The sequence below is a fragment of the Lolium perenne genome, chromosome 4 (assembly GCF_019359855.2).
Source record: "Lolium perenne isolate Kyuss_39 chromosome 4, Kyuss_2.0, whole genome shotgun sequence".
In the NCBI taxonomy this organism is placed as follows: domain Eukaryota; kingdom Viridiplantae; phylum Streptophyta; class Magnoliopsida; order Poales; family Poaceae; genus Lolium; species Lolium perenne.
The window spans coordinates 226,009,553-226,081,641 of record NC_067247.2 but is presented as its reverse complement, the minus strand read 5'-3'; the positions used below and the strand labels follow the sequence as shown (position 1 = coordinate 226,081,641).

Below are 72,089 nucleotides of genomic sequence, written 5' to 3'. Positions count from 1 at the left end.
AGCTTCTTCAGCAAGTTGATATCTTGGGCGGAGATCTTGGATCTCTCCCACTCAGTGCTCCCCAGATCCGCTGTCGCCATCTTCGCTTCGGGGGTGGTGTGCCATGAAAGTCTTGGCCGCGGCGGCATCAACAATGGTGCGGAGAAAGTGGAGCAGTACGCGTGCGCTAGAGCTTGGCTGTTTGCAATGGAGATTGGAGCAGAGGAGATATGCGCGAAGGTGCGGTGAAGGGGAATACGCGAGGAAGAAGGAGAGTATTTATAGCAGGCTTAGTCGGAACGCCGCACCGTTGGATGTTCTCCAAATAGACTTGATGTTTTACACGTGGATCAAAGGGTACAATGGTACTTTTACCATGATGGAATTGGACAGGCGCTACAGCACGTGGAGCAGAAAAAGCGGAGGACATGTGTCCCCCACTTGCGTAACGTGTCAACAGGTGGCAGGTTTTGGGCCCGCAGGTCAGTGAACGGACATCTCTCGCGTCTTCCCAATACAAGGATCGTGGCTATCATCAGTAGTGATGTCACCTTTTTAAAGAAAATCTCGGCTATGAAGATTACTGAAATTGGCAGCAGACAAAGACTATTGATTATTTTGAGAAGCCTTTGATCAAATACAAGTTTTTGCGACATAAGGCGTTAAAGTGTTGAGCCTACAACCAAGCACTAGTCCTTGGATGTAGCCTCGGGGGCCACTCCCATCGGGAACGCTGTTCGCGTGCCCGATGAAATTATAAAAAAAAGATAGAAGAAGAAGAAGAAGTGAGCATATTTCGAGTTATACAAATAACTCTACATATACTCCCATCGGGAAGACAAGATAAGTCATCCGTTGACTCAATAAAATGTGCTATTCCAGCAGCTGAAAAAGCACTCGACAATATATTCTCAGAGCACCAAAGTTGCGAATAAACTCTGAATGCCGCAAAATTTTGCGAAGGTAAGACCCCAGATCCGCTCTGAGCGGCGTGGCGCCGTCTCTGACATCGGTTTGCTACTTTTTTCCGTATCAACAGATACGAAGAAAAATCCTAACGGACGCGTTAGGTACCCGATAAAATATGACTGGGACTCGACATATGGTAAGACCTTAAGCGGCACCTGTCTAAGTTCACACCAGTATCCCGAGATCATGTCCGGGGACATGATCTTGAAGTAGGTTTTTGCGGATTGCCACTAGAGCAGTTAACTAGTACCTGATCCATCAGATGAACTAGCCCCAACTACCATTATCCCTGTACAATATATGATTGCGTATCCAAAGATATGTGATAAATTCGACAGAGTTATTGAATGACTAAAATTGGAGATTTTCCCTGATTCTTCGATTTAAGCAAAATCTCGGGGGCTACTGACATAGGCATCCCCAATGGGCCTGCCAAAGATGGTACCCGGGGTTTACTGAAGGCCCACGACTCGATGAATATGAAGATTCGGAAGCCCAAGTTAGTACTAAGGAAAGCTGGAGTTGTATTAGGAAGTACATACTTGTAATCTTACGGGAGGAGTTGGAAACCCTCCCGGACTCTGTAACTTGTGTATTATGAATCCCTCGACTCCACCTCCTATATAAGGGGGAGTTGGGGGACAAAGAGAGCATCGATTCATTGTTTCACGCAACCCTAGTTTTCACATCGTCGAGCACTTTTCAGCTGAAACCTTCGAGATCTACTTGCCCTCTACTTCCGACTAAAACCCTAGTCTATAATCTGTAGGCATTGATAAGTTAATCCCTTGTCACTAGTTGTCCATTCAACTCTTGGCCTATGAATGGTATTTCATTCATTCTATTTAGAAAAGATTTGCAAGTACCAAACGATTCAAAATCGAATGACTCCAAAAATCCATTTGCATGGAGTTTCTTCATGCGTTCCTTTCTAATATGACCTAAATGGCGGTTCCACAAATAAGTGGAATTCTGATCATTTGCCTTATGAAATTTTAGCGTCAGTGTTATGCATGTGTGTTTCACCATTAAGATTTATAATAACTTATCCATCGTACATGGAGTATGGTCATAATTTGAACAACTCATTGCTTTCATTTGACAAGAGCAAAATAACAATTATTAAGTTCTTTATAATAAATCTCAAGGGCTAGGTAGAATGCCAACGACAAACATAATAACAATTTATTTTGTTCCAGATGTGCATTGTTACCACATTCCTTGTCAGTCACTTCGGTCATTGTGTATTGTGTTGTATTGTATGACACCTCATACCAACCAATATGGTAAAAATACCCAATAATTCCATTGTGTGACCAATCAAAGAATACATTCATAACATATATATCATCTATATACACCTGAGCTAGGCTTTCTAGTCTTTTATTTCTTTTACCGAAATCTTTTGTAGTTTCTCTTTCAGTTTTCCTCATATTTCAGAAAACACGCAACATCAATAACTTCTAGGCTTGTTGGTCAAATACCAACACCCTTGAGTTTCATACTTTGAAGTTGATCATCACATGACATGTGTTCCAGATTTCACTATTAGTAACCTTTTAATGTGATGAACAATTTGACTCATAATTTTATCCATCAAATCATGACAATTTCATGATGAAGCCACTATGGTTTATATGTGGATACATGAATAACGTTAGTGCCCAACTAGTTGGAGGATCGGGACGCCTAGTGTCTTCAACCTTCGTACATTCCCATAAAACTTACGAGTTTATGTAGTCTTACTAAATTATATTCTATCATCTTGTAATAAGGTCTTAGATATCATATATATCTCACACCTTGCTTATTTCTGAAAAGAAAATTTTCAGCTCCTTACTTTTCAAACGGATTTGAACATCAAGTTTCACGAAGATAAGATAATTTTAGATACTAATTGAAACCATTTCTCTTAGAATCAGCAATTTAGGATTACCAAAAGTTTGCAATATGATTTAATTATTTCTTGATTCTTTAACAATATGGTACTAGTCTGTAAAGTTACTTGTCAGATTTAACAGTGTTTCTATCTCAATTACAAGCCTAGCGCAAGGTAGAAAACGGATGCCAGTTCTCCAAAATTTAATTCAAATACAATTCAGACTATGTTTAGGATAAATTGAGTTTACTATTAATTCTTAAATTAACTAGGTGAACTCCCACTCAAAACAACATCCCTCACGTTGCCTTAGTAATTACACGAACAAAATCCACTACACCAAGTTCGATCATCATGAGAGATGATGTAGCTTCAATGACGAACATCGACATGTTCATCATATCATCGATATGATTCATACTTTACCTTTCGGTTTGCCGTGTTCCGAGGCCATGTCTGTACATACTAGGCTCGTCAAGTTAAACCTTAGTTCCCGCATGTGCAAAACTGGCTTGCACCCGTTGTATGCACATGTTGAATATATCACACCGATCATCACGTGATGCTTCAAATCAACGAGTCTTAGCAACGATGCTAACTAAGGACGAACACTTTATTATCTCGAGTTTTAGTGAGAGGGATCATCTTATAATGCTATCGTCGTGATCTAAGCAATACAAGATGCATAAAAAGGATTAACATCACATGCAATTTATAATGTGATATGATATGGCCCTTTTATCTTGCGCCTCTGATCTTCATCTCCAAAGCACGGGCATGATCTTCATCATCAACGGGCATGATCTCAATCATTATCGGTGGGGCATCAAGGTCAATGTCGCCGTCTTCATGGTTGTCCACCACTTGTAGCAACTATTACAACTACTTTGAAATAAAACTATTACATGATGAATCGATATGAAATTAAAGACGACGATAAGGCTCCTGCCCGTTGCCACAATACAATAAGGATCATCTCATACATCAAATATAATCACAATCACAACATGGCCATATCACATCACCAACCCAAGTTAGACGCCTCTAGTTTTGTTTGCATATTTTACGTGGCTTGGGATTTTCGAGTAAGATCCGATCTACCTATGAACATGAACCACAACGCTGATACAAGTGTTGTCAAGTGCATATTGTAAATTGGATCTTAACTATGGTGAGAGAGACAGATGCCCGCAAAGCCACTTATGCAATACTAGTTGCATGTCAAGCATGGAGCAAGTATCATGAACGCGGTCATGCTAGGTTAGCCCGGGCCGCTTCATCCCACCATACCGCAAGATGCAAAGTACACGATAAGAAAAAGACAACAAAAGCATCAACGCCCACAAAAACCATTGTGTTCTACTCGTACAACCAATCAATGCATAGAAACGACTGTGATACCATTGTAGGGATTTGTAGCATAGAAAACAAAAAATTCCTACTACAAGAATGAATAACAAGCCAAGATACAATCTAGTAGATGGTAGCAACGATATGAGATCAACATACCCTCGAAGATCGCTAAGCATTAACGAGATAAATCTCGTGGATGATGTAGTCGATCACTTGTCGCTCTTAGGAGCGAGTAGAAGATCTCGAAGGTGCCGCAATCGGGCAACACCTCCGCATTCGGTCACACATGCGGTGTTGATGAAGAAGTCCTTCTCTCTGTTCCAGCGGGCAGCAGAAGTAGTAGATCCTCCTCGAAAGCCTGACATCATGACGGCGTGGTGACAGTGGTGGTGGAGATCTCCTGCAGGGCTTCGCCGTAGCCGTGCGGGAGAGAGGTGGAGGAGGATGGCGCTAGGGTTTGGATAGAGGGGCAAGGGCATCGTCCTTGGTGCCCTTGAGGTGGTGTGGCCAATGTGTGGCCAGACCCTTCCCTCCTCTCCCCTTTATATAGGTGGAAAACCCTTGGATCCAATCAGACTCCTCATGGGAGTCCAATTGAAAACCTACCATATATGCAAAAGTCAAAACCTAGTCAAGGTGGGTTTTCCCCCCTTACTTTTGAGTTGGCCGACCAAGGAGGTGGAGTCCACCATGGACTCCACCTTCCCACCTAGTGGGTCGACTAGGGCTGGACTCCACCTGAAGTACTGAAATATTCCAAACGATTCTAGAACCTTCCATAAATTCACCGGACCATTCCCAAACTTGGAATATGACTTCCCATATATGAATCTTATTCTCCGGACCATTCTGGAACTCCTCGTGATGTCCTAGATCCCATCCGAGACTCCGAATAATATTCGAACTCCATTCCACATTCCATATCTATTTAAAACAACATCAAACCTTAAGTGTGTCACCCTACGGTTCATGAACTATGCAGACATGATCGAGACACTTCTCCGATCAATAACCAATAGCGGGAACTATGCATACATGACCGAGACACTTTTCTGATTAATAACCAATAGCGGGACCTGGATATCCATAATGACTCCCACATATTCAACGATGACTTCGTGATCGAAAGAACCATTAACATACGATATCGATTCCCTTTGTCGCGCGATACTTTACTTATCCGAGGTTTGATCATCGGTATCTCTATACCTAGTTCAACCTCGTTACCAATAAGTACTCTTTACTCGTACCGTGATATGACATCCCTTGTGAGCCAGTCACATGCTTGCAAGCTAATTGGATGACATTCCGCCGAGAGGGCCTAGAATATATCTATCCGTTATTTGGATGGACAAATCCCACTATTGATCCACACACTTCAACCTATACTTTCTGAATACTTAATGCCACCTTTATAACCACCCATTTACGAATTAGTGTTTGATCTCATCAAAGCATCCATCCGGTGTAGGTGATTAACATGATCTCATGGTCGAAGGATTAGGTTACTATGTATCTTAAAGCTTATAGCAAAACGAACTTAATTACTTGATCATATGCTATGCTTTCTATGGGTGTGTGTCAATCACCTCATTCTCTTAATGACATGATCTTGTTATTAATAACATCCAATGTTCATGATCACGAAACTATGATCATCTATTAACCAACAAGCTAGTTTAACAAGAGGCTTACTAGGAACTCTTTTATGTTTACAAAACACACAAGTATTAATGTTTCTGGTTAATACAATTATAGCATGAGATGCAAATATTTATCATGAACACAAAGATATAACAATAACCATTTTATTATTTCCTCTTGGGCATATCTCCAACATAGGGTGCCTACGTCAAAGGGTAATTCTTAGTGTAGTTACACCTAGTTTACCATGGCATGTACCAGACTTGCTCATTGTGACCAAGACTGGGATGCCATGGGCTGGAGTCTGCGCGCTGCGGCGTAATCGTGGGGACCCATTATGCCGACTACATTTATAACGAAGAAAGGTTTGTATGCATTGCCGGCTGTTCAAGTTGATGCAACAACAATGAATGCCATTGACTAGTGGTTCACTTATGGCTCAGAGACTCCAGCTTTAAACGAGGTGGCAAAGAAAGTGTTGTCTCAGCCAATAAGTAGCTCCTCCACCGAAAGAAATTGGAGTACATACTCATTTATACACAGTGTAAAGAGAAACGAGCTAAATGCAAAGACATCTGATAAGCTTGTCTACATTCATGCAAGAGAAGGTTCTCAAAGGGCTACAATTCAGGCCCGCATTATAAGTGGGATGTTAATCCTGACAATAGTTTATTGGAGGAGTCAAGCTTGAAGATTGAGCAGATACGTTGGGCTAGCTTGGAGGACGGTATAAGTATAACCCGTTGATGAAGCAGCTGAATCACCATGGAAAATTCAGAGGGAGTGACCGGTACTACATTAAACTCTAGAAAATATTGACTACTATGTTTAGATTTCTATGGTCACTAATAATTTTTTAGCTTGAAGGTACATGGCGAGTTTGTCTATTGGTGAACATGGAAGGTTAGAGTACAAAAATCACTTGGATGCTGCTACTGAAGTGCTAGTGTCGGGCATCTTAGACATTTTGCTTGCTCGTTTGAAACTTAGGTTCATTATTCTTTGTCTACTGGTGAACCTGGAAGGCTAGAGTACATGAGTCACTCGGATGCTGCTACTGGAGTGCTACTGTCTATATCTTAGTCATTTTGTTTGCTTGTTTGGAAGTTTGGTTCATATCAAATTTGTTAATAACTTTGATTCGCACCTGTATCGTACCGGATTCATCGTTTGACACAGTAGGGGTTCGCGTTTCTCGCCCAGACTCCCAGGGTACCATACCGGAGTCATCGTACCCAAAATTATTAATTTGTGTCCCCTTAGTACAAAAATCCTTCGAAAGATGTATACCCCACTGTCCTTTGTTTTTGCCAGCCTCCGAATCTCGTCCCCCGTTTCTGATTCCCGTACCCATCGTACTGGAAACATGTCAACTATGAATCTGAGGAGCGATTTGGGGATTGTGTCCGGGGTGCCTAGATGGTTACAGGTGTACAGGGGCGCGGCGCGACAGCGCGGATTTAAGTGCGTCCATGGTGCAGTGTCACGCAAGAGGGCATCTTTCGGTCGGAGGGTGTTTGTACCATCTGTTCACCTCATGTACAAACAGCGCAATAGACGATGTGTACAGTAGCGGAGTCTATTTGGCTGTCTATAAGCACCAAACGGGCTTGTAAACTATGCAAACAAACCCAGCTTTTTCGGAAGACGTTATTCTATTCTAACCCATGAATAGACGACGCGCTCGGTACAATGGAAAATAGTTCGTCCGTAAGCAGAGATTTTTGCAGTAACAAACTGTCTTTAATTCTACGGATGGGCTAGGCAGTTTATCTCTTTCTCTTTCTTGCACCGTCACCTTTATTTCTAGGACGATGCTGGCCGTCCCCCGAGGGATTAGAATTCCTAGCCCCCGGGTTCGGACACGTGTCTCATGTATGTGGTCAACGAACGACCCCCCGTGTTGGCACCTCTTCTTCTCTCTCCCTCAGAAACTCTGGCCGCAGTCTCCTATCCCCACCGCCCTTCTCAGTCCAACCGTTACCATAGAAGGTGCTCGTCGGAGCAGTCATCGGAAAAGGTTGCAAGAGAAGATATCGTCGTCTAGGTAGCAATGCTCCTTGTAGCAGCGCCTTCCGCCGCTGGTAGCAGAGCGCACCAGCGCTTGCAGCAGAAAGGCGTCGTAGCTGGAGAGGCCGTCGCCGGAGAAGACCCCCACCGCACGCAGCGAAGGCTCCCACCACAGGTAGCAAGGATGAGTGCCTGTTGTAGCAATGTCTCCCATCCCTTGTAGCAACTATACCCATCGCCGGTAGCAAGGCCGACCGCCCCCGTTAGCAAAACCTGGCACCCATGGTAGCAAGTTCCGACACCCCATGTAGCAACACCTCCCTTCCCTTGTAGCAGCGCCTCCCGCCGCTAGTAGCAGTGCCGCCACTGCTGGTAGCAAGGCTGGCCTCCTGTAGTAGCAAAGCACGGCCACCCTTGTAGAAAACTCCGCCTCCCCTTGTAGCAAGTAGCAGCAGCCATGCCCGCATACCACTGGTCGACGACATGACCTTGGGAAGCGTCGAGCTCGGAGAAGCAGCGACGTCGACCTTGGAGGGATGCACGTGCAGGGGTTCAGGGGAGCCGTTGACCGCGTTTAGGGGAGGCTCGCCTTGGACGCCGACGAGGACGCGGCGCGGTGGCTGTATGAGGAGGAGGCGGCGGTCGCTCGCAGGGCACTAGGAAGGTGCGACAGTTGCGGAGGCGGCCAAGAACGAGGGCGGGTCAGTTGTTGGAGGAGGAGGTCAGGGGAGGCGGCGTCCGACGAGCCGGGGAAACGGTGTCCTACAAGCTGGATGGCGCGCGCGAGCTAGGAGCCAGGTCGGCGGAGGTTGGCGTGCTGGCTAGTTTGCCAACGACGGAGCTCGGTGGTGGGAGGGGAGGTGGAGCTTGGTGGGTGGGAGGGGCAGCAGGCTCTGTGTGTAAGAGAAACAAAGAAAATAAGAGAAGAAACAAGAAGATAAGGTTGAGGTGGGTCCCACCTGGATTCGCCAGGAGCGCGTGCGCGTGAGAGCGATCCTAGTGACCCACACGTCCGCACGATGAAGGCTTCGCACGGCCACAAAGCAGGAGGTTGCACGATGAGTAAAATACATAGTAGGTACTTGAACTTGTCGGCGGGGATCAAATTGGTCACCGTACATCCAAAATACCAAACTACGGTCATTAAATACGCCTTCTTCGCTCATGTACGGTCACTAGGTTTAGGAGGTAGCAGTATTTGTTGACATGTCATGCGATGGACCCACTTGTCAGGACAAGTGTGTAGTTCAGGCTGGGTATTTTTTTGCAAAAAAACACCTAAACTTTGACAACGATGCAAAGCATTCCACCGTCCTCTTCCTCTCCTCAATCCCCAAATCGGGCGAGGCCCCCTCCGCCCCCACCAACCGAAGGCATCCCCCATTACGGCCTCGTAGGAGGGCGCCCCCACAACGCGGCTGAACCACATGACCAGCTTGATGCAGGCGTCCGTGAGGAAGGCGGTGAGCACGATCATGACCAGTCCCGGCACGAGGCCCAGTGATATGTCTCCAACGTATCTATAATTTCTGATGTTCCATGCTAGTTTTATGACAATACCTACATGTTTTGCTCACACTTTATAATGTTTTTATGCATTTTCCGGAACTAACCTATTAACAAGATGCCGAAGTGCCAGTTCCTGTTTTCTGCTGTTTTTGGTTCCAGAAAGGCTGTTCGGGCAATATTCTCGGAATTCGACGAAACGAAAGCCAAATATCTTATTTCACCGAGACGGACCAGAACACCGAAGGAGAGCCGGAGGGGAGGCCCAGGGCTCCCACACCACACAGGGGCGCAGCCTAGGAGGGGGCGTGCCGCCCTATGGGGTGGGCCCCCCAGGCACCCCCTCGCGCCGCCTCTTCGCCTATATAACCCCTCGCGACCTAAAAACCCGAGACCAATTGACGAAACTCCAGAAAGACTCCAGGGGCGCTGCCGCCATCAAGAGACTCCGTTTTGGGGGACAGAATCTCTGTTCCGGCACGCCGCCAGGACGGGGAAGTGCCCCCGAAAGCCATCTCCATCGACGCCACCGCCTCCATCATGCTCCGTGAGTAGTTCCCCCATGAACTACGGGTTCTAGCAGTAGCTAGTTGGTACTCTCTCTCCCATGTACTTCAATACAATGATCTCATGAGCTGCCTTACATGATTGAGATTCATCTGATGTAATCGGTGTTGTGTTTGTTGGGATCCGATGGATTGTTACATTATGATTAGTCTATCTATAAAGTTTGTGAAGTTATTGTTGCTGCAATCTTGTTGTGTTTAATGCTTGTCACTAGTGCACGAGTGACATGATCTTAGATTTAAGCTCTATACTTATTGCTTAGATTGTATCTACAAGTTGTTTGCACATGTCTATGTCCGGAACCCGAGGCCCCAGAGTGACAGCAACTGGGATAACTGGAGGGGAAGGCTTAGGTATGAGGATCACATGTTTTCACCAAGTGTTAATGCTTTGCTCCGGTGCTCTATTAAAAGGAGTACCTTAATTACCAGTAGATTCCCTTGAGGCCCGGCTGCCACCGGCTGGTAGGACAAAAGATGTTATGCAAGTTTCTCATTGCGAGAACGTATGACTATATATGGAAAACATGCCTACATGATTAATAATCTTGATGTTCTGTCTTAATGCTATTTCAACCCTATCAATTGCCCAACTGTAATTTGTTCACCCAACACTTGTCACTTGTTATTGGAGAGTTACCACTAGTGTAGATAGCTGGGAACCCCGGTCCATCTCTCATCATCATATACTCGTTCTATATGTCATTGGAAGTAGTATCAACTATTTTCTGGTGCCATTGCCTCTGTGTTACTGCTACTGCTACTGTGTTACTATTACTTTTGCTCTCATATTACTGCTGCTTTCACATCACCCCTGTTACTAGTGCTTTTCCAGGTGTAGCTGAATTGACAACTCAGTTGTTAAGGGTTATAAGTATTCTTTACCTCCCCTTGTGTTGAATCAATAAATTTGGGTTTTTCTTCACTCGAAGACTGTTGCGATCCCCTATACTTGTGGGTTATCAAGACTATTTTCTGGCGCCGTTGCCGGGGAGGCATAACACTACTCATAAGTTCACCTGGGGAGTACACTCTACCTCTCTCTTTTTTTTTAATTTTTTAATTTTGTTTTGCTTAGTTTACTTTTGTCTAGTTTATTTGTGCTTAGTTTATTTCTGTCTAGTATTATTTTGCTTAGTTTACTTTTGTCTAGTTTGTTTTTGTCTTGTTTTATTTTTCTCATATACCCAAAAATCCATAAAAATTTGAAAAACCTAAAAATTAAAAACTGTTGTTATGGAAGAATGCATAACCATGTTGGAGCTTATAGAATTATATAATAATTATAGAGAATCAAGAAAGGGTGAAGTGATGAGTGCTTTGTTAAAAAAATTGAATATAATTGCTAAAATCTTGCTTAATCTCCATGATATAAACTGTTGCTCTCAACAGGATACTAAACATCTTAAATTCCAATGTGGCTTTAGTGAAGAAGTTTTAATTATGAACTACAATTGGAATAACTATATTCATCTTGGGTTCGAAGAAGTAGAACAATTTGTCTTATTTATGGGAGCTTCTGAGATCGAATCCTTCATGTCTAAAAATTATGAAACTTGTGTTGCTTGTAAGGACCTTAAAGATTATGTCTCTTTTATCCTTAATTTTTGCGTAGAAAGTTACAGCGATAATCCTTATATCATTGATTATAAAGAGAGACTCAAGAATGCACTCACAATTTGCAGGAACCTGTGGAAGAAGAAATTGATGAACCTGAAAGCTCATTGGATGAAAAAGAGGAGGAAATTGATGAACCTGAAAGCTCATTGGATGAAAAAGAGGAGGAGAGTGATGAACAAAAGGAGGAAGAATGGATTACCTACCCATGCCAACCTTCTAATGAGAGTAACTCTTTATCTCTTACACTATTTGATTGTCCTCCATGCTTACCAAAGGAGGATGAATGTTATGTTCCTGTGGATTCTCTTGAAATAGTACCTATGAGTAAAACTTGTGAGAATAATTATGCTACTGTTATCTATGATAATCCATGCTATTTTGATAAATCTTATGATAATGCTTTGTTTGTGCCTGATGTCGAAATACATGGTACTAAAAAGTTTTGCTTGGCAAATGTTTATGATAAAGCTCTAGATGATGGTCCTATGTTACTTGATAATATTAACTATACTACTTATGAAAATGGGATTGGAGAGATCTTGACTTTATCTAGGAGTCCCATATCTCTTGAGAATGATCAATCATCTTGTTATATTATTGATAAAAGTGGGTTTGAAAGTTTTAATCCCACTATTTTTGAGCTTGATAAAAATTATATGTTTGTGGATCATGAAAAACATGCTTTATGTGATAGTTATATTGTTGAGTTTGTTCATGAAGATACTGGAAATTATTATGAGAGAGGAAAATATGGTTGTAGAAATTTGCATGGTACTAAAATACCTCTCTATATGCTAAAACTTTTGAAGTTACTCTTGTTTTATCTTCCTATGCTTATCACTTTGTTTTTCATGAATTTATTTGTGTACAAGATTCCTATGCATAGGAAGTGGGTTAGACTTAAATGTGTTTTAAACTTGCTTTTTGATGCTCTCTTTGCTTCAACTCTCATCCTTATGTGAGCATCATTAAAATTGTTGAGCCCATCTTAATGGCTATAAAGAAAGAACTTCTTGGGAGATAACCCATGTTTTTTTTTATTTTGCTACTGTTTTGTTGTGTCTTGGAAGTTGTTACTACTATAGCAACCTCTCCTTATCTTTATTTTATTGCAATGTTGTGCCAAGTAAAGTCTCTAATAGAAGGTTGATACTAGATTTGGATTTCTGCGCAGAAACAGATTTCTATCTGTCACGAATTTGAGTAGGTCTCTCTGTAGGAAACTCAGAAAAATCTTCCAATTTTCATGCGTGTTCCTCAGATATGTACGCAACTTTCATTAGTTTTGAGTTTTCTGATTTGAGCAACGGAAGTACCTCTAAAAAATTCGTCTTTACTGGCTGTTCTGTTTTGACAGATTATGTCTCTGTTTTTTTGCATTGTCTCTTGTGGACTTTAAGCAAGGCTTTCTAGACTTGGAGAGCTGTAGCTAATGTTTTATTTAGTTCTTGCAATGTGTCACTACAGGACTAAAGTGGATTAAAGTTTTTTGAGTACTAACCCCTCTAATGAAGTTTATGAGAAGTTTGGTGTGAAGGAAGTTTTCAAGGGTGAAGAGAGGAGGATGATATATGATCAAGAAGAGTGAAAAGTCTAAGCTTGGGGATGCCCCTGTGGTTCATCCCTGCATATTTCAAGAATACTCAAGCGTCTAAGCTTGGGGATGCCCAAGGCATCCCCTTCTTCATCAACAACTTATCAGGTCACTTCTATTGAAACTATATTTTTATTCGGTCACATCTTATGTGCTTTACTTGGAGCGTCTATGTGTTTATTTTCGTTTTGTTTGTGTTTGAATAAATTCGGATCCTAGCAATCCTTGTTTGGGAGAGAGACACGCTCCGCTTTTTCATATAAACACTAGTGTTCTTCGCTTTTACTTTTAATGTTCAATGACAAAAGTTGGAAGCTATTGCACTTATTGTTATTTGGTTGGAAACAGAAAATGCTTCATATTGTCTTGAATAATTCGATACTTGGCAATTGCTTTGAGCTCTCAAGTAGATCATGATTAAGCTCTTGCACCATGTAGTTTAAACCTATTAGTGGAGAACTACCGTAGAGCTTGTTGAAATTGGTTTGCATGATTGGTCACTCTAAGGTCTAGATATTTTCTGGTAAAAGTGTTTGAGCAACAAGGAAGACAGTGTAGAGTCTTATAATGCTTGCAATATGTTCTTATGTAAGTTTTGCTGTACCGGTTCATACTTGTGTTTGCTTCAAACAACCTTGCTAGCCAAAGCCTTGTACTGAGAGGGAATGCTTCTCGTGCATCCAAAACCTTGAGCCAAAACCTATGCCATGTGTGTCCACCATAACTACCTACTATGTGGTATTTCTCTGCCATTCCAAGTAAATACTTCATGTGCTACCTTTAAACAATTCAAAAGTTATTATCTCTTATTTGTGTCAATGTTTTATAGCTCATGAGGAAGTATGTGGTGTTTTATCTTTCAATCTTGTTGGGCAGATTTTCACCAATGGACTATTGGCTTCATCCGCTTATCCAATAATTTTGTAAAAAGAGCTGGCAACGGGGTTCCCAGCCCCAATTAATTAACTTTCATCAATAATTCTCTTCACATGTTTTGCCCTGATTTATCAGTAAGCAACTTAATTTGCAAATAGACACTCCTTCATGGTATGTGAATGTTGGAAGGCACCCGAGGATTCGGTTAGCCATGGCTTGTGAAAGCAAAAGGTTGGGAGGAGTGTCATCCATAAATAAAACTAAAGTACGTGTGTAAACAAAAGAGAAGAGGGATGATCTACCTTGCTGGTAGAAATAACGTCCCTCATGAGAGCCGCTCTTTGAAAGTCTGTTTGATGAGGGGGTTAGAGTGCCCACTACCATTCGTTGACAACAACAAACACCTCTCAAAACTTTACTTTTATGCTCTCTATATGATTTCAAAACTTAAAAAGCTCTAGCACATGATTTAATCCATGCTTCCCTCTGCGAAGGGCCTTTCTTTTACTTTATGTTGAGTCAGTTTACCTACTTCCTTCCATCTTAGAAGCAAACACTTGTGTCAACTGTGCATTGATTCTTACATACTTGCTTATTGCGCTTATTATTTTGCTTTGTGTTGACAATTATCCATGAGATATATATGTTGAAAGTTGAAAGCAATTGTTGAAACTTAATCATCCTTTGTGTTGCTTCAATGCCTTTTACTTTGAATCTATTGCTTTATGAGTTAACTCTTATGCAAGACTTTTTGATCCTTGTCTTGAAAGTACTATTCATGAAAAGTTTTGCTATATGTTATCTATTGGTTAGCAAACTATAGATCGTTGCCTTGAGTCACTTCATTCATCTCATATGCTTTACAATAGTATAATCAAGATTATGTAAGTAGCATGACACTACAGAAATTATTATTTTTATCGTTTACCTACTCGAGGGCGAGTAGGAATTAAGCTTGGGGATGCTTGATACGTCTCCAACGTATCTATAATTTCTGATGTTCCATGCTAGTTTTATGACAATACCTACATGTTTTGCTCACACTTTATAATGTTTTTATGCATTTTCCGGAACTAACCTATTAACAAGATGCCGAAGTGTCAGTTCCTGTTTTCTGCTGTTTTTGGTTCCAGAAAGGCTGTTCGGGCAATATTCTCGGAATTCGACAAAACGGAAGCCAAATATCTTATTTCACCGAGACGGACCAGAACACCGAAGGAGAGCCGGAGGGGAGGCCTAGGGCTCCCACACCACACAGGGGCGCGGCCTAGGAGGGGGGCGCGCCGCCCTATGGGGTGGGCCCCCCAGGCACCCCCTCGCGCCGCCTCTTCGCCTATATAACCCCTCGCGACCTAAAAACCCGAGACCAATTGACGAAACTCCAGAAAGACTCCAGGGGCGCCGCCGCCATCGCGAAACTCCACTTCGGGGGGACAGAATCTCTGTTCCGGCACGCCGCCGGGACGGGGAAGTGCCCCCGGAAGCCATCTCCATCGACGCCACCGCCTCCATCATGCTTTGTGAGTAGTTCCACCATGGACTACGGGTTCTAGCAGTAGGTAGTTGGTACTCTCTCTCCCATGTACTTCAATACAATGATCTCATGAGCTGCCTTACATGATTGAGATTCATCTGATGTAATTGGTGTTGTGTTTGTTGGGATCCGATGGATTGTTACATTATGATTAGTCTATCTATAAAGTTTGTGAAGTTATTGTTGCTGCAATCTTGTTGTGTTTAATGCTTGTCACTAGTGCACGAGTGGCATGATCTTAGATTTAAGCTCTATACTTATTGCTTAGATTGTATCTACAAGTTGTTTGCACATGTCTATGTCCAGAACCCGAGGCCCCAGAGTGACAGCAACTGGGATAACTGGAGGGGAAGGTTTAGGTATGAGGATCACATGTTTTCACCAAGTGTTAATGCTTTGCTCTGGTGCTCTACTAAAAGGAGTACCTTAATTACCAGTAGATTCCCTCGAGGCCCGGCTGCCACCGACTGGTAGGACAAAAGATGTTATGCAAGTTTCTCATTGCGAGCACGTATGACTATATATGGAAAACATGCCTACATGATTAATAATCTTGATATTCTGTCTTAATGCTATTTTAACCCTATCAATTGCCCAACTGTAATTTGTTCACCCAACACTTGTCACTTGTTATTGGAGAGTTACCACTAGTGTAGATAGCTGGGAACCCCGGTCCATCTCTCATCATCATATACTCGTTCTATATGTCATTGGAAGTAGTATCAACTATTTTCTGGTGCCATTGCCTCTGTGTTTTGCTCAAGCATCTTTGTGTTACTATTACTATTGCTCTCATATTACTGCTGCTTTCACATCACCCCTGTTACTAGTGCTTTTCCAGGTGCAGCTGAATTGACAACTTAGTTGTTAAGGGTTATAAGTATTCTTTACCTCCCCTTGTGTCGAATCAATAAATTTGGGTTTTACTTCCCTCGAAGACTGTTGCGATCCCCTATACTTGTGGGTTATCACCCAGCACCTTCATGGTCGCCGGTAGCGACATGATTCCGGCGCCGATGATGGTGGTGGAGAGGTTGAACACCGTCCCGGGGAAGGAGGCACCGTTGTACTCTTGGAAGGTGGCGGCCTCGGTGCCGTCGTCGGACAGAGCGGCGAGCTGCTTCGTCGGGAGCAGCGGCACGCTACTGCTCTCCGGGAAGGGCTCCTTCACGGGCCCCGCCGTCGTCATCTCCGCAGAGCGGAGCTTCCGATTCGTAAGCTCTAGTGGGGAGCAAAGAAAAAAGTGTGGCGGCGTAGATGGAGACGGAATCACTGCTTCCTCTAGTATTCCACGAAGAAGGGGAATGTTTCTGGAGACGGAGCTCGAAGAACAGCCACACAAATTTCACAGGCATGACACAGCGAGATGCAGTGCGTACAGATATCCGAGCTGAACCTGGCGCTCCCCCACCGCCAAGCCACCGGCGTCTAAACGGAGAGGATGAAGAGCGGCGTGCCGTTCCGGATCTGTAGGTTGTTCGACCCTCCCCGCAAATAGCGTGGCGTGGGAAGGTAGGGTCGTGCCCGCCTGAGTCCTACTCCACGCTCGGCAGGCCACCAGTGACATAGGCATCCCCAATGGGCCTGCCGAAGATAGTACCCGGGGTTTATTGAAGGCCCACAACCCGAAGGATAAGAAGAATTCGGAAGCCCAATTTGCTAGTTAAGGAAAACTAGAGTTGTATTAGGAGAGAACACTTGTAATATTACGGGACGAGTTGGAAACCTTCCCGAACTCTGTAACTTGTACATCACGAATCCCTCGGCTCCACCTCCTATATAAGGGAGAGTCGAGGGACAAAGAAAGCATCGATTCATTGTCTCACAAACCCTAGCTTTCATATTGTCGAGTACTTTTCGGCTGAAACCTTCGAGATCTACTTGCCCTCTACTTCTAACTAAACCCTAGTCTACAACCCGTAGGCATTGACAAGTTAATCCCTTGTCAATTGGCGCCGTCTGTGGGAATTAGAGGCGTCAAGGATCTGATCTCGATGGCACGTTCAAGATCGTCGACTTCATCAACAGCAAGCAACGCGATGGATCGAGGTAAACAGATCGCAACTGGTCCTGTCGATTTTGTTCCTCACCCACCCTCCCGTATGGATGCATATGCGTATCTGGAGGAGCCTATGGAGATGACGTTCGGAAGGTTCCACTTTCGCGTCGAGAAGGAGGGAGCGTATCGTCTCGAAATTCCGATCTCGTCGGGATTATCGGCGGTCGATTCCGATCTTTCGAACTCAACATCAACAACCGAGTCAGGCGAAGAGGAGACTTCATCGCCATGCTTCATCAGCACCAGGGCAAGCGAAAAGCTCGCCAAGATCTTCAGCGACATGTTCTTCGAGTCATTTGCGGACTCAGATATAAGCGATGACTCGAATAGCTTCGACAGCTTCAACTTCATCGACAGATCCACTACCATTGGTGAGGTCTTCACCAATCTCTATGATGGTGTCACCAAACCCAACATGGTTCAGTATCCAAAATATCATCAGATCTATGCAATCGGAGATCCGAGTCGCCCACAAGAGGAGACGTCGGAGAATTTCGACGAAGCAGGAAATCCGTATGTCGATCCTGCAGATCTTACGAGAGGTCTAGGAACAAAATATATCGGACCAGGAACACGAGATATGGTACGATTTCCGCAGGAAGTATGGGATCGAGTCGCAAGAGCCATTAATGGTACAGAGCCAATGACTGTAACGACGACACCAGAAGAGTTACAAGCATATCAATATAGGCTTGCACGTACCAGGCGGGAGCTCGAGAAACAGAAAATCGCGTTGAACAGAAGGCAGGAAGCAGCCTCTGCATCAAGCAGGCGAAGGGCGGAGTTAAGTCGACAGTCAGGAACTTCGGGAGATAGCCACAGAGAAGCTCGGAACAGGGCAAGATCTAGGATGCAAAATATACCTGAAGCAGAGAGAGAGCACTTGGTACAAAACCTCGACATGTCCTTTATGTCGATAGACACACAAGGGAACATTATCCCTAAAACACCGGAAGCTGGGTATATGGCGACACAAGCCTTTATCCTCGCATCTAGGCCACCTCCCGGAGATCCAAGGGAGGCATTATACAACATGGCCATGGCAGGTGTTGGGGCCATGGGAACAGCGTTTGCATCAACGCCTTGATGCGCGTGGTTGACGTATTGTCTTTCCGTTCGACACGCGTCCGTTGGGAACCCCAAGAGGAAGGTGTGATGCGTACAGCGGCAAGTTTCCCTCATTAAGAAACCAAGGTTTATCGAACCAGTAGGAGTCAAGAAGCACATGAAGGTTGATGGCGACGAGATGTAGTGCGGCGCAACACCAGGGATTCCGGCGGCAACGTGGAACCTGCACAACACAAACCAAGTACTTTGCCCCAACGAAACAGCGAGGTTGTCAATCTCACCGGCTTGCTGTAACAAAGGATTAGATGTATAGTGTGGAAGATGATTGTTTGCAGAAAATAGTAGAACAAGTATTGTAGATTGTATTTCAGTATAGAGAATTGGACCGGGGTCCACAGTTCACTAGAGGTGTCTCTCCCATAAGATAAATAGCATGTTGGGTGAACAAATTACAGTTGGGCAATTGACAAATAGAGAGGGCATGACCATGCACATACATATTATGATGAGTATAGTGAGATTTAATTGGGCATTACGACAAAGTACATAGACCGCTATCCAGCATGCATATATGCCTAAAAAGTCCACCTTCAGGTTATCATCCGAACCCCTTCCAGTATTAAGTTGCTAACAACAGACAATTGCATTAAGTATTGCGCGTAATGTAATCAATAACTACATCCTCGGACATAGCATCAATGTTTTATCCCTAGTGGCAACAGCACATCCATAACCTTAGAGGTTTCTGTCACTCCCCCAGATTCACGGAGACATGAACCCACTATCGAGCATAAATACCCCCTCTTGGAGTTACTAGCAAAAACTTGGCCAGAGCCTCTACTAATAACGGAGAGCATGCAAGATCATAAACAACACATAGACATAAATTGATAATCAACATAACATAGTATTCTCTATCCATCAGATCCCAACAAACACAACATATAGCATTACAGATAGATGATCTTGATCATGTTCGGCAGCTCACAAGATCCGACAATGAAGCATAATGAGGAGAAGACAACCATCTAGCTACTGCTATGGACCCATAGTCCAGGGGTAGACTACTCACTCATCACTCCGGAGGTGACCATGGCGGCGTAGAGTCCTCCGGGAGATGATTCCCCTCTCCGGCAGGGTGCCGGAGGCGATCTCCTGAATCCCCCGAGATGGGATTGGCGGCGGCGGCGTCTCTGGAAAGTTTTCCGTATCGTGGCTCTCAGATGCGGGGGTTTCGCGATGAAGACTATTTGTAGGCGGAAGGGCAGGTCAGGGGGCCACACGAGGGGCCCAGGAGACAGGCCGGCGCGGCCAAGACCTGGGCCGCGCCGCCCTACCTCCTGGCCACCTCGTGGCCCCACTTCGTTGACTCTCCGGTCTTCTGGAAGCTTCGTGTGAAAATAGGCCCCTGGGCGTTGATTTCGTCTAATTCCGAGAATATTTCTTTACTAGGATTTCTGAAACCAAAAACAGTAGAAAACAGCAACTGGCTCTTCGGCATCTTGTTAATAGGTTAGTGCCGGAAAATGCATAAATATGATGTAAAGTATGCATAAAACATGTAGATATCATCAATAATGTGGCATGGAACATAAGAAATTATCGATACGTCGGAGACGTATCAGCATCCCCAAGCTTAGTTCCTGCTCGTCCCGAGCAGGTAAACGATAACAAAGATAATTTCTGGAGTGACGTGCCATCATAACCTTGATCATACTATTGCAAAGCATATGAGCTGAGATCAAATCATTCAAAGCAAGTATCTATATTGATATAAGAGATGATAATGCAAGAGTTAGACAAGCTAGAAGTTTTCATGAACTATTGCTTTAAAGACATGCAACCGTACAAAGTTCATTAAAGATGTATTAAGTATTCAGCATAGAAGTTCTATCCTTCATTCCAAGCATCAAGTAAATTTTCACAACATAAGAAGGATTCAGTCAAGTAAACATAAACATGAACGTCATGAATCAACTGTTTCGAAGTCTACTCAACCGGTGAGCGCAAGCATTTGGTATTAGCACCAGGATGTTATGGCATAAAGAACGTTAATGGGGGTTTGGAAGGCCAAATGGAAGAAAGGCTTGCAAAGCTGTAAATGACCATTAGACAAGAGGAAGCCTTATGATCGATGCTATGCAAGGAGTAGTGATTGCCATGCAACGGATGCACATAGAGCTATATGTGTATGAAAGCTCTCCAATGGAACTAGTGGGGTGCATCCAACTTGGTTGCTCACGAAGACCTAGAGCACTTTTGAGGAGGCTCATCATTGGAATATACAACCCAAGTTCTATAGTGTAAATTCCCCACATAGTTATACTAGTAAAACATGAAAACTCTCTCATATGAATGTAGGTGCTAAACATGAGCACAAATGATGACTATGAATAATGCGGGTGCTAAAACATGAGCACAAGTGTGGATAAAAGATAGTAATGCTGCCCCCTTTTTCTTTATTCTCTTTTTTTCCTTTTTTCTTTTTTTCTTTTTTTTCTTTTTTTTTTCTTTTTTTTTTCTTTTTGATGGCCTCCACGGCTCTTTTCATTTTTAGGGGCAACATCCTAATTATGACAACACACTTTTTGGTACAAATAACTCATAATGAATGAAACATGATGTATGAAACTGTATGCCTCTGCCAGTGTAGCAGGATGTGCAATGATCTAGCGTAACATGGGTAAACCACACATCAGCTGTATATGATCATGCAAAGCAATATATAAATAATAAATGACAACATGGCATGTAATGTAAAAATGGATGTTGCATGGCAATATATCTCGGAACAGCTATGGAAATGCTGTGGTAGGTAGGTATGGTGGCTGTTTTGAGGAGATGTATGGGCTTATGTGTAGGAGAACAAGAGAAAGTTCTCCCACGGGTTTGGATGTACCGGCGAAGTATGCACAATTCTCAATGTGAGCAAAAGGCAATGCACAGTACCGAAGAGGCTAGCAAATTTGGATGGTGGAAGTGCCAAAAACCGTAGCTTAACATTAGTCAAAAAGAACTCACAAGCTTATTGCAAACAACTAGCAGGTTCATCATTAAGAGCATGATTAAAATTTTACTTCAAGGAGGGCCGTTCACGGTGGCACAAGTACCCCGCTAGCTCCCTCGACCTTCAGCACAACTTAGTTATTACGATGAACTCTCAGACATGGAAAGCTATCAAGTCCAACTACGCCTTCAACTATTTAAATAGAGTTTGTAGTACGACGCAAGCTTAAAGACAACAATCCACTACTAATTTTAACTTATTTATCCAGCAAGCCTTACCATCTAAATACCTCAAAACATTTGCAAAGAATCAAGTTATCAAAGCTCAATGTTCTACAAGTATTTTATTATTCACTACCACATGCAGCATTTCCCGTTTCCAACCATACAACAATTTAACGAAGAAGAAACTTTCGCCATGAATATTATGAGTAAAGCCTAAGAACATATTTGTCCATATGCAACAGCGGAGCGTGTCTCTCTCCCACACAAAGAATGCTAGGATCCATTTTATTCAAACAAAACAAAAAAAAAACAAAACGACACTCCAAGCAAAGCACATAAGATGTGACGGAATAAAAATATAGTTTCAGGGGAGGAACCTGATAATGTTGTCGATGAAGAAGGGGATGCCTTGGGCATCCCCAAGCTTAGACGCTTGAGTCTTCTTGATATATGCAGGGGTGAACCACCGGGGCATCCCCAAGCTTAGAGCTTTCACTCTCCTTGATCATGTTGTATCATCTCCCTCTCTTGATCCTTGAAAACTTCCTCCACACCAAACTCAAAACAACTCATTAGAGAGTTAGTGCACAATCAAAATATACATGTTCAGAGGTGACATAATCATTCTTAACACTTCTGGACATTACACAAAGCTACTGAAAGTCAATGGAATCGAAATATCCATCGAACATATCAAAACATGCAATGCGAAATAAAAGGCAGAATCTGTCAAAACAGAACAGTTCGTAAAGACGACTTTTATTGATGCACCAGACTTGCTCAAATGAAAATGCTCAAATTGAATGAAAGTTGCGTACATATCTGAGGATCACTCACGTAAATTGGCATAATTTTCTGAGTTACCTACAGAGAATTTTGCCCAGATTCGTGACAGCAAAGAAATCTGTTTCTGCGCAGTAATCCAAATCTAGTATGAACCTTACTATCAACGACTTTACTTGGCACAACAATGCACAAAACTAAGATAAGGAGAGGTTGCTACAGTAGTAAACAACTTCCAAGACACAAAATAAAAACAAAGGTACTGTAGTAAAAACATGGGTTGTCTCCCATAAGCGCTTTTCTTTAACGCCTTTCAGCTAGGCGCAGAAAGTGTGTATCAAGTATTATCGAAAGATGAAGCATCGGTACCATAAGCTCCCCCATCTGTAGTGGTACTAAGGGCTTTGTCAATTTTAGGCCTATAATAATATTTTTTTGGTTTAGGCACTTTAGAGACATACATAAATTTTTGCTCCTTACCCACATAAGCTTTCTCCTTATGTTTAAGAGAAGAAAAAGTTAAACCCAAGGTTCCCATAGCTTTTTCAAGTTCGCCAATCCTATTGATTTGATCATCATGGACAACACAAGTTCCTAGGACACTAATTCTTTCATCAATTCCTCCTAAGGATTTGTCAAGTTCATCAGTTTTATCAAGTAACATTTCCAATTTAGTTTCAACACTTGGAAATTTTTTCTCTATGGTTTCCAACTTTTTCATGACATCTTCAAGAGAGGTTTCAATTTTAACTTCATTAACAGGTGGTATTCCAAATAGACTCTCAATAATGCAACTAGCTTCTAAAGCAGGAGTACTTAGGAAGTTACCTCCCGCGAGACAATCAAGAACATACCTATTCCAGCTAGAGATACCAACATAAAAATTCCTGAGTAAGATAGTGGTGGAGTGTTTCTTAATGCACCTATTATGGGCATCACTAATTCTATACCAAGCATCTCTTAAACATTCTCCCCCTTGTTTCTTAAACATACGAACTTCAACTTCAGGATTACTCATTTTAGCAATAGTAAATAAAATAGACTAGATAAAGTAAATGCATGTAACTAATTTTTGTGTGTTTTTGATATAGCAAACAAGATAGCAAATAAAGTAAAACTAGCAACTATTTTTTTTGTATTTTGATATAATGCAGCAAACAAAGTAGTAAATAAAATAAAGCAAGACAAAAACAAAGTAAAGAGATTGGGATGTGGAGACTCCCCTTGCAGCGTGTCTTGATCTCCCCGGCAACGGCGCCAGAAATTTGCTTGCTGGCGTGTAGTTGACGAGGGAGTTAGAAGTCTCTGTGGTGTAATTTCCTTCTCGTCCCCGGCAACGGTGCCAGAAATTTGCTTGATGCGCGTGGTTGACGTATTGTCTTTCCGTTCGACACGCGTCCGTTGGGAACCCCAAGAGGAAGGTGTGATGCGTACAGCGGCAAGTTTCCCTCAGTAAGAAACCAAGGTTTATCGAACCAGTAGGAGTCAAGAAGCACGTGAAGGTTGATGACGACGAGATGTAGTGCGGCGCAACACCAGGGATTCCAGCGCCAACGTGGAACCTGCACAACACAAACCAAGTACTTTGCCCCAACGAAACAGCGAGGTTGTCAATCTCACCGGCTTGCTGTAACAAAGGATTAGATGTATAGTGTGGAAGATGACTGTTTGCAGAAAACAGTAGAACAAGTATTGTAGATTGTATTTCAGTATAGAGAATTGGACCGGGGTCCACAGTTCACTAGAGGTGTCTCTCCCATAAGATAAATAGCATGTTGGGTGAACAAATTACAGTTGGGCAATTGACAAATAGAGAGGGCATGACCATGCACATACATATTATGATGAGTATAGTGAGATTTAATTGGGCATTACGACAAAGTACATAGACCGCTATCCAGCATGCATATATGCCTAAAAAGTCCACCTTCAGGTTATCATCCGAACCCCTTCCAGTATTAAGTTGCTAACAACAGACAATTGCATTAAGTATTGCGCGTAATGTAATCAATAACTACATCCTCGGACATAGCATCAATGTTTTATCCCTAGTGGCAACATCACATCCATAACCTTAGAGGTTTCTGTCACTCCCCCAGATTCACGGAGACATGAACCCACTATCGAGCATAAATACCCCCTCTTGGAGTTACTAGCAAAAACTTGGCCAGAACCTCTACTAATAACGGAGAGCACGCAAGATCATAAACAACACATAGACATAAATTGATAATCAACATAACATAGTATTCTCTATCCATCGGATCCCAACAAACACAACATATAGCATTACAGATAGATGATCTTGATCATGTTCGGCAGCTCACAAGATCCGACAATGAAGCATAATGAGGAGAAGACAACCATCTAGCTACTGCTATGGACCCATAGTCCAGGGGTAGACTACTCACTCATCACTCCGGAGGCGACCATGGCGGCGTAGAGTCCTCCGGGAGATGATTCCCCTCTCCGGCAGGGTGCCGGAGGCGATCTCCTGAATCCCCCGAGATGGGATTGGCGGCGGCGGCGTCTCTGGAAAGTTTTCCGTATCGTGGCTCTCGGTACTGGGGGTTTCGCGACGAAGACTATTTGTAGGCGGAAGGGCAGGTCAGGGGGCCACACGAGGGGCCCAGGAGACAGGCCGGCGCGGCCAAGACCTGGGCCGCGCCACCCTACCTCCTGGCCACCTCGTGGCCCCACTTCGTTGACTCTCCGGTCTTCTGGAAGCTTCGTGTGAAAATAGGCCCTTGGGCGTTGATTTCGTCCAATTCCGAGAATATTTCTTTACTAGGATTTCTGAAACCAAAAACAGTAGAAAACAGCAACTGGCTCTTCGGCATCTTGTTAATAGGTTAGTGCCGGAAAATGCATAAATATGATGTAAAGTATGCATAAAACATGTAGATATCATCAATAATGTGGCATGGAACATAAGAAATTATCGATACGTCGGAGACGTATCACGCCTCCCGAAGGTTCAGCAAGGCAAAATAGTCCACGACCAGCGGCAGCAGCAACAGTTCCCGAAAGAACAGGTGGAGCAAGAAACACAGCAGCGCAAGCAAGGGTGGACAGAGCACGACAAAATAGAAGGGAACATCGGCACTCCCCAGAGTTAGATGAAGAGGATATGTGCGGGCTGCCGTGCTTTACAAGGAGGGTCCGAAAAACTCGAGTTCCTGCGGGGTTCAAGCTGCCCGATAACTTCAAAAAATTCGACGGCCTGCAAGATCCAGAGGATTGGCTAGTCGATTATCTCAAGACAGTAAAATTAATAGGAGGAACCAGAGCAACAGCCATGCAGAGCATCCAAGTACATCTAAGTGGAGCTGCGCGATCTTGGATAAAGAAGCTTCCTCCAGGTTCTATCGACAGCTGGGATAGCTTCGAGGATGTGTTCGTCAAGAATTTCCGGTCTACTTGCAAAAAACCTGCATCATTAGAGGAGTTGAGAGCATGTCGACAAAAGCCGGATGAATCAATGAGAAAGTACATCCAAAGATGGAATATCATCAAAAACTCAGCAGAAAATATATCTGACGAGAGAGCGATAGATGCGTTTGTCGCAGGAATCCGATGAGGAGATTTTGTCGAGGACTTGGGGAGAACCAACCCAAAGACAGTATCTGCATTGATGGAGATAGCAAATGGATGGGCAGATGGAGAGGATGTTGTTCACAACAAACGGCATAGGACGCCAGAGGAAGACCGCAGTCGAAATTATCAAAATAGACACCGGTTTTCTCGGCAATACTCAAACTACGATGCACCTGGCCAAATTTCGGCTGGGTTTCGAGCAAGCGCAGGAGGAAACAATAGAGATGATTATCAAAGGAGCAACGAGCAGCGAGGTGACAATAGGGATTACTCCCGAAACAGCAGGCCAAATAATGGGCCTAGGTTCCAGAGACCTTTCGTGTCCCCAGAGGAAATGATGAACGGGCCATGCCAGATGCACTTTTATCTCGACAACAATGGAAAAAGACAGTCAGGACACCTGCAAAAGGATTGCCAAAATTTTCAGGCAATGCTAAGGTGGGCAGGGCACGCCAATGCCCAGGCGACAAATAGAAACCCGCAAGGACCCAGGAGTGAGATTCACTTGCCACCTCCTCCCGCAATTACGGATGACAATCGACATCAGCTCAGAATAGCGGCGGCACCAGCGCCACCGCCGTACGTTGATCCCAACTCCAATGGAGTGGTCTCGATGATTCAGAAAGGCAGGCCATCCAATAGAGCTTAGAAAGTAATCTCGCGACAGGTGTTCATGGCAGAGAAGATGCCTCCACCAACGATTGAGTACCTCAATTGGTCAGGGCAAGACATTGGCTTCACAATAGCGGACCATCCACAGCAAGTTCCTCGACCAGGGCAATCAGCACTTATGTTACCAGCAGTAATCACAGGATTCGACGTATCGCGAGTATTCATAGATGAAGGCAGCAGCCTAAACCTTATGTATGCAGATACACTAAGGAAGATGAGCATATCTCTAGCAAATCTGAAGCCAACTGATACGCGTTTCCATGGAATTACGCCGGAGAAGCCAAGTTATCCGCTAGGAAAGATCAATCTCGACGTTCAGTTTGGGACCCGAGAAAACTACAGAATAGAGAGACTGGAGTTTGAGGTCGTGGATTTCCCATCACAGTACCACGCTTTGTTGGGGCGCCCATCATATGCCAGGTTTATGGCAGTACCACATTATACATACCTGTTATGGAGGATGCCTGGACCTAAGGGACCAATCACAGTTAAAGGAAACTTCGCGCTAGCCGATAAATGTGACAAGGATTTTCATCGACTCTCAGAAACCTTCGGGATGCAGGCAGAGTACATAGCGTCAAGTCTCACGACGGATTACGATGTGTTGCCAGATGTAGGAAGGCCTAACAAGGAATCAACTTTCAATACGTCGAAAAATTCTAAGGAGGTGCAGATTCACCCGACAGATCCCAAGAAGACGACGTCCATCACGACAGACATGGACCTCACATAGGAAAGCGCGCTCGTCGAGTTCCTCCGTGAGCACTGGAAAATCTTCGCATGGTGTCCAGCTGACATGCCAGGAGTACCCAGGGAACTTGCCGAGCACCACCTGAACTTGGATCCACTAGCGAGACCAATCAAACAACCTTTGCGGCGTTTTTCGGAGCCAAACCGCAAAGCTATGCTGTCAGAAATCGATAGACTCAGAGAAGCTGGTTTCATCAAGAAGCTGCATACAGAGGCCACGTGGGTCGCAAACCCAGTATTGGTCCCGAAGAAAAACACTAAAGTCCTTCGCATGTGTGTCGACTTTACGTGTCTCAACAAACATTGTCCAAAGGATCACTTTCCCCTCCCAAGGATCGATCAAATTATCGATTCCACGGCAGGATGTGAACGTCTTTCCTTCCTGGATGCTTACTCTGGTTATAACCAGATGAGACTGAAAGAAGAGGACGAGGTCAAAACAGCGTTCATCACACGTTATGGCGTGTTTTGCTATCGAACAATGCCTTTTGGTTTGAAAAACGCGGGAGCAACATATCAGAGGATGATGCAGAAGTGCTTAGCAACACAGATTGGGAAAAACGTACAAGTGTACATTGATGATGTTGTAATAACGTCAAAAAAGGGAGCAACGCTAATCGAGGATTTGAAGGAAACTTTCGAGAACCTCGACAAATTCTGCCTCAAGCTGAATCCGACGAAGTGTTCTTTCGGCGTCCCTGCAGGAGAACTTCTCGGGTTCCTAGTCTCAGCAAGAGGGATTGAAGCCAACCCCGAAAAAATCCAAGCTATCGTAACAATGCGGAAGCCAACAAAGTTGAAAGAGATACAACAGTTAACTAGGCGAGTCGCAGCTTTAAGCAGATTCGTCGCCATACTGGGAGAAAAGGCGTTGCCGTTCTACGCCTTAATCAAGCAAGGAGAGAAATTCCAGTGGAACGAAGAGGCAGATAGAGCTTTCGAGGATCTTAAACGCACAATTTCGACACCACCAATCTTGGTGGCGCCGAAAGAGAAGGAACCCCTCTTGTTATACATTGCAGCCACACCTCAGGTGGTTAGCACGGTGTTGGTTGTCGAAAGAGAAGAAGAAGGAAAACTCCATGGAGTGTAAAGGCCGGTATATTTCATCAGTGAAGTTTTATCGCCTTCAAAACAGCGGTACCCGCAGTACCTGAAGCTAGCATATGGAGTATTCACAACCGCAAGGAAATTGCGCCACTATTTTTCGGCATACCCGATAGTAGTGGTCAATGAAGCACCTCTATCAAATATACTGAATAATCCAGAAGCTACAGGTCGTGTCTCCCTTTGGGGAATAGAACTTTCTCCTCGGGACATCACGTATGAAAAAAGAAAAGCAATAAAGTCGCAAATTCTGCCAGATTTCATCGCAGAGTGGATGGAGTTGCAAAATACAGGACCCCCAGATTTATCGAGAACTTGGACTATGAACTTCGACGGGTCCAAGAGGGTAGAAGGAGCAGGGGCAGGTGTGATACTCATATCACCTGAAGGCGACAAACTGAAGTATGTCCTACGGATGACGTTCCCAAACGGATCTACTAATGAAGCAGAATATGAAGCTCTTATACACGGGATGAAGATGGCAAAAGCTTGTGGTGCAACCCGATTAAAAATCTTTGGCGACTCGCAGTTGGTGGCTCAGCAAGTCATGAACCAATGTGATGCAGTCAATGACAATATGGTGGCATACAAGGAAGTATACAATGAGCTCGAGAAGTTATTTGATGGATGTGAAGTAAATCACATCAGCAGGCTGAGCAATGATGAAGCCGATGTTCTCGCAACATCGGGTCACAGTGCCTCGCAATTCCACCAGGTGTGTTTTGGGAAGAGATAGCCGAGAGATCCACAAAGCCAAAGAAGGCGCTGAAGAAAGAGAAGGAGGAGAAAACTACGGCGCCTCCCAAAGAAGCAATAAAAGAAGAAGAGGACCAGTAGCTGGTAATGATGGTGCAGGTCCCATGGATGCAAGCGTACATATCATATATCTTAAGGAACGAGATACCCGACGACCCAGTTGAAGCAAGGCGAGTTATTCGACAATCCAAAGCCTTTACAGTGGTCAAAGGGGAGTTGTACAAGCGCAGTATTTCAGGTGTGCTGCAAAGGTGTGTTACACCCGAAGAAGGGAGGATAATCTTAAAGGATGTACACGATGGAATATGTGGTCATCACACAAGCAGTCGAGCTATCGCGGCGAAGTTTTTTCGAGCTGGATTTTACTGGCTGACAGCAATCGAGGACGCAAAGGAGATAGTACGAACTTGCGACGTGTGTCAGCGATTTGCCGCAAAACCGCACTCTCCGGCAGCAGAACTGATTCCAATACCATTGTCTTGGCCTTTTGCTCAATGGGGTCTCGATATGGTGGGAAAATTACACAAGGCCTCACCAGGAGGATACGAGTATATGCTTGTTGCTGCCGACAAATTCACCAAGTGGATAGAAGCGAAGCCGATAAATTCACCAGATGCAGCGTTAGCAATAAAATTCGTGAAAAGCATCGTTTTTCGATTTGGAGTCCCTCATAGCATCGTCACGGACAATGGCAGTAACTTTACATCCAAGGAATTCAAGGCATACTGCGCAGAAGTAGGCATCAAATTGCACTTCGCGTCAGTTGGGCACCCGCAAACCAATGGTCAAGTCGAGAAAGCCAACGGTATCATTTGCAACGGTATCAAGAAGCGCCTACTTGGACCACTGAAAAAAGCGCGACATACTTAGCCAGAAGAGTTGCCAAGTGTTTTATGGAGTATTCGAACAACGCCAAATACAGCGACACAGGAAACTCCGTTCTTTCTGGTCCATGGAGCTGAGGCAGTATTACCAATCGAAATAGAGCATGATTCCCCAAGAGTCACAGAGTATGACGAGGAAACTTCAAGAAGAGCATTGGAGGACGATGTCGATGCACTCGATGAAGCTCGAGATGAAGTACTATCACGGGTCACTAAATACCAGCAAGACTTGAAAAACTACCACAGTCGACGATTGCGGCCAAGATCTTTTCAAGTCGGAGATTTAGTCTTACGGCTCAATCAACAAAGTACTGAAAAATTCGAGTCGCCATGGCTTGGCCCTTACATCGTCACAGAAGTAATCGAAGGAGGAGCATACAGGATCAAGGATAAGAAGACAGGGGTTCCCGAGAAAAACCCCTGGAACGTGGCGCAACTCAGGCGGTTCTACGCTTAGAGTCGAAATATAGTCCTCCTTTGTAAAAATACAATGTACTGAAACGCCCGCGAGTTTTCAGACACACTCTTTTCCTTTTCAGGGCACCGAGTGGGGCTGGAAAGGTTTTTAATGAGGCCGGCTCGCGGTGCTGCAATATAGTAAAAGATATTGGTGATATACATCTTTTTCGTCGACAGGCTCGGGGGCTCGTAACCCATGACAGCAAAATATATATACTCTCGCAAAATAGTAAGACGAAAAAATAGTATAAGCTCCGGCCAAAGGCTCGGGGGCTTCACAATATAGAGTATACTTCACAAGATAGACAACTTCATTATCACAAAGAATTCGACAAAAATACAGACATAATTTCTCGCAATATAGAACAATTCAGTTAATGCCTAATATACTATCTATGGATAGACCTTTGTTAGTTGCAGCGGTTGTTGTATGTTCAGCATAACTCCCTTTGACAAAGAATTCAGAATTCATACGAAGAAGTTCGTCCATCATTTCTTCGGCTACAGGAGTTACAATATCATTGGTCTTGTCAACGTTCCTTTTTCGCTTCGACTGCTTGGCCAGGCATTTGGAGACAATCATCGTCAGGTCTAATTTCCGATGGCAGATCTGTATCATGATCATAGTGAATCTTGCTCCAGCAGATAATTGAGCTGGCACAAAGTTATAGATACGAGGAGCGTCCCGAAATTTTTCCATCAAACCAAGAAGAGTGTCGGGCGCCTCGTCCCGAGGAAACATCGTCTTGTAAACAAAGGAAAATGTTCTAGTGGAAAGATCAAGGAACTCGCGAACCTGACAGGCGCGATCTTGAAACCTGACAGTCTGTCGGGTCCGCTCTGGAGTGGCCCAGAACAGACAACCATGGTCAAGCGAAAGGTTAACGAGAAGATTTGTCCTCGCGTTTACCCTTTCGTCTTCAGCAGCAGCGTCGAGAAAGGAACCTATTGGGCGACAGCACGAGAAATTCAAAAAAGGATACGGCAGAAAGATAGAAGAAGTTCTGGTTTGAAAAAGCATACCTGACATATCGACACTGGCTTCATTCATCAGTTCAAGCATGGAATTCTCTCGAGTGGCTGCCTTTTCAGCTTCAGAAATGGCGGCTTCCTTGGCAGCTATGGCTTCTCGAGCTTGTTGAAGAGCAACCTTTTATTTTTCGGATGCCTTGCGAGATTGCTCCATCATCACAAGTGTTTGCTTCTTTGCATACTGAAGTTGTTGACGAAGTTCTTCCAAGTCTTGCGATAAATTCTTACTCGAGGAATCTTCACCAAGTTCACTATTCACAAGTGTTTTCTTTGAGCGAGAAGAGGTAGGCGAAACATCGGAAGGAGCAGGAGTTGGAGTATAGTTATCGAACGTCAACTGAAAGAAAAGGCTCGACATCAATCATCAAGCAAGATAGAATTCCATTGATTTTCAGAATATTTACAAGACATTACAATGGAGAAAGCCCTAATAAACTAGTGGGGTAGGCGTCGCCAAATCTACTTTGGCGACAGCATCAAAAGGAAAAAAGAAAAGAAAGAAAGGGTGGTCTACTTGACCTCCGGCTTGGATGCGCTTCGAGCAGGAGTTGGTTTAACACCAAGGTAGGCAAGGATTGGCTTCGAGGGAGGTTTGGCAGCTCTAATTAGAGATTGCCACTTCTTCGTTTCCATCTGCCCTATGTCGCCAACCTTGGTCCAGTCAACATTTTGCTGGCTATCAGCAATCAGCGCGATGGTGCCCTCAACGCCAACCTTCAGGCCCTCTTGGCGAAGTTTGAGCCCAAGATCTTCTGGCACATTGAAGCTTTTGGCAAGAGCAACAAAAGTGTCGGGCTCCTCTTTCTTCGGGAAGAAGTAGGGGAAGAGCTTCGACAGACCTGCCTCAGCATCAGCAAGGCCGTCGCGTGCTTCATCCCCATGGATTTCAAGAAGGGATAGCGCGTCGAGAAGCTCGTCGCCTACAGGACCATCCACTCCGTACTCTTGATGAGTTCTCCCGTAAAAGAAGCAAAGGATAGCTCGTAAATAAAGAGTGCCCGGAAAATGAGAAGTAACTCGAGGAAATGCACAAAGAGTCGAGTACTTACTAACAAAACGTCGACTTTGTGCCTCCAAGCGACTGAGGATTTTTTCTTCTCGAGCAGCTTGCTCAGCTATTTTGTTGCTCAAAGCAGTTTCTGCGTCGTGAAGCCTCTTCCGAAGATCTTCAACACCAGCAGCGTCTACCTTGGCCTTTTCAGCATCTGCCTTGGCCTTCTTCGCATCTGCTTCAGCCTCCTTACGAGCCTTCTCACTTTGCTCCAATTTTTGAGCAAGTGCATCGGCGCGCTTGTTGGCTTCCGGAAGTTTTTCTGCCAAAATATTCAAAACCAGTCAAAATCACGACAAGAAAGGAGTGAGAAGTCATGGGCCAGGAGAAGCAGAAAAATATTACCTTCAGCCTTGCTAGCATATTCACGGTACCCGACGAATTGGGCACCGAAGCGGATGAATTCCTTAATCAAAGGCTCATAAAGAAAGATAGAGAAAGAAAGTGTCAATATAGTCAAAAGCTCGACAGCACAAAGTGAAAAGAAGCAAACAATGAAAAAATTGATAGCATCAGAAAGTATTTAGGGACTTACATCATCCAAAAGAGGAGTCGAGGAGCTACCCAATTGCAAGGCAGGCTCCGTGATTGATTCAACTCTCGCCCTTTTTGGCGAAGGGACATGGGGGCTTGCAGGAGGAGTAGGTTGTTTGGTGTTCTGTTGAGGAGGCGAAGATTCTTCTCCTTCAACATGCACTTCAGAAGCAACTAAAGTATGCGACGTACTCGTTCGAGCAGTCGCATCAATAGCTTGCGCCTCTTCCTCGTCACCACTACAGCAAAATGGCGATAGTATAAGAAGCAGGATAGACACAAAACGTTAAGAGCAAAAACAGTAAGAAGCAAGGGGTAACTTACGAGCTGACGAGGGCATCAAGGTATGGATCGAAAGCTGCCTTCCGATTTGAAGGAGCAGCTTCTTCGGCTTTGGAGGTGCCGGAATCTTCGACGCCGTCCCTTTTCCTCCTGTTCCTTGGAGAACCAGCAGGAGGAAGGGAATGTGTCGAGGCAGTGGCCTCAGAATCAGCGTCTTTTTCAGAAGAAGCCGCGGATTTGTAAGAACCCGCGACTTCACTTTCAGGGCGCGAGGTACCCTGGTTTTCATCATCGACAACGGTACGGTCCTCAACCTCTCCACCCTCAGGAAGAGGAGGAAGAGAAGCAAGAACAGGGTGGTCCTGAGAAAAAAACAAAGAAAGAATGTCGATAAAAACGATGTTGTGCTAAAAGCTAAAAAGATAGCCGTCAACAATTAGTAAAATTCGAGGAGACAATATAGCAAACAAGAGGAAAATTACCTCGGGGAGGGGATTGGCGCCACTATATGGCGTAATGCGGCAAGAAGATGGAATTGGATCCTTCTTGCTGAGCGATGAGATTCTTCGGATAAGCTTCTCAAAATCCTTCAGAGGAAGATCTTTTGAGAGCCTGTCGACGTCTTTTTCACCAACATACTTCCAGAGGGGATTTTTGCGAGCCTGGAGAGGCTGCACTCTAATCCTAAGGAAATACGCTGTGATCTCAATACCCGATAGCTCCTTGCCGCGGGTGTTTTGTAGCTCGTGGATGCGAGTCATCAGCGCTTCAGTCGCCAATTTCTCAGCTTCGGTAGCTTCGGCATCCCAAGAACGGCGGCGAAGGATTCTGGCTTCTCCATCAAAAGGGGCGATGTTGTCCTCCACTGAATTGGAGCTTTCTTCGTGTACATACAGCCACCTCTTCCGCCAACCTTGGACAGAGTCGGGGAATTTGACGTCGAAATATTTGACGTCAGAGCGAACACAGATAACAACGCCGCCAATGTTGTAGGCAACGTTGTGGGAGCCATTACGGCGGAGACAGAAGATACGCTTCCACAGAGCCCAATTAGGTTGGACCCCGAGGAAGCACTCACATAATGTGATAAAAATCGACACATGCAGGATGGAATTGGGCGTCAACTGATGCAGTTGAAGCCCATAGACAAACAAAAGACCCCGCAAAAACTCGTGGATTGGGGGAGAGAGACCTCGGATGAGGTGGTCAACGAAACTGACCCGATACTCGATTGGAGGCTTTGGATAGCTCTCCTCCTTGGGGAAGCGGATGGAGTTCTCCTTCTTGTTGAACCCCATCTTCTTCAGCAGGTTCATATCTTGGGCGGAGATCTTGGATCTTTCCCACTCGGCGCTTCCCAGATCCGCCGTCGCCATCTTGGACTCCGGAGTGCTGTGCCTGGTCAAACGGGCGCGAGGTGGCATCAATGAGCTTGGCGGAGAAGCGTGTGAGTGTGGTGGAGCTCTTGAAGCAATGAGAGCAATGGAGGATTTTGCAGAGGAGAAGCAGAGGTGCGGCGCAAGCGAAAGGACTAGAGGAGGAAGACGATGCCTTTTTATAGAGGTGCGGTGAATCGACGCACCGTTGGATTGAGAGATTGCGGGACAGATGGTGTACACGTGGACAAGGGGTAAAAAGTAATTTCATACAGACGAGAAAGCACATGCGCTACAGTACGTGCGCCAGGAAAAGTGGAGGACGTGTGTCCCCCACTTGCGCGACGTGTCAATACGATGCGTAATTTGGGCCCGCAAGGCAGTGAGAAAGAACTTCTCGCGTTTTCCAGTAACAACGGTCGTGGCTATCGTCAGCAGTGATGTCACATTAACAAGAGAAAGTTTTGACTAAGCAGCTTCATAAAAAAGGCGACATCAGAGGATTATGGACTATTTTGAGAGCCTTTGATCAAACACAAGTTTTTGATCAAATGCTCGGGGGCTACTTTGGAAAAGTGAAAAATTCGAGAAAGACAAAATAGAAATGGCGAGAGCCTATGATCAAATACAAGTATTTGCTCATAGCCTCGGGGGCTACTCCCATCGGGAGCGCTGTTCGCGCACCCGAGAGATTTGAAAAATTATGCGACAGGTAAAAAATATAGCGACATAGGGCGTGGAGCCTACACCCAAGCACAAGTCCTTGGTTGTAGCCTCGGGGGCTACTCCCATCGGGAACGCTGTTCGCGTGCCCGATGAAATTATAAAAAAAAGAGACAAAAAGAAGAAGAAAAAGTGAGCATATTTCGAGTTATATACATAACTCTACATATACTCCCATCGGGAGAGAAATATAAGTCATCCGTTGACTCAATAAAATGTGCTATTCCAGCAGTCGAAAAAGCACTCGACAATATATTCTCAGAACGCCAAAGTTGCGAACAATTTCTGAATGCCGCAAAACTTTGCGAAGGTAAGACCCCGGATCCGTTCCGTGTGGCGTGGCGCCGTCTCTGACGTCGGTTTGCTACTTTTATCCGTATCAACAGATACGAAGAAAAATCCTAACGGACGCGTTAGGTACCCGATAAATATGACTGGGACTCGACAGAATGGTAAGACCTTAAGCGGCACCTGTCGAAGTTTACACCAGTATCCCGAGATCATGTCCAGGGACGTGAGCTTGAAGTAGGTTTTTGCGGATTGCCACTAGAGCAGTTAACTAGTACCTGATCCGTCAGATGAACTAGCCCCAACTACTATTATCCCTGTACAATATAGAAATTCGTATGCAAAGATATGTGGTGAAGATCAGAATTATCGAATAAATATAAAGGTGGAGATTTTCCCTGACTCTACAATTCAAGCAAAATCTCGGGGGCTACTGACATAGGCATCCCCAATGGGCCTGCCGAAGATAGTACCCGGGGTTTATTGAAGGCCCACAACCCGAAGGATAAGAAGAATTCGGAAGCCCAATTTGCTAGTTAAGGAAAGCTAGAGTTGTATTAGGAGAGAACACTTGTAATATTACGGGAGGAGTTGGAAACCTTCCCGAACTCTGTAACTTGTACATCACGAATCCCTCGGCTCCACCTCCTATATAAGGGGGAGTCGAGGGACAAAGAAAGCATCGATTCATTGTCTCACAAACCCTAGCTTTCATATCGTCGAGTACTTTTCGGCTGAAACCTTCGAGATCTACTTGCCCTCTACTTCTAACTAAACCCTAGTCTACAACCCGTAGGCATTGACAAGTTAATCCCTTGTCAACCGGCTTCTCAACGGAGATGAATCCAGAACAGCACCGGCACTACGACGCCACGTACTGGCGAGAGAAATCCCACCACGGAGGTCCCTGTCTGTGCATGGCATCGTCACTGCGTTCGCGCCGGCCAGGTCCCTCTGGTCGTCCTTTCCGGTCACGACGACTAGCGACGCGTGGCTGAGCACGATTGCAGCGGACGGCGTGTCGTTCTTCGGGAGCGGACCGCGGGCAGGAGGGCTGAGCGCCGGAGTTGCAGGGGCGGCCAAGGATGTGGACAGCGCGCCCGGACGAGAAGGGCAGGCACACGCGAGGTGTGCGTGAGGAAGATCGGGACAACGCGCTAGCAATGGAAAAGAAAGCATGGACGCGAGCTGCAGCGACGGGCGTGCACACGAAGTCGAGGCGCTGTCGCGCTGGTCGCTTCGCAGGGCGGCGCTGGCACAAGGGATGGGCACAGCGGTCGAAAAAACAAGGTTGGTTTCTTCAGGAGGGGTCTTTTTGCAAACATCATTGCAAAGCTAGAATCCACTTAGCTCTGACAAGTGGGATCCACTACTGCCACGTCCACAAATACAATGGCCTACCAGAACTGGTGACCGTCTATGAGGAGGCAACACATATTCAGTGACCGTAATTTTGTATTTTAGGTGTACAATGACCAATCTGATTCCGGCCAATAAGTTCAAGTACCAACCATGTATTTTACTCTTGCACGATCCCCTGAGGAATACAATCATTTTCCTTATTTCTACATGGCATGTGTTACAAAGTGCTCTGCTGACTGTATACTGTTGTACCTGTCCTAACTACAGGGCGCCTGTTGTATAGTCCAAGTCTTCTGGAAGAGACTAAAATAACCCCGCGGCGGTGGGAGAGAGGGATCAGCGAGAGAGGAGAGAGAAGTAGCAAGAGGATCGGCGAATACAGGAAAAGGAAGGCGAGAATGGAGAGCAGCAAGGTGGTTGTGTGCGATAACGGCACCGGGGTAAGACTTCCTCCCCGATCCACCCTCTCGAGGCTGTTCCATTCCTAGATCTGCCTCTCCCGACCAGCTATTGCTGCTGGCCGGTTCCTTGAATAGTCCCACGAAATCACACCGCGGTCCTCCTTCCGGTCATTGATCTTCCGGTCATTGATCGATACGAGTGCGTTCTTGTCACCGCCCAGCTGGATACGAATCGAGCCCGGCCATGCTCGAATCAGCTGAGGTAATGCGGAATTGGGATCGCGATATCGTTGTGGCGCGGATTTCCCCCCTTAGGTGTCAAGGACTAGTACGGATATGGAGTAGTGGGTTAATAATTGTAAGGGTAGTATCGGTATTCCACATATGGTGTCATGTTTGTGGTTGGTTAGGTCTATATAAGCCTACCCTTGTATCCTGTTGCAATCAACCAAGAAATATGAACCCTAATTTTATCTTACATTTCTGCAATTTACTATTTATTTTATTTAGTTCTTGCAATTTATCATTTTTCTACCGAATTCCTCTCGAGTCTCTCTTCTTGATGATCCTCTTCCGGTCAGATCCACCGGAATCCTGACATATATAGACCTAACCAACCACAACATGACACCATATGTGGAATACCGATACTACCCTTACAATTAACCCACTACTCCATATCCGTACTAGTCCCTGACATTAGGTCAAGAATTTAGAGGTATATATGAATATTCGGCTTTACCCCTTCGTTTAAAGATTTCTCCTCCCAGGATTGCTTCCGAGTTGTATTAGAAGCTGGCGTGTCAATTTTCTAGGCTGAACATCAACAATGGATATGCTGCACTTAGTGCTAAATTGTTACGAGATGCTCAGTACGCCACAGCTTTATCTGAGCTATTATTGCATTTTCCTATGAAGCTCAGTTATTCGAATCATAAATTGTTTAGGTGAAATCTCTGGCTGATATGTAGCCAATATTTTTGAATTATTATTATTACTCCGTATTATTATTATTATTATTATTATTACTCTCTCTTTGGCAACAGGTGAACCTGAAAAAGTTTCTGTTCTGATTGGATGGTTTTGCTTTTCTAATTTGACACCTACATTGCAGTATGTAAAGTGTGGCTTTGCGGGAGAGAACTTCCCTACATCTGTGTTTCCTTGTGTAGTTGGACGGCCATTGCTTCGCTATGAGGAGTCACTTCAGGAACAAGAATTGACGGTCTGGATGCCATGCTTCATTCCATACCTTTAATGTTTTTTTTTTTCTAAGTACACCTCATAATTAGTGCATGTGTTTGATGCAGGATATTGTGGTTGGAGCTGCTTGTGCTGATTTGAGACATCAACTTGATGTATCATATCCTGTCACAAATGGGATTGTTCAAAATTGGGATGATATGGGCCATATATGGGATCATGCATTCTATAGTGAACTGAAGGTATGCTTTACTTTGCTTGTACTATGAGTTTCTCCAAAAAAAAAAAACTTTGTCAGTATCTCTGATTATGTATCTTAAGTCTCTTAAACCTAGTTAAAGCAATGCATTTCTACTTTTTTTCTCCTAGGTTGATCCATCTGAGTGTAAAATTCTACTGACAGATCCACCACTCAATCCTCTGAAAAACCGTGAACAGATGGTAGGTTTTCTCATCAGACCGTTTTATAATGCAAATTGAAGTTATGTATATATTATTGACTAGTAAACTGAACCCCACGGTTAGCAGATTGAGACAATGTTTGAGAAATACAACTTTTCTAGTGTCTTCATCCAGATCCAAGCAGTTCTTTCACTATATGCTCAAGGTACTTAACCTCCCGTCTTATTCACAATTAAGGACACGAACGCACACAAAATGGCATTAGTACTTTTGAATACATGTACTTCTATTTTTCAGGCTTGCTGACTGGACTTGTCATAGATTCTGGTGATGGTGTCACTCATGTGGTATGACAATAATATTATGCCTTATATTGTACTAATAGGTTGATGACCAGACTCTGGTTCTAGCAATCTCTGTAATACATCATATGAACATTATCTGAGTATCTCACATATGCTTTTAATTTTTCATCTTTGCCAATGTACTTGTATTGACCCAAGCCAACCAAAGGAGTTAACCTTCTATTTTTGTAGAGAGTGGAAAATACTATACCTGCCATTTTGGATACTGTTTGTGGAAAAAATATACCCTCTATCTTGTTGGTTTTTGTTCATAAATACTGAAGAGAGTGGGGCGATAAATTAGGGTGGGGGTATTAAATTTGCATGCAATCCTTGCAAGTCCCAATTGAATTAATGTATAAGGCAAGTAAACCTTTAAGACGTCAGCTCGGTTTCTTATGTATGCAACACTTAGCATAATAGTATTTTTTTAACCTGCTGCCTTTTTAATTGAAATAATTTCACAACTGAAAAACTACTAACATACTGTTTTCCCTGTTGGAAATAAAATATAATAGTGATAAGTAAGGTGGAGTAGAAAGAAATACTGCTCACTTTTTGTAACTTTTGACTGATGAAGTATTGGCCACTTATTAGTTGTTAGTTAGTTTATTAACACAAGGATTACAGAATACAGCACCATACGAGGAACTTATTGCAAGAACAATGAAAAATGGAGATCCATGATACTTCTGGGCACTGTGATCTTCCATTTTTACATGATCTGCTGTATTTGCATGATAAAGATCTTAGGTATGCATTGTTTCTTTGTAGATGTCACAGCCGTTATGAGTTTACTAGTTTTCCTTGTTTTTACTAGGTTTTTTTTTCATGTGCAGTATTTATTAGTTTTTTTTGCTGTCTCTAGCGTTAATGTCTTTCCTGTAATTTTACTTTTATCTACATATGCAGGTGCCTGTAGTTGATGGATATTCTTATCCACACCTAACAAAAAGAATGAATGTTGCTGGAAGGCATATCACATCTTATCTTGTTGATCTACTTTCAAGGAGAGGGTAAGTCCGTTACCAGCTACCATGTTGAGATGTTAAAGTTGCTCGATGTAGTCTTCTACATGATTGCTTCAGTAATTTTCTCATAGTCTTAATTTTTCCGATTTCAATAGGTATGCTATGAACAAATCCGCTGATTTTGAGACCGTCAGAGAAATAAAAGAGAAGCTATGCTATATAAGGTCAGCTCTATTGTTCTAGTTCTTGGTTCGTCGCTATAGGTTGCTGTTATATCTTATAAGAGTGACAGTTAAATGATGTGCAGCTATGATTACAAACGTGAATATCAGCTAGGACTTGAAACTACAATCCTTGTCAAAAGTTACACTGTAAGTATACTGCCCTGTTTTTGTGTCATTATTGTTCTCTTTATATTGTGAGCTCAATTTTCTTCTGATCAGCTTCCAGATGGAAGAGTAATTAAAGTCGGAACTGAGCGATTTCAAGCTCCCGAGGCTCTTTTTACTCCTGTAAGTTTGTTTTTATTCTATTTTATTGCGATTTGCAAGTCTTTTGGATATAGATATATATGTACATCTCTGCAAAAATATCTTCAGTGTGGTAGTCTTGACAAGATATATCTACTGGGCAGGAACTCATAGATGTTGAAGGTGATGGTTTGGCAGATATGGCATTCCGTTGCATTCAGGAAATGGACATTGACAACCGGATGACGGTATACACCCCTCAATACGTTTATTTTAATTGTTATTATTTCATGAAGTGTTTAGATGGAACTACTATGAGAATAGCCAGCGGGTTATATCGATGAGGCAAGAACAAATTCGTACGTATTGGCAGTCCAATCTTTCACGGTACCTGATAGAGAAAACTGTAACAGAAGTAGAACTTCGAATCAAAGAAACCGAAGGAGAGAAGTCACGGATAGATTGACTCGATCAACCACGCACGCGCAGCAAAACAAATCCTCACGTCAAGGATTGTAGATACTCATAGCTTTGGCGTATCCCGACTCGAGACTTTTCTGTGTTTCATATTCAACTCAAAACCAATCTGATCCTCGTTACATGGCAGAAGCCTATTTAAAGAGCACACAGACTCGGGCCTAAGTCTAACAAACCTACTAGGATTTTACCTAAAAACTCTCTCACGGTATCTCTAAAATAATCAACTAGTACTTGCCTAATTTAAACCTGCTCCATGAATCATGTAATGTCCAAGAAGACAGCTAGAACTAGAACTCGTACACAAACAAACGTGTATAAAAATTCTTGGACTAGCAATTCTAAACACTCACGAATGCTTGAGTCCAATGGAAACTTTGATCGATCCAATCATAATGAACTTGCATGGCATCCTGAATGTTGACGTTATTTTGTCCGATAGAATCAGCTGGATGGCCATATCGCCATTCAGAATACTTTCTTTGAGCGTGTAGTCGAGCTTCGCATTCCATGCCCGCGGAGCCTGCCGCAAGCCATAGGCCTTGCGCAGCCGCAAAACCTTTTCTTCTCCGGTCATGCCGAAACCCAGTGGCTGCTTTGGATAGAACTCCTCCTTAAGTTCTTGATTGAGAAAGGCTGATTTTACGACCATGTGGTGGACCCTGGGCAGCCAAAGCAAGCAGCAGCCAGATTGATTCCATGCAAGCGACGGGAGCAAAGACTTCATCATAGTGTATAGCTTTCACTCGGGCTCATGTTATCTGTCCACTTGGGGGACTACTTGGCCTTGGTGTAGTGTCGACCTTCGGAGGGGCCACATTTGATCGTGGCTTGGTTGCAAATTTGAGAAGCAACGAGATTTGTGCAAGACGCCTCTCTTCTCTTATCTCTCTTGCTTATAAGCTTTGGACTCTTTTGTGTTTTGGTGTCACTCACACACGCTTTTTCTTTTTGTATTTTTTGTTCTTTCTCTCACTATGCAAAGATACTTCTATCTATGTAAGCATGTCACGCTTCTTCTGCTTTTCTTTTTCACAACGAGCTTGCTTCTTAGCTTTGCTCATCTTCTGCTTTTCTTTTTCACAACGAGCTTGCTTCTTAGCTTTGCTCAACTCACGCACACCCTCACGTTTGGGACGCTTGCGCAATGCTTCGCAACACTAGAAAGCCATTCTCGATGGGATAGATGCGCAAAGGAAGCTAGGGTTACAAGTTAAGGAGCAAGTTAGACCACTTTGATTTTGGGCGAGGATGATGTCGAACTTGCGGTGGTGGTGGATGGTGTCAACGAACCGCTTGGATATCCGGGGTGCCTTCGTTGTTGTCGATGTTGCGGAAGCTTGTGGTGACTAAAATGTTCACTCAAAACCGGAGTCCAAACACAAAAACGAAGTGCCAAAACGAAAAACGAAGTTAGTTGTCAAAATTTTGGACCACCAGAAGTTCTGGCCCATGGGGGCGGTAGTACCGGCGGCCGGAAGTATCGGTCCCTCGGGGCGGTAGTACCGGTTTCACCTGGTGCTTCAAGCTGTTCGTCGATTAGGGCGGAAAATGGGACCAAAAAGATAGAGAAAGATGGGGGAGTTGTAGATCAACACTAGTAACACGAAATCATTGGACCAAAACCACTAAAAACGCAACAAAATCTTAGTTCCACCAAGGGCAATTTAGGGCTATTTTTTGGGAATTTTTTGGAAACTTTCTAGAAACGAAATTGGGTTGGTGGGGGGTCAAATTTGTGTCAACCAAGAGCTGCTGATACTATATGATGTGGCCTAGGGTCAAGGAGTTGGCCCAATCTCACGAATTGACCCAAAAGAAGAGGAGGGGAAAGAGGAAATCACGAAGAACTCGATGAACACGACGAACTTATGCACACACCAACCCGATACAAATCGATTTCACTCCCGTGGCTCGATTGACCACGCCGATAGAATCAACCGGGAGAGACCGCGAGGTAGAATCTTGGTTGAGAGATCGGTGATGGAATTTGAACACACGTGTGAGAGAGTGATTTGCACTAGAATCTCACACACAAGGTTTGTGGAGCTAAGCTCAAGAGGAATAATCCAAAACTATGTCTAGCCCTAGATCTGAGCGTCCAAGGGAGTATTTATAGTAGGGGGTTCGAAGGGGTAAGTTACATGTCAAAACAGGACAGATTCAGGCTGAAACGCGTAATCAGCGGAAGTTTCGGTCCCTAGGGGTGGTAGTACCGGCCACTGGGGGCGGTAGTACCGGGTGGCCGGTACCGGCCAATTACCGGTCTAGTTCCGGAAACGACTCCTTGATCTCCCGAGATGTTCTGCGAGAATTCCGCGCATTTCTGAAAGTAGGCCGGAAGTTGGGCGGTAGTACCGGTCTCTCGGGGCGGTAGTACCGGCCTGGACGTCGATTCTTCGCTTCTCTCCAGTTCTGGGAGGAATCTGGGCGGTAGTACCGGCCCTGGAGGGCGGACCGGCCCTGCTCTTGGACTTTCTTCTTCCTCTTCTTCTCCGTTGGCTTGGATAACATGGTTTGTTTCTTGATCAACATACCTTATTACACACACGGTATTGGAATGAAGTAGCATGTCATCCAAAGAGGTATCAAAGTTATGCATGGCTTGGAGCGAGTTCACCTCTTGGTGTAGTGCTTTGGTGCGTGCTCGTGTCACTGGTCCACTTGGGGGACTTGGTCTTGATGGAGTGACATCCGTAGGGTGGGCTACATCATATTGCCTTTTAAAAAACTCTTAGTTCGAATTCTGACAATGCCTTGTAAGGGAACAAATGTTGGTAATGTTTTCAGGTTTGATGTATATGTTTTTGACCTAAGGAGGGCCTGAGAACATATTGAAATGTTTTCCCTAGATATATCACTGCATGCTCGTTATTTCTTATTAGTATGTCCAATAATATTTGCAGCTTTACCAACATATCGTCCTTAGTGGAGGGAGTACCATGTATCCTGGTCTGCCAAGTCGGTAAGATGTTGATTTTGATTTCATATTAATGAACATTTGCATGTGATATTTACTACATGACATATGAGTCACATGTTTTCTATTAACATCATTTTTTAGTTTTCTTGGTTGTTCGATGTGGTTCTGGTTCTTCCTCCCTGTCTATCAGTCATTGTTTTCTTTTTGATGATCTTTATAGAATCTTGGTTGCATATGGCTAACTAACGGATACCTTTTTGTAGTCTGGAAAAAGAAATTCTTGATCGCTATCTGGACGTGGTTTTGAAAGGGAACAAGGACGGCCTGAAGGTATTTTGTTTAATTTTTCTCAGACAGACCACACAGTTGAATGTTTTTGTTTTTCAACTACGTTTCCAAATTTGTACCATCAACTTCTAAAGCTTGATTATTTTGCACATGACAAAATTCAATATGGACTCCGCCGGCACCTTATGAGAAATCAAAGTCTTTAGGTTCCGGGGGGAATATGGTCGCAAGGCTGAAACTTAAAAGAATTGACGGAAGGGCACCACCAGACGTCGCTTAATTTGACTCAACACGGGGAAACTTACCAGGTCCAGACATAGCAAGGATTGACAGATTGAGAGCTCTTTCTTGATTCTATGGGTGGTGGTGCATGGCCGTTTTTAGTTGGTGGAGCGATTTGTCTGGTTAATTCCGTTAAAGAACGAGACCTCAGCCTGCTAACTAGCTATGCGGAGCCATCCCTCCGCAGCTAGCTTCTTAAAGAGACTATCGCCGTTTAGGCGACGGAAGTTTGAGGCAATAATAGGTCTGTGATGCCCTTAGATGTTCTGGGCCGCACGCGCGCTACACTGATGTATTCAACGAGTATATAGCTTTGGCCGACAGACCCGGGTAATCTTGAGAAATTTCATCGTGATGGGGATAGATCATTGCAATTGTTGGTCTTCAACGAGGAATGTCTAGTAAGCGCGAGTCATCAGCTCGCGTTGACTACGTCCCTGTCCTTTGAACACACCGCCCGTCACTCCTACCGATTGAATGGTCCGGTGAAGTGTTCGGATCGCGACGACGGGGGCGGTTCGCCACCCCCGACGTCGCGAGAAGTCCATTGAACCTTATCATTTAGAGGAAGGAGAAGTCGTAACAAGGTTTCCGTAGGTGAACCTGCGGAAGGATCATTGTCGTGACCCTGACCAAAACAGACCAAAACAGACTGCGCACGACTTATCTAGCCCGCTGGGCGGCATCGTCCGTCGCTTGGCCAAAGTTCTCGACAACCTCATCTTTTCGGAGCTAGGGCTCGGGGTAAAAGAACCCACGGCACCGAAGGCGTCAATGAACACTGTGCCTAACGAGGGGATGTGGCTGGCTTGTTGGCTGCACCCCGAGTTGTAATTCTATATAATCCACACGACTCTCGGCAACGGATATCTCGGCTCTCGCATCGATGAAGAACGTAGCGAGAAATGCGATACCTGGTGTGAATTGCAGAATCCCGCGAACCATCGAGTCTTTGAACGTAAGTTGCGCCCGAGGCCTCTTGGCCGAGGGCACGCCTGCCTGGGCGTCACGCCAAACACGCTCCCACCCCACTAACCTGGGGCGGGACGCCGCATGTGGCTCCTCGTCCCGCAAGGGGCGGTGGGCCAAAGATCCGGCTGCCGGCCTATCGTGCCGGACACAGCTCGTGGTAGGCGACCTCGCTTTACTAAACGCAGTGCCTCCTGTGCGTAGGCGACGCGATGGCTCCAATGGACCCTTTTAACGGAGTGCCTGATACTTACCATCAATGAGAACATAGTGTAGGTTTGTGCAAATACAGGCGATCTGATTGCATTAGCTTATTGAAATGAATCAAAATTGAAAAATCTGAATACATTTATCAGAACAGCATTATCTTTTCAATGTGTTTGCTCTCGTTTTCTTTCATAACGTGTCTGCTTTTGATTATGCACAGAAATTACGTCTGCGGATAGAGGATCCTCCACGGAGAAAGCATATGGTCTATTTAGGAGGTGCGGTACTAGCTGGAATCATGAAGGTATGTTTTCTGGAATTGTGTACTTTACTCTCCCAAAACATTTTAGTTGCTCGCTTCACCTCCTAAGTTTAAAACAGTTTGTACCAGCATCTCCTTCGTACAAAATGACTCTCAAATAGGTTGAGAGTTGCGCAAGTTAAATCATGACATCACTCAGAAAATCCTTGTTTTAACATGGAAGATGACTGTTTAGAGAAAGCCAAAATTCGTCCTCCAAAGCCGTCTCCAAAACAATTTGGGGCGCACCGGACCAAAAAACGGTTCCAGCCGCATCCCCCAAAGCCGAATTTTGTCCGGCGCGGCCCGATACGGTGTCCGGCGCCCCGAGCTCGTCCCCGTCCCACAGGGGACGAACCGGGCACGCTGGACACAACGAAAACGGAGGCGAACCGACGCGTCAGCGGCTCGGAAGGCTAAAACCCCGTCGCCTACCTTTGGTCAAGCGACGTTAATGGCGTCCCTGTTTTCCCAGGCGACGCAGGGACGCGTCTTGTCGTGCATGGCCGCGTGGCCGTCCGCCGACGTTATTGCGCGCAACCACCCGCTGCCGCCGCTGTACATTAAGACGCCCCGCGGTTCGTCTCTCACCTCTCCCAAACCTTCTCTTCGCCGCCACCCCTCCCAGATCTTCTCCTCGTTGCTCCAAACAATGTCGACCTCGTCCTCCCGCAACATCGCGGCGAACGGCTTCGGCCGCGACAGCCTAACCGTGCCGGAGGCGTGGGCGCTGTGCCGCGCGGGATATCCTGTCCCGCCGGACATGCGCCTGCCAAGCAGCGGCGGCTGGAGGATGGCCGCGAACGGCATTGGCGTCCCGCCGCCGCCGAAGCCGGACACGGAGCAATGGAGGGATGGCATCAAGGCCCGGCGGGCTCAACTCACCGCCGAGGAGCGGGCGGATCTGACATGGGCGGCCAAGGACAACAACGAGTGGTGGGCCACGTACTTCAAGGCCAAGTACGATGTCGAGATGCGCAACACCATCGGCCTCATCGGCGGGCCGAACAACTGGAACAAGGACGGGCGCGCCCTGTTATGGGGCGTTCCGGGGCGCACCCTCGACAACGTCATCCGCGACATCCGCAACGGCGCTCCAAGGTTGGAGACGCCACCCTCACCGCCAGTGTCTCCTCGAGGAGGACCACCGCAATGGCAGCCGAGGAGGACCACCGCAATGGCAGCCGAGGAGGACGACGTACTCGTCCTCCTCGAACTCTTCTTCCTCAGGACCGGCCCGGTCGACGCCGTCCTCGTCGTACCGCTCGGCGCCCTACACCGTCCCCAAACGGGAGGTGAAGGAGGGCCGGCGACGCCCGTCAACACGAGGCATGGCGGCAGCGGCAGCCGGCGGCAGCAAGAGAGGCGTCGCGGTGCCCTCCTCATCCCGAAGCCGGAGGTGAAGGAGGAGCCGGAGGAAGCGTCGTAGGCAGCGCTGCTGGCGGAGTACGAGCGGCAGCAGCGGCTCATCGCCAGCAGCGACGACCCCGAGGACTGCCCAGGGCTGCGGGCGGCGTGCTTGGCATCGATGAACGACAAGGACGCCTAGAGGGGCGACATCGACATGGCGATCGCCATGTCCATCCGCGACTTCGGCAAGCCGCTCGTGGACCTCACCGACGACGGCGCAGGACCAAGCGGCTTGGTGAAGGACGAGCCCGTCGACGAGCCCGACGAGCGCGTCAAGCAGGAGGTCGTCACCAACAACATGTACAACTTCCGCTAGTACTACGACGCCTCCGGCCGCCGCAAGTACTTCTAAATTAGGTTTAGTTTAAATTTAGTCAAATTTCGTTCGAATCTATGTAAATATATGCCAACTTTGGATGAATCTATCGAATCTCGCTTAAGTTTAAAATTTTCGAAATTTTGTTTGGGGATGCGACTGGGGAGCGACGTCCCCCAAACGCGGCACGGACGAAACACGTCCCCCAAACGCTCAATCCTGCGCGGTTTGGGGGACGCGACTGGAGATGCTCTTATATAGTCCTATTGGGGAAATACCGAGATAGTCCTGGACGAATTTGAACTGCAACTACTCAAATATTCAGCGAAGTCTTCATCTAACATTCAATGAAAGGCAATGGGGTTTCTTCCGTCTCTGTCGTGTTGCCTTGACGATAAAATAATGTCTGATATGAAAATCTTAATCTGGAATTCAACTACCGTGGGTGAGTTCTAACTTCTAAGTCCCTGCTCCATCTTCATTTTTTGTTGTTGTTCTCTGTAGGCTGATGTTTTAACCTAATAATCCCCTTCGACCATAAATTTCCCGACATTTTGGGCTTACTACATGGTACTTGTGGTAATTTTTTTGTACCGGGATAGTTTATTTAGGCCAACTCAGTGATGCATTCGCATATGGAAAAATCTTTTCATCGAAGCCATGGAGAAGAGGAAATAATTACTGAGTTGGCCTAAATGAAACCATCTGCGACTGCACGTTATCATGCTCTGGCATTCTCATATACTTTGCTAACTTGTCCTTCTCGAACAAACAGGATGCACCAGAGTTCTGGATCACAAAGCAGGAGTTCCAGGAAGAAGGCGTTGCCTGCCTAAGGAAGTGTGGACAAGCATAACCATGCAGAATGTTTTACCATGGTACACAAGGAAGAAAAACTGAAGACGGTAACAAGACTACCATGCTCACCTTGGATGATGGATGTAGATTATTAAAATGATAAGAGACCGAGGGGAAGGATCCCTGACATCAGCGACCATCCGGGCTATGACAGGGTTCTATTATGTACATTTGAAGAGCACACCAGTGTTGTTTCTCCCCACAAATGTTCACCGTTTAGTGCGTTGATGTAGTCTGCACATCATAAACGTATGTAGTCTGCACATTATAAACGTATGGTGATTTTTTAAAATAATACACTTTTTTTTACAGGAATAATACACTGTCGGGTTCCTTGAACCCGATTTTTAAATATCGGGGCAGCTGACCCCGAGTACTAGAAATTCGGGGTAGATTACACTGAAATTTTGAAATCGGGGTAGCCAAACCAGAGTCATTGTTTTCCTGTGCGGAGGGAAAAAAGAAAGAAAAGGAAAATAAAGAATTGGGGTTCAGGAACCTGATATTAGGGAATCGGGTTAGGCTAGCCGAATTTTTTTGCAGCTCCATTTTTTCCCACCATTTTCCTCTAGCCCTTCGCACCGCCGTGTTTTCCTCCAGCCCTTCTGTCGCCATGTTGCCCGCCACTCCTTCCGGCCACCATCTTCAACTAACTTTTTGTCGCCACCGCAGTCCCGCCATATTTTTCTGTCACGCTCTCGGATTTTTCCCTTAAAAAGTAGGGATTGATACACTTCGCTGCACAAGGTACTTCTATCGTCTCACGCTTAGCTACCATGAGTGTGCCTTGCTCTGACCAGGAGTCTAGGCCGATGAAGACTAAGGTTGCAAGTTTTCCCCCGGGTGTGAGAGCGGAGCGGTGTTGGTGCGGGTGTCTTGCAAAGGTTAAGCAGGTGGATGATTTCTCTGATCAGTTTGACATGAAATTTTTCATGTGTGCGAACTATGAGCATGATCCACCCCAAAGTTCAGCTTTATCGTCCACCAAGCCGCCGGTATGTTTTGACATAATTTTATTTAGGCATAAATTTATTTATGAATGTGGTTTAATGTTACTGTTTGTGTTGCAGTCTCCCCCGCCCCTATGCAAATGGTTTCACTGGATAGACACGGAGCAACCGGATTGGGCGCGCCAGGAGGTTGAGGAGAAACACCGGCATGCGTGGGCAACCTTTTTTAAGGAGGAGCGTCAGGGAAAGGCTCGTGCTAATGCTAAAGCAGAGCGAGAGAGATAGATCTAGAAATTAAGGATGGAACAAGCTTGAAATCGCGAGGTGAATCAGAAGAGGATGGATGATGAGGCTGCACGTAGGTTTGCATAGGAAGATGTGCACATGGAGGCTCGTGAAGCGGAAAGAAAGAGACCAAAAGAAAGAGCTGCTGATGCGCAAGCGGCAGAAGAACGCGGCGATAAGTCCGGAAAATGGCCTCGGTGGACACAGGGAAAGTAATGTGATGTGTCGTATTAGCTATGTATCTTAATTTCAGTTTTAGTTTGTCGTTGTATTTTAAATTCCGTTATAGTGATAAGCCGTATTTTAATTTCAACTGTAATGTATCTTAATTTCAGTTGTAGTATTAATTTGAATTGAATTTGCCGCAAATATGTTGTGTCCGAAATTTTGGCTCAATTGTTTCCCGCCGAAATTCGCCGCCACTTTTTCCCGCCCAATTTTCCCGCTCACATCTTCCTGCCGAAACTCATCCCTTCTGGCCTATAAAAACCCCACATCGTTTCCTTGTATTTCAGTGTGTTGTCTCTACAACTACAAGATAGATCCTCCATATAAAAATCCCCCCATTTTTTCAATGAATTCATGGCCAAACCTCTTCAAGACAGTGCCGCTATGTGATGAGGGAGAGTAAGGTAGAGACATTCGAGGAGTTCATCAGCAGCGATGGCTTGCTCCGTAAGGTAGGTAGGAAATTTGAGACTTGGTCTCATGGATATCCACTCAAGAAGATGTCTGCTCGTAGCCCACGAAAAATAAGGTGTGAGTTTATCAGGTTGAATAAGAAGTGGAAGACACTAAAATGGAAGGATGAAAAAGAAAAGAAAAAGCTTTTGAAATATCCAGAACGGTGAGCGGCTGAGAGTGAGGACGACGATGATATCTTTGAGCCTAGCATTGTTCATACATATTACAAATTGAAGCATTGTTCAGACATAGTACAAATTAAACCGTTGTTCATACATATTACAAATTGGCTAGTGTCTCCCTCTAGTTCTTCCGCTCCCACGCCTTCCTCGATTGCCTTGACCACGGTTAGCCGCCTCTGCTGCAGCCGCTGGGTAGAAAGTGGGACATCAGGTCCCTGTGTCCAAACTGGCTGCACAGAAAACATTGCCTAGTTGGCCCACCCGATTCGGTCTCATCTATATCATTCCTAATGCGCCTTGTCTCTTGTCGACCTCTGCTTGTCTGCAATAACTGTTGGCACGCAAAACTGCCGCGCAACAATACGATAACCTTCGTACCTTCATGATGACGAACGGATAATTTCTGAGCAAATCAACAAAGATACCTCAATTTTAGAGAGGAAAGATGACCACTTTCCAGTGCAAAACGGCAAAGATAAACCAAACCCTAAGGCTGCTGATAGGAAGACAATAGAGAAAATAGTCCGTAAAAAGAAAAAGTAAATTGTATTGGGTTGATCGATTGGTTGGGCTCTCTTCAATCGGCCACGACCTCTTCGCTTACAGGATCTGACTTGACGTATACAGAAACAAAAGTCTAAAGCTGAGCCGAATAGAACTCTATCCTTTTATCAATTCGGTTGCATAGTAGTATCTACCAAATCTAATTCCTAGTACACAGCAGTTCCAAATACGAAACCATATGTCACGTAGAAATAATCTAAATAATCTCGAGCCTAGAAATAAACAATATAATATTCCGGCTGATGCAAATCACACGAGCTGGTACGAACCATGCATGCGTCGCTTCTAAGGTAGATGATATTTTCAGGATGCATTCTTCCTTCTGCTAACTTGATAACCCTTGCAATAATTCACACATCGCCGCTTTGCTTGAAAGGATTTGTCCCAGGCAACTGTGTTTTAGCTCAACATATCACAGAATCTCCCAGAACTTGTCCTATCTTGCTGATAATCCATGCAAAACTTTACGTATTTGTCCTGAGTTGATAACTCTATCAGTACACCTGATGCCTTGTTTTACGCGGTATTTGCACTGAACTTTCACCGGGCCTGCATTTGAACTAAATAACAAGTCTAATTGTGTATGCATGTACAATAATCTAACCATGGTCATTTAAACTAATTTGGCCCATAAATACATACTAGCCAAATTATGTATTCAACACATGCCCCATGTTTTTGGTACGATTGAATTGACCAAAAACACATATGAAATACCTTACGACGATTTCAATAACTTCATGATCCATAAAATTTCTTAGGGCGATATTCAAAGAACACATCGGCCATATTTTTTCTCATGGCGATGTGTAAATACTCACCAGCCTTATTTTCTTAGAGCGATATTTCAAATAAGATATCGGCCAAAGTATCATCAAGGTACATCCACATGCTAGGATAATACTTCTTCAAATATTTTTCATTGAGAGCTTTTAGAAATTTCTCCCTGCAAAGATTACAGAAAATATGGATTTTCGGGAACAATCTCTAAAACTATATAGGCCTTCCCAACTCAGCGACCATTTGCCGAATTATTCACCTTTAGTCCCAATAGATCACACTTTTTTTTATTGCCGAAAACATTCTTGTAACAAAGTCAGCCAATAAAATCTTTATCGTTTTAGAAACCATTGCATATCATGGGCCGATTGATGTGTCCAACATATTGCTTCATGCACTTCACTTATATCTAATCTGACTGAATCCAAGCAATTTTAAGGTAAACCATCTACAGTTCCGCGATATAATTCATTATTCAACAAAGTATATTTTAAAATTTGTCGCCGAATTTTCCTATCTCTCGTGTGACTTGGATCCTTAAGTTATTAATCATTGGTACTCTCCAGTCTCACTATGTTCTAAATGGATAATTCGGCCTTTTGTGGCTCATGTACCGAATATTTATTGCCATGTACTATTTGTGTCTAGACAGAACCAGAAACAGCTGCACCATGCACTGAGTTGATAAATAAGGTATTTTTTCAGTCACCCGATTCTAATCTAACTGCTACAAGCTGATTCGATTACTTGAAACTCCTGCACCGAATCACTTTTGCCAAATACTTAGTGGATGAACTGAACCAGGACCAGATGCATCATGCGACGTACTAATATTCAGCATATCAGTGTTACTTTCGACAACAGGTAGCATCGGTCTTTGTAAATAAAAAAGTTTCCCTATACTAATATGACAACCTGATGCCTGTTGGGTTCAAACATTTAGCTCTAGAATTTTCTCCTATAGGTATATAATTGATAAAAAACTTATCTAAAGTCTTAACTATATCTGAACATCGGTCCAAGTAGCTATTCCGTAACCCATCAAACCACTAAAATTCGCCTTTTATTTGTTGTACTACCAGAAGCGAATCTCCATAAGTATCTATGTCCTTTACACCCATGTCTACTAAATTTTGTAAACCAAAAAGTCTCATATTCAGTTTGATTATTAGTACAAAAATATTCCAGGTGAACCGATGTTTCATAAACTACATTGTTAGGTGAAATTAAAACAATACCAATGCCTTGCCCCTCTCTGTAAACCGATCCATCAAAATAAAGTTTCCAAGGGAAAACACAAATACAATTTATATTTTCTTCATCCTTGATCCTATGATTAATAATAAAATCGGCGATAACTTGACCTCTCATAATACGCTTCGATTCATATGCTAAATCATATTCAATTAGTGCATAAGCCCACTTTGCAATCCTAACACTAAGAATCGGTTTTTCCATCATATATTTAATCACATCGGCTTGACAAGCTACCACATATGTACTAGAAAGTAGATGCCGAAAATTGGTACATGTATAATATAAAGATAAGCACAATTTTTCAATAAACACGTACCGAGTCTTGATGTCGAGCAAACGATAACTTAGGTATGCAATGATGTAGTCCTTCTCACCGTCTTCAAGTGGGTCAGCCGATAAGAATCCCTGTCCAAGCTTTTCCATATCATCAAAATTTTCAATTGTTTCATGCATATCGCTTTTTTCGAAACGATATTCTTAGGTACGTTTTTGGCAACCACTTAAAACTATCACATTTTCTCATCATTTATATAGATAAATTAGTAAACCGAGCTATATTAGCCGGCTGTGCTTTTATAGGTACAAAACCATCTATGCACATATCTTCTATCTCTAAATAGGAGTCCCCCATTACTTGATTTTCCTGGCTCCTCATGCAGCCACGTCGTCTCTTTTCTTTGCGTACACAGTGGCGCGTCGTCTGTCCCCCCGCCTTCCCTCCCAGTATCCTTTCGTAGCCACAGATCCATGGAAACAAAACAAAACGATCCAGGCTAGTGAGCATTCATTAGCGAGGCGAGCGTTTCCTTTAATCAATTCCACAGAAAGGAAAGGGTCAGCATGATTAGGGGGGAGGCGAGCGGATGTTGCCTAAATGGCCGAGAATGATTATGGCAGGCGAACGGCCGTCACCTCTTTCATGGTTTGCCTATATTTTCACCACGGCGCCACGCATCCACCACGGCACCACTATTTGGTCATCTGGCCTCCTCCATCGGTCCATCTAGAGATCTTCCTCTCCTCAGAACATTGTCATCTCGCTGTGGTGTCATGGCGGCGATACACCACAGCAGCGCGAGAAGTCGACCTACGGCTAACTAATCCTACACCCACGCCAGAATTGATGAGCTCTCTACTTTTCCCGTTGAGGTCCCGAGCAGTCTGCAGGGCGAGCAACGCCGGTCTGGCCTTAAAGTATTAATCCACTTTCTGATCTTGGTTTGTCTTTGTGCAGGACTGCCAGAAGGTTTGCGCTTGGGCCAGTTATAGGGAGTGATCTGGAGAGGAGAATTTTGCATATTTGATTGGCTTCTTCAGGGTTTTCAATCTTGCGGAAACTGACATGTGTTTGACTTATTTGGGTTTTGTTCGCTGGTTATAGCGCAGAAGGATTCAATTGCTAGCAACTACCGTGTTTGGAATTCAGTTCGCCAGTCTGTCGTAATTCATGGCTTTCTACACGAGACGATATCTTCAGATTCTACTTACCTGCTGAAGCTTTTGTATACCATTATTCTCTGAAGTTATTTGACAAGCCCCCTTTTAAGGTAAGCGTGTTTTCTTCTTCAGCAAACGACCAGCTTTATAGAAGATATACTCAATACAATAATCTCCAGTCAGCTTTCATTCTCTTCCTTTTTTTTTTTACTTTCACATAATAATATTCCTGTGAAGAAAGCTCACGGATGCTTCGTTTGCTGAAGGTTTGCTGAAGGTTGGGTGTTCTTTTCCAGTGTCTCATGGATTCTCCGTTGTTGTAAGAAAGAAAGGGCACGATCTCCATGGGGATGAAAGTAAGAGGGTGAGTGTGAGACTGACTGATGCAGCTCGCACGTGTTTTTTGATTATGATTCTCTGTTCAAGATAATGGTGGTGAATAGTTGTGTAAATGTTGGTAGCCACGTATGTATGTTCCTTTTGATGCTAAAATTATTTTTACATGCACAAAAACCAGGTGTAACTTTTTTTTCATGGCATGTCACACCCACTCCTTTTCCAATGTCTTAATTTTACCAACTTAAAATTGTTACCAGTCTAGATTAAGAACAATTGTACTATGTTACAACAGAGTTTCAAAGAATAAAATAATTCGTGGTATTTTCAGGAACATGCTTTCATAACTTTCTTCTGAAGATCCCTTAAATCAAAGGAAGCTCAAATGCACATTCTAGACAATGACGATGATCGTATGGCTTTATCTGAACCAGATACATGAACTGTGGCTATTTCTTAGTTTAACTAATGATTTTAAGCTGGTGCTTGGCTCTTCTACCATGTTTCATAAAATGAATGTATTTGTCCCATCATTAGTGTCACATTAGGAAGTTTTTGTTATCTTTGGATCATCTTTGTGTTTCCTGTTCAAATATGAAAATCCATTCCCATTTATTTTCGCATGACTAATTTCCAATTAAATGTTAATGGCCAGTTTAAATTACCGTTGAAACAGACTAGATGTACCCATTATTTTGCGCCAAATTTATACCTAATTATGATACTTCCTCCGATCCATAAGAAGTGTGGAGATTTCAGTTCAAAATTGGAAAAAATTAAATCGCACACCAACACTTATTATGGATTGGAGGGAGTACTTATTGTACCCTAAGGTGAATTTTGATATGTTTATACGCTCAATAAATTTATTTCTATAATTTCCGCAGCAACGCGCGGGGTACCATCTAGTTGATATAATCATAGTCCGATAAATCTCTACCGGTCAAACATCATATCTCACCGCGTTGCGAATCAGTCGGTACCTCTGCTAAAGCAATGCAAGAGGAATTGTCCGCTTCGATCACCTCCACATCATCATCAACCCACTGAATGAAACACTGGTGTAGAGTAGAAGGAATGCAACAATTCGCATGAATCCAGTCACGCCCAAAGAGAATATCATAGCGGCCTCTAATATCAACAACACAAAAATGCAGTCTCTATTGTTTTGCTTCCCACTATGAGTTCCATAGAAATAACACCCTTAGCTTCAGATAATTCTCCCGAGAACCCACTAAGTCTCTTGTTGATCTTCATTAACTCGCTCTATTTTCGATTCAATTTGGAAAATACCGAAAAAGGCATAATATTACCACTGGCGCCGCCGTCAACAAGCATGCGACCCATAGGCTTGCCATCAATGTGACCCCTGATAAACAGTGGCTTTATGTGTTGTCTGTAGTTCTCTGGCTTCTTAAATTTAGCACATTTTGGAATAAGATCAAGCTTTGCGACTTCCTCGGTGGCGATGCATTTCTCCTTCCAAGTCTTCTTTGGATGAATCATTGGTTTTCTATCTCGATTGAACCATTCACCATGCTTCTTGGCGATCTGTTCTTTGATTTCCAATGCTCGCAGCCGCTGCACCCTTTGTTTCTGGGTATGTGTAAGTCCCGTCGGACACCAACGAGGTCCTTGTTTAGTTCGTGTGACCGATTTACTTCTGCTGCCCTCAAATTTTCTCGGCCTGTATTGACTTATTGATGTCATTGGCGCAAGCTCTCCAGCCGAGAAATTCCTTCGCTGATCCGATGGACCGCCAGCCTCAAAAGTCCCGCGGCCCCTCGTGTATCTTTACTACTCCCTCTGGTTCATATTAATTGACTCTAATATGGATGTATCTAGACATATTTTAGTTCTGGATACATCTATATTGGAGTCAATTAATATGAATCGGAGGGAGTATTAAATTACAATAGGTGGCTCGCTGGTGTCACAAACGGGCCAAAGTTTTTTCTCTAAGCTCCACGTCTCGAAATTCTAGGTCCAATATCTCTGAATATGGATGCACCTTACCTAATCTGTACTAATACGTCGCTCCACTTTTCTCCTCGGTTACGTCCAAAAATAACCGGTCTTGGACGTCCAAAAATAACCGGTCTTGGACGCATCAAAAGATCGGATCGGATTGCTTTCCTGCTTGCCAGATAGGAAAAACGGGAGCACCTCATGGAAAAACCAAACAACCTGGTTTTCGTACGTAAAAAACTGTTTATGTTTCCTTCATATAATGTTGAGTCCCGTGAGAGACCGGATGTCTCACGTCCGATAAAAACGTGTGATCCACCGTGTTCAGATCTGATTTGAATATTGGTTGTCTCCTATCAAATTTATTATCGAATTGACTACAGCCTGGCGTCCTTATAATCTAGGCTGCTCGATCGCTAGCTCTCTGTTTGCCATGGGATTACACGAGAGACGGAAGTAGTCTCTATATATAGTATACAACTGAAAAGGAGAATATAAAACCGAGCCGATCGAGATTTTGATTAGAACAAGGAATCCTACGTCGACTGCTGCGACAGAGACTTCGAGATCCTCGCGCTCACCTGCCATCACGTCATCTTCTCGGCGCCTCCTTTCCTCCGTGCTTGCGCTGCTGCCGATGACGACGATGGCGGCGGGACGAGCGCGCGGTCGAAGGACCGCCTCCCAAGGGCCAGCCAGAACGACGACGACGCCCATGCGAAGCAGACACACGCGTCCTGCCCAGCTGTGTGGCCGGCATGCACGCAAGGTTCCTGTGCTTCTTTTATGACTTGATCTGGAAAATTTCAACCAGATCGGTGTTCTTCGATGATTCGATGCATCGATCTCCGTTTGGTGTCTGGGCGCTGCGCAGATCCGTGGACATCACGGCATGCATACCCTACAACATCGAGGCTCCGAGAATGTCACGCTCGTGCTTGCAGGCTGAGGATGATTCAGAAAATAGGAGTTGTGGCGACAGTAGCATCCGCATCAGCTGCTACTTATATTCTACAGGAAATTGAATCAATTATTCGGAGTGCTTGATTTGATTAGCTAATGCTCCCATCGCTGCACGCTGCCGCTGCACCCGATGATCTTGGCAGCATCTAACCGACCTAATGAATTTCATTATGTTGATGGTTTTTCACAAGCCTAATGAATTTCACGCAATTTATCTTATATTTATTTGATGACAACTATTTTTTATTTGTTAATCCGTAGCAACGCACGGGTTTTGTGCTAGTACATCACTATATTCACCAGATGTCCTACTATTGCCAGCACATATCTCACGCTTTTCTGAGCGTGTACTCATATTGCGCTCCAAATCATCATGCAAGCTCGTGCCTCTGGCTTCAAAAATAGCATCTTTTTAACCATACCAGACCATGGTCGCTGCTGCTGTACACTGTCACCACCGTGAGCTATTTTTGCTTCCTCAGGTTTCAAAGCATTACCCGCATCAGACTCTGCTAATTGAGGTTGCTGTGCGCACCATCAACGTCACTGATTTTTGTATTTTGAATGGTATCTTCAGCTGACTGATACTCACCAACTTTCAAAGTATTACCTGCATTCAAATCATCTGGATTTTGGACTGGCTTAGGTTTAATACGCCTCACCGGCGTCCATATACGCTTACTGCCACCTTCATAATTCTTGCCATTTGTATCGGGTCTCGGCGATTGGTTTCTTTGAATAACAACCGCATCACACGACCTAAACTCATGATTGAAACGAGCTTTTTTCTCATGCATATTTGGTCTGAACACAGGCCTCGATGGAACCCATTCTCGTTGAAAGTAACCTGCCCTGGAGGAAACGGCGCCCACATATTAAAACCCCACGGAGGATAGTGTGGAAAGAGATGTTTGTTTGTAGTGGAAGTAAAGTGAACAGTGCTTCCAGTAAGTAAATAGAATAGGTGTTTGCAGTAGATGATTTTATCAGTGTAAAAGAAACAACCTGGGTCCATAGTTCACTAGAGGTGTCTCTCCATAAAGATAAATAACATGTTGTGTGAATAAATTACAGCTGGGCAATTGACATAATAAAGACCATATATGACAAGATGATTACTATGAGATTCATTTGGGCATTACAACATAATACATAGACCTAATTCAACCGCGTCTATGACTAATAATCCATCTTCCGGTTAGCGTCCGCACCCCTTTCAGTATTAAATTGCAAGCAACAGATTATTGCATTAAGCAAAATGTGTAAAGTAAACAATAGAATTATCCTTAGACAAAGTATTGTTGTTTTATCCCTAGTAGCTTCGACACATCTATAACCTTAGAAGTTATTGTCACTCTCCCAGATTACTAGATGGATGAACCCACTATCGAGCATAAATACTCCCTCTTGGAGTCACAATCACATACCTCTCCGGCAGGGTGCCGGGAAGAGATTCAGAACCCTTCCGAGCTAGGGTCAGCGATGGCGGCCGCGATGGAACTTTTCATGGATGGAGGCTCGGGTCTTTAGGTTTTTCCCAAACAGGTAAATAAATAGGCAGAAGGGCGAGGTCGGTGGATGCCCGAGGGGCCCACACCACTCCTAGGCCCGGCCAGGGCTGGGCCGCGCCTAGGCCTGGTGTGGCCGCCTCGTGGCGTCTCTTCGTCTCTCCTCCGGACTCCGTCTTCGTTATAGTAAAATACGAACTTCGGCTTTTGTTTCATCCAATTCCGAGAATATTTCCTGTACAACTTTTCTGAAATACAAAACAGCAGAAAACAGGGAACTGACACTGTGGTATGTTGTCAATAGGTTAGTTCCGTAAAATACATAAAAGTGCAACGAAGTGTAAACAAAACATATAGAAATTGGTGTAAAACAAGCATGGATCATCAAAAATTATAGATACATTTGCAACGTATCAGTCATCGAACCTTGGCGGACAATATTTTTTATATATATGAAAAGAAGAATAAAGTCTGGCAAATGAGGCAGCGCGGCCGGCAGAGCACAACCGAAGGCTAATAGTACTACCTTGTAGTACTGTAGTAATATAATAATAATAATGAGCTTGTTTAAACCACTCTTGTTAGTGTGACATCCCGTCCAAATTTAATGCATTATGTGGAAATTGGAATAATGTTGTACAAAACTCTCATAGCACGCACCGACACTTTCCAACAAAATGTCGCCTCAAGACAAGCATCGGACGATGTCGTCTCCATTTGCTAGAAAAGCCATTGACTTACTTACAGTGCAATCCCCAAATAAAGGTGTTATATCAAACAAAATTACCTATGAACCTCTACTTGCCGGAGGTTGGAGATGTACATACATGCGAAGGTCGGTGATGGTGGTGCGCCGGGGACGGGGGAGAGCGTGGCGGGGAGGATGGTGACACGACCCCAAAAGGCGGCTCAGATAGGGTCAACGGTGCAGTGATAGAACCACAACAGACAACCTTTTTATAGTAGTAATACCTCCATCCCAAAGCTTAAAGTTCGACCAAACTTTTAGAACAATCTATCAACAAATATAATGTTTTGTAGATACCGTACATAAACTATTTTCATTATCTATTTAATGATATTAATTTTATATTTTGCATGTTAATGATATTTGGTAAAAGCTTAGTCAAACTTGACATAGTTTGAATTTATAAAAATAATAAAGCCTTAAGCTTTGGAATGGAGGTCGAATATGCGAAGAAAAATTCTGGTCAAATGAGATAGCGCGGCCAGAAGAGCACAAGTACAAAATATCATGATATACAAAGATCAAATATTATGTCATAATGGAACAACCCAGCGATCAATATTACACACTAGTAGCAACACCCACATAACAGAACACTTGTTTAGCTACTGACTCAATAAACGGCATCCTCAGAAGAGATCCCAAACTCTTCCCATAGAAACGTATCGCAGTCGCGCTGGTAATGGATGACTTCTCTTCTTCGTATCGTAAGGCGAGCTGAAGTTCAGGGTCATCTTCTGCGAGATCGGTTTGTATGACCATGGGGGGTGTTGAATTGCCATTAAGGTTTCATCTGCTTCTTTAGCTGACTGCAAAAGATCTAAGGCTCGCATGTCCACCTGTAACAAGGTCAAGTTGACCTTGGCCATCTACATCAGGCAAGTCAGGGATAAAGTTGTCAGCTACAACCTTTCAAAGATCAAAAACATCATCATAAGCAACTGAAATTGTTTGATTCCATCTAGCGGTCAAATCAGTGATCCGCTTAATAGATGTAGCCAATTCCTCTTCAAGGCGCCTAATATGTTCATTATGATAGTCCTCTTTAAGAGGATGAAGCAAAATCATGTGATCATGAACTTCATCTTTGTCTCGGAGACGCCTAATTGCCTAGTCCCACTCAGCAGCAACTTATTTCATGCGTCCTGAGAAATTGGAATAACATGGGCACTACAAAGGGTAGTGCAACACTTTCGTATGGCAGGGTATATATATATATATATATATATATATATAGTACCAAACAAAACATCTAAAATCAAATCAATTAACTCAAATGAGTACATCATGGCCAAAAGAGCTAACCATATTGAACGTGTCCTTCGTGATACATCTCTCTATATTTGAGATGCCTAATTGTCTGAAACTTCTTGAAAGTTGTTTGTAAGGGTATTTTACCCTTAACCATTATTTTGGTTAACAATGACACCGGTGCTATTGTGTGGACTAATAGTATCTATAAGTATGTACACAGGTTTTAGTCCACATATGGGAATGCAAGGCGGCAAGAAAGGTCTTGTAGTCAGACACAAGGATGCGAGGTGAAGAGAGACACCCCAATTGTTGCTCTCAACTAGTGATGGTATGTTGACCGTTTGTCTCTAAAGAAATGCTTGCCAAAGCCACACATACACATAATCTGCACACCAAAAATGCTGAGAGGAAGAAGTGCCGAGAAGACGAAGTCATTTTGAAGCTCCAGGAAAATTCGGTAGTCAGCCCGGTACACCGGGTGCTGCTACCGGAAATTCCGATAGCCAGCCCGGTACACCAGGTGCTGCTACCGGACTGAGAGGAGAAGCCGAAGCCAGGAGATTCCGGCAGGCAGCCCGGTACACCGGGTGCTACTACCGGAAATGTCGGTAGCCAACCCGGTACACCGGGCGCTGCTACCGGACTGACCGAAGAAGCCGAAGCGAAGGGAATCCGGTAGCCAGCCCGGTCCACCGGGTGCTGCTACCGGGCAGTCCGGTACGTGGCCCGGTCGAGTCAGCTGCCGGGTGGCTCGAGTCTGAAGTGGAAAATGGCTAGAAACGGCTACTTTTCCGAGACGCCTATATAAGCCCCTTCTTCCAGCTTGAAGGGGTAAAGAAACCAGTGCAAAATCTCAAGACATTTCTCTCTCTCTCATACTCCATTGTTGAGCTCCAAATCCTTCAGATCTCCCTCCTCCTCCACCCAAACTCAAATCCCTCCAGGGAAAAGATAGAGGAGGCCTTGATCTACCATTCCACCAAGCAAAATCTTGTTCCCCCTTGTATTCATCAATATACTTGCTCTCTAGGGTTCCATGGAAACCCTAGGTGGGAAAGAGAGGTCCGGAAGCATCCGGGCTGTGGATTTGCTCCTGACAAGATTGTGAAGGTTTGGAGGCTGCCTCAAAGTCTACCACAAGTGAGTGAGCAATTCCTTCGTGGGATAGGCTCCGGAAAATAGGGTGAGCCTTCGTGGCTTTGGGGAATCCTTCGTGGGACCTCCACCCCTCCAAACGTGACGTACCTTCTTGCAAAGGAAGGGAACACGAGAATAAACCCTTGTCTCCGCGTGCTATCGGTTATCTCTAAACCGAACTCCTTACTTGTGATATAACTACATGTGAGAGCCTTTGTGCTTGAGTTACTTGTATCATCATATAGGGTGCCTCACTTAGTTTGCATTAGGCTCACCTTTATTTTCCGCAAAGCCTAATATTGCACAGAAAGAATTCAAATTTGTAGAAACCTATTCACCCCCCTCTAGGTTTATCATCTCTGAACTTTCAATTGGTATCAGAGCCTGGACTCTTTTCAAGGGCCTCACAGCCTTAAGAGTGAGATGTAAACTATTCGAGGGTCTGGATGAAGATTCTAACCTTTCGGTTAAGGAGATGAAATCCAGATTCTTCGCATATGATGTTGAGAAAAAGAAGAAGGAGGATGAAGTACAAAGCCAAATGGCACAAATGAATGCCATGCTTAAGAATCTGACTAGTGGAACTACTAGTGGGGTTTCGGCCCCTCCGGAAAGTTTCCATGAAGTCAATCATGACTATCCCAAAAACACTTCACCCATGCCTCAACTCACTTTCATTTTTGGAAATCTTCTATGGAGTCTCATATTCGCAGCTGCAGTGTGGAGATGTGGGAGATCATTGTTGATGGATACCGGAAGCCACAAGATCCCGCTCGGTTGACTTCCACCGAATTCTACAACCATCAACTCAATGCTTCTGCACGTGACAAGATTAGGAGTGGCATCAACCGCAAACTCCTTGATCAAGTCAATGATATTGATCCGCTAAAGAGTTGTGGGATCATATTGTAGTACTTCAAGAGGGAACCGATCTGATCTAATCAGCTCTTTATGAGTCCGCAAAGCAAGAGGCAACTATGTTATTAGAGAAGGAGAATCCTTGGCCAATGCCTATGGAAGGCTTGGTGCCCTTAGAGTGAAGGTCAAATGCTTTGGATGTCAAAAATACAACGACGGTTTTGAGATGAATGAACATTTTGTCAAGTCCAAGGTCATTGCCATGATTGCAGTCAAGCAAAAGGATACCAACCTCGCACTCAACTTGCAAATACTCACCAAGCAAGCTGATCTGAACGCAGATGATTTAGTCTCCTATGTGGCAGCCAATGAAAACATGGCCAAGACAGGAGAAAGGCTCATGGCGATGAACCGTGTTGATGAATCCTCACACAACCTTGCCTTGAAGGCTAGAGCTTACTTTGAAGATGAAGAAGTCTATGAAATCGAAGAACATGAAGAGATGGCATCAACTAGTGACATCGCAATGGATTTTGCCTTCTTTTCCAAGAAGTACAAGGTGAAGTTCCCAACGTTCTTAAATGAGAAGAAGAAGAAGAGAACGTGCTACAACTGTGATGAAGATGGTCACTTTGCAAATGAGTGCCCCTATGAGAAAAGGGTAGACAAGCCAAAGTTTGTCAAAGGAGTCAAACCAATATTGAAGCCAAACCCAATCAACGATCGATACAAGAAGAACAAGGGAAGAGCCTTTGTTGGGGCTGAGTACACTTCCGATGAACAAGAAGATGAGGAGAAGGAGGCTGGAGTGGCTGGTTTGGCTTTCTCCAAACCCGGGTCACTCTTCACATATGATTACTCCAAGGATTACTCCACGTAGAATGATGGTGGTTCTTCCTTCATGGCTAGAACAACTCATGATGATGACTCCGATTACTCTCCCCCTCTACGATCTTTGGCTCTTGTCTAATGGCAAGAGAAACAAAGGTAATGGAATCCCCACCTTCTCTATCTAGTGTTCTTGATGATGAAACTGAAAATCAAGACGAAATAGTTGTGCTTAAGGAACTTTACAAAGTTAGATGCACCCTTCGTGGTGAAGCTCTTATCAAGTTTGATTTCTTGATGGACTCCCTCAAAGAAAAGGATGAGTCCATTGAGGAATTAGAATATCATTTGAGTGAGTGAGCTATTCCTCGTGGGATAGGCTCCGGAGAATATGGTGAGCCTTCGTGGAGTTGGGGAATCCTTCGTGGGACCTCCACCCCTCCAAGCGTGACGTAGCTTCTTGCAAAGGAAGCGAACACGGGAATAAACCCTCGTCTCCGCGCGCTATCGGTTATCTCTAAACCGAACTCCTTACTTGTGATATAACTGCCTGTGAGAGCCTTCGTGCTTGAGTTACTTGTATCATCATGTAGGGTGCCTCACTTATTTTGCATTAGGCTCACCTTTATATTCCGCAAAGCCTAATACTGCACAGAAAGAATTGAAATTTGTAGAAACCTATTCATCCCCCTCTAGGTTTACCATCTCTGAACTTTCATTGTTACATGCTTTTTAAGTCCTAAGAGATTAGAAACACATATATGGACGATGCAAATGGTAGTGCAAAGAATTAAGTAGGTCAGTGTACTTTAGCAAAATACTCGTAGGACATCTAAAATTAATCTAAACTAAATTTGTGTACATTGGAGCAAGAAGTCAACGAATGTAATGCCTCCTAGCTAAAGTAGGTCACGAGCATGGTGCAAAATAAAATGGAGCAAGATCGTAATGTCTTAGATAATAACACAACATATTTTCCATAAAAGAAGGTTGTGTGCGTCAATGTGATGCAGAGGCCATGGGATGTACACCTTTTCTAAAGAAAAAAAACAACAAAATATATGCAGCAAATTACCACCGCATTGTTTAGCTGCGAAGGACCGTTCTTGGCGAAACATCTTTCTCTATATATAGTGTGACGCCCCAAAACTGGTACCATGAGGATCCTAGCGAATCCGCCGAAATCCGCACGATATTGATTCTGAGACACCCTCCGATACGACGTGCGCGACGAATCACACACGTGATGCCGGAGGAATTAACACGAGCAGTAACATTATAACATGATTACAATAGAGCCCACAAGAAACAGATATATTACAACAACGACTCCAACGTGTTAAGATACAAATATACAACATAAGATCCAAATCATACAAAAGATCAAATATGTCCGAGTATGGACAAGATACAAATTTGACTAAAAGTCCTGAAGATAAACAATGGCGTCCATAACCCTGCCCAGGCTAAGCCGAAAGGGTAACCTTGCTAGTGTCGTTATTCATCGTACCGATCTTCATACATGCCCGGTTATGTCCCAAAGTTTCTCTCTCTTCTGCTTATGCTCCTCCGGTCGGAGCTGGCGGCGGCGGAGGGGAACATAGTCTCCTTGAACAAAATCATGGTCGTCATCCACATCAAGATGCGCGAGATCCTCGACGCGGAGCTTCTCTTGGCTGGCCGTGGCGGCGAGGAGGAGGGGCAGCGGGTTGAGGGTTGCATTCCGGTGGAGCTTCTCCTGGATGGCCGTGGAGGCGAGGGGGAGAAGCTATGCTGGGCTTCATCTTCGGCATCGACGACGTGGAGGTTCGGTGTCTGGTCGATAGGCTCTGCTCCCGTAGTATCTCTCTCCCTCTTTGACCATCATGGCGATGGTGTGGAGGAGAGGGATGCTGTGAGGCAAACAGCTGTTGCTCAGCTTCTTTCTTGGAAGGAAAACGGCATGTGTGAGGTGTGTGTGCTGGAAGCGGTTCTTATTGGAGTTCATCAGCGACGACGAAGGGACGCCGGAGCTATCTTGGGCGAAAGAAGCCACTCCATGTCAGGAAGCTTTGTTCTTCTTCGACTCTCTATCCTCTGCGCGAGGATCCTCATCAACCCCACTCCGGGAGGCAACGCCAGCGACGTCCCAAGTGGCATGTTCCCCGGCGGCGACGACGGTGCCTGGAGGTGGTTGTTCCAAATCGACGGTGGCGACCAAGTACCTGATCGCGTTTTCATGAATAGATCTAGGGTGTTGGTTGTAAAATATCAGCCCTGTGTTGTTTTTTCCTTCTCTTCCAAGGGGATGCTTGTAAGTTGTAACTTTGTATCGTCCGTTCGTTTAATCAAAGCTTCCAGGCCCCTCGGGGCCATTCCCTTTCAAAAAAAAAATAGTTGTTGATTCATTCCGATCGAGATTTATTCCTACATATTTATAAGGCAAACGCTTCTAGTCGGTCACCCGATCACGTCGTTCTGTCCCTCGCGCGCGTCTACTTCTCCCGCTGTATTCCTCTGCGCGCAGATCTAGCCTTTCTCCAAATAATAGTAGCTAGACCGGTAGATTTGTGACAGCCTGCATGCATATGCAGCAGCACTGCCACGACCATTGCATGCAGCGGCAGCTGTAGGCTAGGACAACAATCATAGCAACCTTTTTTTTGCTACTCATGCATGCACCATTTACATGCTTTGTTATGTGTACACAATTACTTTTGTAAGTTATTGTATTTTTAGACTTGTTCTTTTGTGCTCACTGTTTGGCTGGAAGCCGATGCACCGCCAAGCGCTTGCCGCAAGCTGGTGTCGCCATGAAACTCGAAGAGTGCAAGCTAACACCGATGCTTCAAACGTCTTGCAACGACGCTAAGAGGCTACTGTGTCACCGCCAGAGATGTTGCGAGGCCTTCGACAACTAAGTTTTTCTGTGAAATTTCGATGTTACATACATGAGTTAAAATTGTAACAAACTCGTACGATTTTTGTTGTCAAAGTACAAGCGAGATATTGTAATGTTTTCTAGCCGTTTGCTATGTATTTTTCCCCGAGTTTATTGATGTTGCATTAGTGCTTTAAAATATAACTAAACTATAGGAATTTTGTTGTGAAAGCAGACGTGAGATGGTGTAATGTTTTCTCTATATTTGATGTTGCATTAGCGATTTAAAAATATAACTAAAGTGTGGGAATTTTGTTGTGAAAGCACACGTGAGATGGTGTAATATTTTCTCTGTGTTTGCTACAAGTTGTATTTGCCTCAGATTTTTTCTTCAAAATACTGCAAACACATTGTTTTTTGTTGCAAATGTTTTAGTTTCTTGTTAAAAATAGTTGATGACTTTGTTGTAAATGAATGCGGCAAGAAATTGTTGCTTAACCACTTTTTTTTACTATTGCAGATACATGATTTGTTTTGTTGTAATCATTTGTGAATTTTGTGAAAATCACTTGTATTTTTTGTTGTAAATCAATTTGCGACAAAAAATGTTCTTTAGCTACATTTATTGTAGCATTATTGTTTTACTTGGCTGAGCCACTTTAATAACATGTGTAACATTTTCTTGTGTACACTTAGAAGTCACATTTTCCTGTGTACACTTTGAAGTAGGTCACTTTTTGGTTTTTGCCAATGTCTAGGAGTGGAATAGCACTGGGTAGTTTACTGCCATGCCTGGCCAACTAGGCAGCTAGCAACAACTAGCATCCATGCCTCGACATGCAACATGTAGGAGATTCACATGCTTGCGTGCAAGGGAGAGTCAGCAGCATGGTCGCGAGGTCCACCCACTTGGCCAATGGCAACGCACGAAGGCCACGGAAAGCAGTTTGGCCTCAAGTGGTCCCGCCTGAGCAGTGCAACCGTTTGATGTGACCCGATTACCTTTTCCAACCGTGCGATGCCGATCCGACGGACACTGTACGACCGATTTTAGCTCAGAAATCCAGCGACTGACGCCTAGCACGTCCCTATTTATAATCGGTTCTAATAAATTTTTTTTGGTATGTTTTTCTCACGCCTTTTCTTCTTATGGTTTATTTATTTTTACCTTCTTGAAACTAATTTTGCATTTTTTAATTTAATTTTTTTGGTTCATTTTGTCTAACTTATTTCCTTACCGTGCGGATTTGTTCCCTATATATATTATTCTTAGTTTCATTTCTTATGGTTCTATTTAAGTTTTGTTTCTATTTCTTACTTCATGTTTTTTTAAAATTTTGTAGTGTTTTTTTATTTTTTATTTTTGTTCCCTAGTGAATAATTAGTTGTTCTGTAATGTATATGTGTTTGTTCCTTCATACAAGAAGTGTTGTTCCTCTTAATTCTATAAATTTATTTTTGTTGATTTTTTTGTTCCTCGGTGTATAATTAGTTGTTCCCTAGTGAATAGTGATTTGTTTCTTCATTCAGAAAGTTTGTTCCTTTAACTCTACAACATTAGTTCCGCTAGTTGTTCCGCAGTTAATAATTAGTTGTTCCCTAGTGTATATGTATTTGTTCCTTCATTCAAAAAGTTGTATTCCTCTTAACTCTACAAAATTAGTTCCACCATTTTTTGTTCCCTGGTGTATAATTAGTTTTTTTCCCGGTGAATAATTAGTTGTTCCCTAGTCTATTTTTTTATCCCTTCATTTAGAAAGTTTTATTCCTCTTAACTCTACAAAATGAGCTCTGATACGTCTCCGACGTATCGATAATTTCTTATGTTCCATGCCACATTATTGATGATATCTACATGTTTTATGCATACTTTATGTCATATTTATGCATTTTCCGGCACTAACCTATTAACGAGATGCCGAAGAGCCAGTTGTTGTTTTCTGTTGTTTTTGGTTTCAGAAATCCTAGTAAGGAAATATTCTCGGAATTGGACGAAATCAACGCCCAGGGGCCTATTTTGCCACGAAGCTTTCAGAAGACCGAAGGGATCATGAAGTGGGGCCACGGGGCGCCGCCACACTAGGGCGGCGCGGCCCAGGGGGGGCCCGCGCGGCCCTAGCGTGTGGGCCCCCCGTGACGCCTCCTGACCTGCCCTTCCGCCTACATATAGTCTTCGTCGCGAAACCCCCAGTACCGAGAGCCACGATACGGAAAACCTTCCAGAGACGCCGCCGCCGCCAATCCCATCTCGGGGGATTCAGGAGATCGCCTCCGGCACCCTGCCGGAGAGGGGAATCATCTCCCGGAGGACTCTTCACCGCCATGGTCGCCTCCGAAGTGATGAGTGAGTAGTTCACCCCTGGACTATGGGTCCATAGCAGTAGCTAGATGGTCGTCTTCTCCTTATGTGCTTCATTGTCGGATCTTGTGAGCTGCCTAACATGATCAAGATCATCTATCTGTAATGCTATATGTTGTGTTTGTTGGGATCCGATGGATAGAGAATACTATGTTATGTTGATTATCAATCTATTACCTATGTGTTGTTTATGATCTTGCATGCTCTCCGTTATTAGTAGAGGCTCTGGCCAAGTTTTTACTCTTAACTCCAAGAGGGAGTATTTATGCTCGATAGTGGGTTCATGCCTCCATTAAATCTGGGACAAGGATGTGAGAAAGTTCTAAGGTTGTGGATGTGCTGTTGCCACTAGGGATAAAACATTGATGCTATGTCCGAGGATGTAGTTATTGATTACATTACGCACCATACTTAATGCAATTGTCTGTTGTTTTCAACTTAATACTGGAAGGGGTTCGGATGATAACCTGAAGGTGGACTTTTTAGGCATAGATTCATGCTGGATAGCGGTCTATGTACTTTGTCGTAATGCCCAATTAAATCTCACTATACTCATCATATCATGTATGTGCATGGTCATGACCTCTCTATTTGTCAATTGCCCAACTGTAATTTGTTCACCCAACATGCTATTTATCTTATGGGAGAGACACCACTAGTGAACTGTGGACCCCGGTCCATTCTTTTACATCGAATACAATCTACTGCAATACTTGTTCTACTGTTCTCTGCAAACAATCATCATCCACACTATACATCTAATCCTTTGTTACAGCAAGCCGGTGAGATTGACAACCTCACTGTTTCGTTGGGGCAAAGTACTTTGGTTGTGTTGTGCAGGTTCCACGTTGGCGCCGGAATCCCTGGTGTTGCGCCGCACTACATCTCGCAGCCATCAACCTTCAACGCGCTTCTTGGCTCCTACTGGTTCGATAAACCTTGGTTTCTTACTGAGGGAAAACTTGCCGCTGTACGCATCACACCTTCCTCTTGGGGTTCCCAACGGTCGCGTGCTGTACGCGTATCAAGACTGTTTTCTGGCGCCGTTGCCGGGGAGATCAAGACACGCTGCAAGGGGAGTCTCCACAATCCAATCTCTTTACTTTGTTTTTGTCTTGCTTTGTTTTATTTACTACTTTGTTTGCTGCACTAAATCAAAATACAAAAAATTAGTTGCTAGTTTTACTTTATTTGCTATCTTTTTTGCTATATCAAAAACACAAAAAAATTAGTTACTTGCATTTGCTTTACTTATTTCATCATGTTTCCTTTTAATTTTACTGTAAAAGATATACCGGTGGGGCAAGGGTCTATAATTGGAAGAGATAATATAGAAGAATTTTTCACCCACGTTAGTATGCATGAAGATCTTAAAGATATACCCCTTGCAAAAGCTATCCCTACTTATGAAGATGCCTCTGTTTGTTTGGTACGCATGATGGAAGCTAGATTTATTAGTCTCAACCCCATGATACAGTATATGTTCCTTACACTAAGTGATATGGAAGAAGGAGAGAAGAAAGATTTTGTCCTAGAAACCCTTCTTAAAGAATTTGGTGATGTAGCAAGAGAAGCTAGAAAGGTCTTTACTAAATATAATATGCTTGGCTCTTATACAAACTTTGCTAGCACCCTTGAAAAGATGGAAAAAGATAGACAAAAGTACACTAATAAAGTTAATTATGACGGGGATATTAAAACATCAATACCTTGCAAGCTCTTGGGAATGTGCGAGGCACTAGAAAAGAATTTTAATTGGATTGTT

At 44.1% G+C, this 72,089-nt stretch overlaps 1 protein-coding gene and 1 non-coding gene across 3 annotated transcripts; both read left to right on the top strand.

Annotated features, from left to right (window-relative positions):
• The first annotated feature begins 37,788 nt into the window (after positions 1 to 37,788).
• Positions 37,789 to 49,718, top strand: LOC127323281 (actin-related protein 2). 2 transcript variants are annotated; one of them, XM_051351435.2, is made up of 15 exons: positions 37,789 to 37,984; positions 39,060 to 39,170; positions 39,256 to 39,390; positions 39,518 to 39,589; positions 39,674 to 39,755; positions 39,848 to 39,897; positions 40,807 to 40,910; positions 41,021 to 41,089; positions 41,173 to 41,236; positions 41,309 to 41,377; positions 41,500 to 41,583; positions 44,719 to 44,777; positions 44,999 to 45,065; positions 46,702 to 46,785; positions 49,284 to 49,718. In XM_051351435.2, the coding sequence occupies exons 1-15, from the start codon at positions 37,943 to 37,945 to the stop codon at positions 49,362 to 49,364; spliced, it is 1,173 nt and encodes a 390-aa protein (XP_051207395.1). In that variant the 5' UTR covers positions 37,789 to 37,942; the 3' UTR covers positions 49,365 to 49,718. The 2 variants fall into 2 exon arrangements, with proteins under 2 accessions (XP_051207395.1, XP_051207394.1); XM_051351434.2 differs by having other exon boundaries at positions 37,821 to 37,984; positions 39,677 to 39,755.
• LOC127323323 (5.8S ribosomal RNA) lies at positions 46,157 to 46,314 on the top strand. Its single transcript, XR_007865554.1, has one exon. It is a non-coding gene; the product is annotated as a 5.8S ribosomal RNA (ribosomal RNA).
• Positions 49,719 to 72,089: the final 22,371 nt, after the last annotated feature.

Excerpts from the sequence above, each read along its gene's own strand:
- LOC127323281 (XM_051351435.2), top strand. The coding sequence starts at position 37,943 with ATGGAGAGCAGCAAGGTGGTTGTGTGCGATAACGGCACCGGG. Across the intron at positions 41,237-41,308 it reads TCCTTGTCAAAAGTTACACT|CTTCCAGATGGAAGAGTAAT; the intron begins GTAAGTATACTG and ends TCTTCTGATCAG. Across the intron at positions 44,778-44,998 it reads TATCCTGGTCTGCCAAGTCG|TCTGGAAAAAGAAATTCTTG; the intron begins GTAAGATGTTGA and ends ACCTTTTTGTAG.